The 70188-nt window shown below is 51.5% G+C and overlaps 2 protein-coding genes across 5 annotated transcripts; both read left to right on the top strand.

The window, feature by feature from the left end:
• The first annotated feature begins 37760 nt into the window (after positions 1–37760).
• LOC123346325 (C-type lectin domain family 2 member D-like) lies at positions 37761–48930 on the top strand. Of its 2 annotated transcripts, XM_044983664.1 has the most exons (5): positions 37761–37851; positions 38545–38649; positions 43318–43505; positions 44679–44782; positions 46917–48930. In XM_044983664.1, exons 1-5 carry the CDS (start codon positions 37761–37763, stop codon positions 47068–47070), a joined length of 642 nt encoding a protein of 213 aa, XP_044839599.1. In that variant the 3' UTR covers positions 47071–48930. The 2 variants fall into 2 exon arrangements, 1 of the variants encoding a protein (XP_044839599.1); XR_006572968.1 differs by lacking the exons at positions 37761–37851; positions 43318–43505 and having other exon boundaries at positions 38293–38649.
• Positions 48931–53349: 4419 nt separating this feature from the next.
• On the top strand, positions 53350–64542 carry LOC123345063 (protein S100-A16-like). 3 transcript variants are annotated; one of them, XM_044981689.1, is made up of 4 exons: positions 61223–61372; positions 61621–61693; positions 62614–62783; positions 63406–64542. In XM_044981689.1, the coding sequence occupies exons 2-4, from the start codon at positions 61651–61653 to the stop codon at positions 63544–63546; spliced, it is 354 nt and encodes a 117-aa protein (XP_044837624.1). In that variant the 5' UTR covers positions 61223–61372; positions 61621–61650; the 3' UTR covers positions 63547–64542. The 3 variants fall into 3 exon arrangements, with proteins under 3 accessions (XP_044837626.1, XP_044837624.1, XP_044837625.1); XM_044981690.1 differs by having other exon boundaries at positions 61252–61372; positions 61540–61693; XM_044981691.1 differs by lacking the exons at positions 61223–61372; positions 61621–61693 and adding an exon at positions 53350–53373.
• Positions 64543–70188: the final 5646 nt, after the last annotated feature.

Below are 70188 nucleotides of genomic sequence, written 5' to 3'. Positions count from 1 at the left end.
CAGCTCGGCACGGCCGCTACCCGGGACAGGCAGGGGGAGCTACCGAACACACTCCTCCCCGCTGCCCGGCGCAGCCAGACGCCGGGCGAGGGAGACGCTCGTTGTGATACGTTTGCAGCCCGACCCCAACATCCACCCCGCAGCCCGCCCTTAGCCTGACCCGCACGGGCCAGAGCCGCCTGCCCCGGGTGTCTGAGTGCCCGCGCAGCGTGTGGGCCCTGCCCGGGGCGGCCAGGAACGTGGTAACTTGAGTCACCGCTTAGCACAGACCTTTCTGCCCCCGCCCCCCCCCCGGTACAGCAGCGAGAGGGGAACTCGCCGGAAGCCCGCACACAGCGTCACCCGTTCAGTGCCGGGAGAGCAGCAGTGGCAAAGTCAGCGCAGCAGGCGGATAACCAGAGGCAGGGGGATTAGGGTCACCATGGGGAAGGGGTTGCTAAGCCATTCCAAACACCCTGTCAGTAAGTGCCTCCCACCACCTCCAAGAGTCATGGGCGGCAAGTTTGTATAATTTTTGGTGGTGCCCAAGTGTCCCATCCATAGGACAGACCAAGGCAACCACCCTAGGCCCTGCACTTTGGGAGGGCCCCCTGCTTCGGGGGATGGGGGCTCCAGGGTGGCCTGGGGGGGGTTAGCAGTAAGCACCCCTGCTCCACCCTGCCTCTTCCCACACAGCCGCTCACTCCACCTCTTCCCCAAAGCTCCCACCCCTGAGCAATGCCAGGAGCTGGCGAGGTGAAGCAGAGTGGGCTGAGGCCAGGTCCCCCCGCTAACTCCCCAGGCCACCTGAAGCACAAGGCAGAGGTAGGCACCACCATGTTGTGTGACGAATACTTGACAAAATTACAAGACTTAGTGATGGACATTAGGAGCAGGGAATATTATGTCATTCAACCCATAAAATAGCACACTTTTCCACACGGGGAAAAAAACCACAACAGTAACTTAACTAATAATAACAATAATAATAAAAAATTCAACTCATAATTAATGAAAAGTGTGTATACTGCATATGAGATGATATGAGAAATGAAAACGAGCTTGCTTTGGGATTTTACAAGGCACTTCTTTCATTTAAACACATTTGGTACCTTGAGTAATGATAACACTTCCCGCAAATCACATAAATAGGGAATTCATGGTCCCCTTCACGCCCACCATTACAAAGGCACAGGGGTTATTGCTGGCTGCCCTAGGGCTGCAGAAAACCCTATGGGCAAAACATATGGAAAGAAGAGGATCAATTTATACACAGGGCTAAAGGGGACTCCCATAGTGCATTAATTAACACTTAATAAATACATCAAAATTAAATACTGTAGGGAGGCGCCCTAGCTCCCCGCCGCAACTGAGAAGAACGAGCCAGACCAGGCACCGGAGTGGGCGGAGCCATTGCCACCTGTCCCCGCCACCTGGAAGTCAAGGGGCAGGACAGGAAGTATAAAAGCCCAGCCCCAGTGCTCAGTTAGGTGGAGACTGCCAGAGAGGATAGCTGCCAGTGTTTGAGCTCCTGCCGGGGCCAGCCTTCCCTGTGCCCAGTATCCAGAGGAGCGCTGGCCTGACCTTCCCCGGGCCCAGTACCCCAAGGAGCTGCCTGAGCATCCCTTATGCTCGGTATCCAGAGGAGTCGCCTGAGCGTCCCCTATGCCCAGTATCCGGAGGAGTTGCCTGAGCGCCCCTCCACCCGGTATCCAGAGGAGCCCATGGTCTGGGACCCACCGGATGATGCCGGTGAGGAACAGGTACCTAGGGAGGGGGAGATTGGAAGTGGCCCGGGGGTAGCTGACCCCAGTCAGGCTGCAGATATACCTGAGCCTATGTCAGTGTGTTGCGGCCAGGATCCCCACTGACCGTCAGCGGTGGTAGCCGCTGCTAGGGCCCCGGACTGGGATGCAGTGGAGCAGGAGGGCCTGCGTCCCCCTGCCACCCTTCCCAGGGTGGCAGACTCTCCCTCCCCCTGGCCTGAGGAGACCTTTACTATTGTTTAGTTCCCTGCTCGGCCCCTGCCTGAGGGTCTGAGCCTTACCTGTGTTTGTTGCCCTGCCCTGAGCCAGGGCTTGGGCTATCTAGACTGCTACAGTTCAGCTCGCTGCTCCGCCCCGGCCTGAAGGGCCTGGGCTCACAGGCTACTGTGTGTGCTCAGCCCCTGCTGAAAGGCCTGAGCCCGAACTAACTTGTTGCCCCGCCTGCTCCAGGGCCGGGCTTATAGACATTGGGTTTACTCAGGCCCTGCTAAAGGGCTGGGACTCTGCCATGTGTAGAGACTATTGGTTTGCTCAGCCTTGCGGAGGGGTCTGAGCCCGAGACGGACTGCTCCCTGCCGGGAGGCGCCCTGGCTCCCTGCCGCGCCTGAGAAGGACGAGCCCCTTACCAGACCCTTATAAATACATCACAGAGACAAGAACCTGTAATGACAGACTTTACTTCATGAGACGCTCCAGAGAAGGACGACCTACAGGGAGTAGTAATGGGAGAGGGAATCCTAGGGAGACCAAAGGGGCTGGTAGAGGGAGTGGACAGAGAACAAGGGTAGAGGCAGAGTCACTGCAGGGTTGACCCTGTCTTCTGCCTCTCCCCTGTGGGTGGAGACACTGATCACTGTCACTATAGGAGGGAACAGTAGAATGGAAAGCCCAGAAGAATGACTGACTTGAGGACAACGTCCTGAGGGCCCCTAACCCTTGCAGAGCTTTTCTAGCGCCAACATTTACATTTTTACCCAGGGTGGTTTGACCCACACAAATAAAAATCTGCACATCTTCCACATGCTTTTGGACCAACGTAAAAAAACAAATACAATTCAAGTGACTTTAAAATTGCCTCTGAAACTGAGTTAACAAAATAAATGAGCTTATGAACAACCAGAAAATATGCTTCTCAAGTGAAACCACAAGTATGCAACCACAGGTTCAAAATGGTCACTCTGGCCACAATAATCCCAGTGCTAGACAGCGGGGACCGGTTTGCAGCCCTTGACCTCCAAGACGCATTACTTCCATATTACAATACATCCTGCCCACAGATGATTCCTGAGCTTCACAGTAGGACCCAACCATTACCAATACTGGGTTCTTCCTTTCGGCTTATCCACTGTGCCCTGAGTATTCTCAAAAACACTCGCAGTAGTAGCAGCAGATTTATGATGCAAAGGAGTCAATTTTCCCCTATTTAGACAACTGTCTACTCAAGGGTGACAACCGACAAGAAACGGCATACAGGGCGAAGACCACAATAGACCTGTTTCACCAGCTAGGTCTATAGATAAATGGAAAGAAATCCACCCTAGAACCAACTCAGCACTTATGGAGTTTATCGAAGCCAACCTAGACTCCATACAAGCCAAGGCAGTATTACCAAACCACAGATTTATTACATTGACCAATCATTTCCACAGTGACCATCAACCCACAAACTTCAGTGAGGACATGCCTTCAGATTCTGGGACATATAGCAGCTACGACTTTCGTAGTAAAGTATGCCAGGCTCCATATGTGCTGTCTGCAGTGTTGGTTGAGCACTGTCTATGCACCCAGCAAACACTCTCTCAACAGAAGTGACACTACCACAAAGGGTCATCCTCTCACTGCAATGGTGGACACAGCCAAGGAATGTCTGCTCAGGGATTCCCTTTCCACAAGAACCCCCATCAGTGACTATCACAACGGACGCCTCCCTGATAGGCTGGGATGCCCACTTGAGTCACCACAATGTACAAGGCAACTGGTCCGTGACAGAAACCTGACTACACATCAACCTCCTGGAACTCCGTGTTAGGGGGCTTATTCCTTCACCCTCTCACTTCCCTGGTCCTTCTCACAGAAGAGAGAGCAACAACACCCGAAGTCCGAAGGTGCAAACAATTCGATGTTTATTGGGGTGAACTTCCAGCAAGCATGATTCCAGTTTCCTTCCTCAGTGTCCCCCTTCCCAGCTCTGACACCACAGAGCCTTGCCCATGTCCCTGTTTCTGTTCCCATCCCCTGTTCTCATTTCCCCCTTTAGCAAAACATGATCCCAATTCCCACATCCCCAGTCCCTGTTTCCAATCCCCCCCCCCCCTTTACTTCCTGATTGACTGCAGACTATATAGTAAAACCTGAGTTTGGCTTAGCTATACCTTAACCAATCATTTTACTGAAATTTAACTAACCAATCCTAACATACTGTAACATGGTTATTTAACCAATTATGTCCCACCACCTTCATTGGTTTATACCTAAGAAAATTAATTATGCAGCAGACAGAAACAATGACAGAACCAGACAGAGACCATGCAAATAAACATACAAAACAATACAGAAGTGAGGATTTCACAACTACATCTATACAGACATAAGGGTTCTCCAGCTGTGTCTATTGATAAGTGAGTTCTTGCCAGACAGGATGCGATCAAACTAAGTTTCCTTTTTCATCTTCTAGGCTCCTCCCTTTTGTTGGAGGTGACAGGACTATCAGGACAGGATTGTATTCCTAACAGCCCAATAGCACCTTATTTCAATGTGACTAGTTTGGAATGTGAGGCTGTGACCATACACTTCCCAGCTTATGACTGGCTCCGCTGCTTAGCTGAAGAACCATTACACAGAATCAAAATCACTGTCTGTCTTTCTTTTACACTTCTATAACTAGCTAAGTGATAAGAATACACCTAAATTCTTAAAATATAGGCCTTTGCAGACAGGCCTGAATATCTATATCCTAACACTCCGCACGGTACACAATGCATGCCACCACTTCCTCCCACTTATACGACACACCTCAATCTCTATTTTCACCGACAATGTGGCATGCATGTTTTACATCAATCGCCAAGGGGGAGCCCAGTCTCACTCGCTAGGTGTAGAAGCCAAGAACTTATGGAACTTGTGCATCTGCAACGATATAAACATCAGTGTCATACCAACTGGGATGCCGAAACACTACAGCCGACAAGTTCAACAGGCACTTCTCACAGGAACACGAGTGGGAAATCCATGACACTGTTCTCAGCACAATATTCCGAAAATGGGGTCACCCAGTAATCGACCTGTTCGCCTCAGCACCAAATCGCAAATGTCCACTCTTTCGCTCCAGGGCAGGCCTGGCACTGGGATCATTAGGGGATGCCTTCCTCATCCCCACATGTACACCTTCCCACCGATATCGCTGATCCCACGGGTCATCCGCAAGATACAACTCAGAGCATACATCATTCTCATTGTCCCCACGTGGCCCAGACAGACTTGGTTTTCTTATCTGTCACGTCTAGGAGTCTGTGCCACACAACCGCTGGCTTTCCGGACAGACCTCCTGTCTCAGAACAAGGGCCTAATGCTCCGTCCAACTCCAGCGAAGCTTCATCTCAAAGCGTGGCTGCTGGGTGGTTCCAACATGCAGAACTGAACTGCTCAGAAAAAGTAAAACAAGTATTACTCAATAGCCATTGCCTCACCACTAGAAATACCTACCACCACAACTGGAGAAGAGTCTCCCTTTGAGGACAGGAAAAACAGTTGGATGCAACCAAGGCGCCTCTACCTATGATCCTAGACTACCTACTAGAACTGAAAGAAATGAGATTAGCCATAAATTCTATCAAAGTACACCTGGCTGCCATCACGACCCTCCATGAACAGATAGGAGATTCAATATTCGCTCATCCGATTACACGGCGCTTTCTCACAGGTATACAGAACATGTATCCAGAAGTACGTCAACCTGCACCACCATAGGATCTCAATCATGTGCTCAAACATCTCACAAGACCACCCTTTGAACCTCTAGCAACCTGCTCACTCCTACATAAATCAGTGAAGGTCCCATTCCTGGTGGCAATCACGTCTGCAAGACATGTCAGCAAAATAGGCATGTTAATGGCTGAACCCCCATACACTACTTCCGAGTTCACACAGCTGAGCTCTGCAGTAGAGAAGGAACGGAAGGGACGGCCGGGGGTGCATGTGCTACAGGAGGTGCCAACAGCTCTATGGGACAGCCCCTGCATGCACCCTTCCCCCAACCGAGTACTGCTGCGACAAATCTCCAGTGCAGGGATGCACCGACACCTAGAGTGGAGCACCCACAGGGACACATCTCAAAGAACCATCGTTACCGCGCAAGGTGAGTAACTTCGAGTAATGTTCCTATGGGTGCTCCACCGTAGGTGATGCCCAAGCAGGGCCCCATACTGGAGGCTGGAGCTTCGGAGTCATGTCTGTTATAGGTGATATCACCATAGCGCCAGATCTGGGATCTGCAGCTGAGTCTCCCAGGAAAGCAGAATGCTCTACAAAAGGTCTGTGCAGATGCCCAGATAGCTGCTTTGCAGCTTTCTGATACAGGGATACATTTGGAGAAGGCGACAGAAGAGGAGACCGATCTCGTACAGTGTGTGTGCATTTAAGATGGGGGTGTTACATGGTGAATCTGGTAACAGAGTTTGATACAGTTCGAAGACCCATTTAGTGAGTTTGAGCTGAAATCGCTGTGCCTTTTGACCTATCTGCAATGGAGAGGAAGAGTCTCAGAGATTTTCTAAATGCTCCTGTCCTGTCCAAACAGAAGGCCAAGGCTCCCCTCACAAAAGCGTGTGAGGGATGGCTTCACTATTATCCTGATGAAGTTTGGAATAAAAGGGTTGGAAGCTGAATAGGTTCATATGAAATGTGGAAGTCATCTTGGGAGTGAATTTCGTATGGGGTCTGAGTGTGACTTTGTCAGAGAACACTACTGTGACGGGGGCGAAGTGGCTCTGATGGCACTATCTCCTCACCCTTCTTGCCGAGGTGATGGCGATCAGGAACACTGTCCTCATGGAGAGGTGAGTTTAAGGAACAAGTGGCCATGGGTTCAAATGGCGGGGGAGGCATTGGGATGCCCTGTGCCTTTAAGGACACAGCCCTGGAAAGTGAGTGCAGAGACCTACTGTCCTGTGGGAGGGGAAATAAGCAGATGTTACTGAGCATGCTCAGTCTGTGTGCACTGGCTCAGTAGGAGCCAAGCAGCAAATTCTATCAGGAAGCTGTTTTTGACATTACACTAGAGGTGCCCAGGGGTGTTTAGTTTTCCCAGATTACTGGCTGGGGGCTCAAGCCGGTTCTGTTCTGCGTAGTTAAGGGGAACCCCTAGATACTGAATCGCACCCTCGTTGCTACCAACACCACCTGGCAGAGGGGTTACATAATTACAGCCCAAATCCTTCCCCCGAGCAAAATTTTCCCTCAAAAAAGTTGGTGGACGTGTGTCAACCTGGACTTAAATATGCCGGGAAAACCCATTTCCCTCCAGTCCCAGCCCACCACCCATTTTGCACACAGCCACACCCCATGCCTGGCCGTAGGGCCCCTTGTGCCTCCAACAGCAGCTGGGAGCCCACCGGGGGATTGCAGGGCCAGCTGCACCCACTGCTTCTCAGCTCCACAGGGTCAGCACCCAACGAGCCCCTGTTGCCAGTCTCTCACCCTGCCCTGGTACTGACCCAGGTGGGCTCTAGGCCAGCTCAGCTCCCCTGGACTGTTCCCGTCAACACCCCTGACCCCCCACCCCACCCCTCTCCTCCTGTCCATCTACCCCTCCTCCTGTACTGCCCCCCTGCCCATCCCCAATCCCCAGCTCTGCCCCCCTCCTTCCGCCCTTCTCTGACCCCCCCACCCCCTCCTCCAGTCCTGCCCAACCCCCCACATCAACCCCCCCTTCCTGTCTGACTCCTCCCACAGCAGCCCCCTCTTCCCATTCTGTACTGTCCATCCTGTCCAACCCCCACTCCCATCACCACTCCTTGCACTCATCCTAGACACACCCAGCCTGGCCCTGGTCCCTTCCTCCTGTCCCATCCCACCTGACCTCCCCACTCCTGCCTGAACATCGCCACACACCAGCCCCCTCCACTGTGCCCATCCCAGACACACACACACATCCCGGGGCCTGGGCTCCTCTTCCCCCTATTGGGCCCTTCCCAGACCCCATCTGATGCCGGGCTCTCCTCCCCTAGCCCTGTCCAGCCCAGCCCTCTCCTCCCTGGCCCCCTCTCCCCCCCACTTTATCTGGCCCTGACCCCCTCTTATCCCAGCCCCTTCCTCTCCCCACCCTGTCTGGCCCCATCCAACCCCAATGGTGACCAGATAGCAAGTGTGAAAATATTGGGATGCAGGGGTAGGGGAAAAGGTCTTATATAAAAGAGCCCCCTCTCACCCCAGCCCCCACCTCCTCCTGCCCTTCCCAATCCCAATCTCAGCCCCTGCTCCCTCCAGCCCTGACCTCCCTCCCACCGCCCCATCTGGCCTTGACCCACCTCCCACCCCAGACCCCTTCTCCCATCAGGCCCCCATTCTCCACATAAACATGAGAGTTAGTGACAGTCAGCGCTGCGCTGTGCAGACAAGAACCACTGCTACCCCATCCACACAGTCACAGGCACCACCTGGAGTTCGGTGTTTATTGCCTCATGGGGTTTCATAGTAAGTGGGCTCATTTTATGAGTAAAACTGTTTTATTTACTGCCTACCCTGCAAACTCCCCTAAGAGCTGAGTCAAAGTGGTTTCTTCCCTGCTTGCATGCAAGGATGGGGCTGCAGGCTGAATTCTGCCCTTCAGTGGCACCTCAGCAGCCCACTGCTTGGAATAGTCTTGCAGGGACATAACTGATTGGCCCTGCAATAAACAATGCTGTTGATACACAAGGAGGAGACTCCAGCTCACAGCTGGGATGTGTGCGGCTGTATAGGGAGCATAGAGCTGGAGGCAGCAAGGGAGGGTCTCTGGCAGTAAGAAGGCAGGATGGAGTGTGTGTAGGGAACAGGGGAAATCAGGAGGAGTTTCCATTAGCAGCAGGTTTAAAGCCCCACCACTAAGGTGACAAACTATCCCTGATCCCTGGTGCACACCCCGCCAATGCCACCCCTCCCCATCCCTTATACAAGCTGCTTTCCATAGGGCCAGGGGGACCAGCCAGGGTCCCCATGGAGAGAGAGACTTTTCACCTGCCAATACTGGAGCGCTGTGATCTGTCCCTTCAGAATTCTTTACCTGAAAGACCCCAGGGGTTATTTGGAATGGAACTCACCCGATCCCTGACTGGTTCAGGGATGGGACCCACCAGCGATCACCCAAGACGAACATCATCTGCTGGAATGAGCTGATCTCTGAGCTGAACCTAAGCGGGGGAGAGAAGAGATCCTCTAAAGAATCAATCGGCTACAGAGCCAGGACTTGGCTCAGTGTTTCAGTTCATTTGACTTAGAGGCGACTGAATACTAATGATACTTATCTGATGGGCCAGCGCTCAGGGAGAGTTCGTCATATGCCCCAGGAGGCAGGAACCTTCCTACAAAGGAAGTAACAGAATGTTACTAAACAAAACCATTCACAAAGTCTGTTGGAAGGAGACGGCCGGGGTGTTTCCAGATGTACCTAGTAGGGATAAAGGGGTGTTGAGCACCAAGGACCAGATCTGCAAATGGACTTAGGTGTCTAAAGTCCAGATTCAGGCACAACTGTGATCCAGAAACTCCCGCTCGGCTGTCACCTCACCCTTTAGGCGCCTATGTTCACTTGGTGCCTACGTTGTCCCTGTCAATGTCCTCCAGCTGCTAAGTTCCTGCCTCTGAGCATGGGCCCTGCTCCCTTCCATGTGATTGTTATCCCAGGGATTAGGGCACTCACCCAGGATGTGGGAGACCCAGGTTCAAGCCCCCCCATCTGCCTGAGGAGAAGCAGGGCTCTGAACAGGGGATCCACACCTCTCAGGGGAGCGCTGTAACCACTGAGCTGGGGGCTAGTCAGATGTGGGGGCTCCCTCGGCCTCTGCTGAAGTTGTTCCATTTTCATTTAACAGCAATCGAGCCAGAGAAAAAGTGAGATGTGCCCTACAGCCCAGTGGTTGGGGCACTCACTGGAGAGGTGGGGAACCCTTAGTCAAATCCCTTCTCATGCAGATGGGGGACTTGAACCAGGTCTCACACTGCCTGGCTGAGTGCCTGCACCCTGGCACTACAAGTTGGGTGTCACCCCCTCCCCGGCTGCTCTGTGTGGAGCGAGGCAGGTGCCTGAACCATTCTCACAAGAAACGACCTGGGCAGCTAAGCAGCCTGACTCCGGGAAAGTCCCAGCTGTGACTCGCTAGACGCTCTAGCGCCGCCCTGCTGCCCAGACTTAGGTGCTGAATTCTGGGATGGGTGGGAGGAGCTTTGGCCACACTCTCTTCACTGGCCTCTCCCATTGGCTCCCTTAGGTGGCTCCTCGCCTAGGTGTGCTGGCTTCTGTGGACCCCATTCTTAGGTGCCCTGCTCCCCCCAGTCATTGTACAGGGACCTGGGCACCTGACTCAGGCTTGGTGGAGCCCAGTGATTTCCCGGGCACCTATTACAACGTCTCAGTCCCTTTGGGGGCTGGGGAATTTATCACGCAAATGACAAATTGTCTAGTTCAGAGAGGGAATATCAGGGCAAATCTCACCCATTGTTTTAATTCATGCTAATTTGAGGGCAGTGACATCCCCTCCCCCCGCCAATAGGGGCATGGGATTCTTACCATGCATTGGGGAACACTACAATTAAAAACACTACTACTAAAATGGTCATAACGCACACAACCAGCAAACAATGGTTACATCAGTGACACACACATGCACATGCCTGGAGAGCTATGAACAATTTCCCCTCTGAGAATGGAGCTGCCCTGGCGGGGACACTTTCCTTTAGTTACATTCACAGATTAAGGCCAGAAGGGACCAGCAGATCATCTTGTCTGACCTCCTGGATTCCTGCATCCAGCCCATAACTCCTGTTTGAAAAAGGAGGAATATTATCCTCATGTCACAGATGGGGACCTGAGCCCCAGGGAGAGCGAGTGACTCTCCCAAAAGTCACACATAAGGAGTCAGTGGCAGAGTCTGGAAATGAACCCGGATCTACCAAGGCCCTGTCCAGAGCCTGGACTATCACCTGAACCTTTGTCTTTGGTAGAACCCAGGAGCCCAGCTCCCAAAGTTAACATATATTGTGTCTTATTTCCCTGAATCAGTGATGAATTCAGTTTTAGTGTCTCAGATATCTTAAGCAGTTCACAGAGGGGCAAAGGGATTTGGTTTGAGGGTTGGTGACTTCTGTGACGTTATCCAGGATAAACATGTGTCATAAATGGGCAGAGGTAAGCGAGTTAATGAAGTTCTATGAAACTGCAGAGAGGGTTTAACTTACTTAAAAGAAGCCATTCACGAGTTAATGGCTCATTTAAAATAGCAAAAGGTTCTTATAAACCAAACAACTCACTTCAAGAAAACGCCTTGAAACAGGCCAAGGATGAAAATGAATTTTTTTAAAGATTAAATCTCACTTTTTGGTTTACAAGGATAACCTCTTAAATCTATAGGGTCAAAACAATTTGGTGTTTAACCTTAAAGTACCTTAAAGTCATGTCTGTATTTCCTTAAAATCACTTAAAAACATAATTAAGTCTAATCCCTTGGTAGCATGTCTGCAAACTCTATCTCACCCATGACGCTGGATGTCTGAGTGACGTCATTACGTTGCAGAACCCAGGCAGCTTCCTTTAGAGGCTGCGACTTGGCTTTTTTGTTTTATAGGGTATTTTAGCTGTCTTGTTGCAGCCGCCCTTTGCTTGGATGAAATGAACCCCTGGGGCTGAGAGCTAGAGGAGGGGGCTGAGCATTGTATTCTCTAGTATTGTAATCCAGTGAGATTTAGATTTGTTTTATTTGTATCTTTTCAAAAAGTAACCAGAGCCTGGGCTAAATTGAAATAGAACCATCACCTCAGTCCTTTCACAACCATTAGTTGTGCTGATCAAACATCACAGCCTGGGACTTGGTCTTCAGCTCAGGTCTGTGCTGCAGTTGCCTTCATTCACCAGCTTCTCCTAAGTCTGTCCCATAACACTCTGCCTGGCATCTGGCGCCTCTTTGGGGGCTTAGTTCAGTTTTGGAAGGTAAAAGTCACCTTAAGACTTTGGAAGAAAAACTGGAACTACTGCTTGGTGGGAGGGGGCGATTACCTGGCTGAGATCCTGTAGCGTGTTGCTGGGCAAGTCCTTATGGGCTCCATGGTGCCGCCTGGCTTCCACTGAGGAACGCGTTACATGCCTTAAGTACAGCTTTTTATTTACATTGTGGTGGAGCAGCATAAACGGGAAAACTCAGGTGATTACAGACCTGTCAACCTGACATCGCTCCCGGGCAAAATAATGGAGCAGTGGATACAGGACACAATTAATTAAGAGTTATAGGAGGGTAATAGGCATTAATTATATTTTTTCCTTTGCATCGTTAAGTAACAGTATCTCAAAATACATGGCTTTGGGCCCCACTGCAAGGAACATAGGGACTGCCAGACTGGATCATGCCCAAGGGTTCGCTGTCCAGTCTCCTGTCTCCGAGTCTCCAGGACCAGGTACTTCAGAGGAAGGTGTCAGACCCCCTCAACAGATGTGAGATGATCTGCCCCCACTTTAGGTTTAATCCTGGGCTCTACTAGTTAGAGATCAGTCTGATCCCTCAAGCAGAATCTCATTAAGTTCTTGGCATTAATGACTTCCTGTGGAAAAGTGCTCTAAAGTCTGATTACACCTTACATGAAAGTGTATTTCCTGTCATCAGTTTGGAATTTGCCACCTTTTTAACTTAATTGAATGTCCCTGCGTTGTTATGGCTCAGGGATAGCATGCTACCCATCCACCTTCTCTAAGCCAATCATTATTTTAGAGAACTTTAGCATGTCCTTTTTTTAAACTATCTCCTCTCTAAGGCCGGGTCTACACTTTAAATTGAGATCGACAAAGCTATGTTGTTAGGACGTGAACTAGTCACACTCCTGGGCATCGTAGCAATGCCAACCTGATCCCCAGAATTCTTCCACTGACCTACCTACCACCTCTCAGCAAGATGCATTAACTACATCAATGGAAAAGCCCTTCCATCGCTGTAGGAAGCATCTAGACTGGCACTACAGCAGCATAGGGGAGGCCCCATAGCTTTGTCCATGTTGCACCCATAAGACAGACATGCCCTAAACTAACAATGCCCAACTTTTCAATCTCTCTCCAGAGGAGAATCTTCCCAGGCCCTTGAACATTCCTATCACCCTTCTCTGAACCCCCTCTAGTGCTGCAACATCCTTTTGGAGATGGGGTGACCAGAGTTGGACACTCCAGGTGAGGCTGCACCATGGATTTATAGAACATTATATTTTCAGTGTTCTTCTCCATCCCATTCCTTATGCTTCCCAACATCATCTTTGCTTTTCTGACCGCAGCCACTCACTGAGCATAATCAGCTGCCTATAATCACAGAACCATAGGGTTAGAAGGGACCATAAAGATCATCCAGTCTAGCCCCCGCCAAGGTGCAGAATTTGTTGTGTCTAAACCATCCAAGACAGGTGGCTACCCAGCCTCCTTTTGACAACCTCCCTGGGCGTCTGTTCCATTGTCCTACTGTTCTTACAGTTAGGAAGTTTTTCTTGAGATTTAATCTAAATCTGCTACGCTGTAGTTTGAATCCTGTAAGGTGGGAGTAGTTTTACTGTTTCCCTCCAATGTCTGTAACTTTACATCTAGCAACATTGAATTTTATCTGCCATTGTGTTGCCCATTCACCCAGCTTGTAGAAGTCTCTCTGAAGTGCCTCACAGTCCTCTATGGTCCTGACTAACTGAAATAACTTTGTGTCATCTGCAAATGTTGCTACCTCACCTCTTTTGCAGATCAATAAATATATAAAAGACAACACAAGACCCACTATAGAACCTTGATGGCTCCACCATTCACCCTTTGCCATGATAAAAGTTGACCATTTAACCCTACTCTGCTTTCAGGCCAGATTTTGATCCATGACAATACTTTGCCCCTCAACCTGTGACCACTTAGCTTCTTTAGTAGTCTCTTGTGAGGGACCTTGCCAAAGGCCTTTTGGAAATCTAAATAAATTATGTCATGCTGGTTCTCCTTTATACACTACTTTATTGACATGTTCTAAGAATTCTGAAGATTAGTGAAGAAAGTTTTTTTTCCCTCCTGCTAACGATAGCTCATCTCAATTGATTAGACTCTGCCTGTTGGTATGCATACTTCCACCTTTTCATGTTCTCTGTATGTATAAATATCCCCTGTCTGTGTGTTCCATTCTATGCATCCGAAGAAGTGAGCTGCAGCTCACGAAAGCTCATGCTAAAATAAATTTGTTAGTCTTTAAGGTGCCACAAGTACTCCTGTTTTTTTTTAGTGAAATACGAGTTTACTTTGCAAAAATCTCTGCTGGTTAGACCCTATCAGATCTTCCAGATGTGTTGTATTAATAATTATGAATAAAATGATAGCCAGTTTGCCAGGCACAGCTGTAAAGTTCACAGCTCTGCAGTTCCCTGCATCACCCATAGAATCTTTTTTAAATATAGCTAGAACATTTGGTACCTTCCATTCCTCTGGAACAATGGCTAGTTTTAATGAAAGATTACAAAGTTTTTTTAGCTGTTCAGCTACTTCATACCTGAGCTCCTTCAGAACTGGGCCTGGTGCCTTGTTATTCTGATGAGCAGTTTGCTTCCACACCTCTCCTTGTGTCACCTCAGTCTCCGAAAAGACCTCTCCTTGGTTTCCAGAAAAGACCCCCATGTGTGGCTCCTGGACTCAGTTGTATTCCTTTGGATTAGGTGTGGGGGAGAACTTTACAGGCCATATTCAGCCCTGTGCTATATTAGTGATGGGAAGTCTGCATCAAGGCAAAGTATCCAAGCAAGTTTCTCTTCCAGGGGACTTGCAGCTGGTCAGTGCAGTCCAAACGTGGTCAGTAGTGGCCAGGGAAGATGTCCAGTTGATGACTGTGTATCCCAGAGGTAGCCTCCATTGGCAGGTCGGCTGTAATGCCCTGGGCTTGCTTTCAGGTTGCAGGGAGAGAAGTGTCTCATCCATTTGCAGCCTGGATAAAGATGACAGGAGCATGTCCTGGTGCCAAGGCAGATGTCACAGTGAGGACACCTAGGGTCCTAAATGAACGCTGGGAATTCCAAAACGAGTCACCTGAAAGACTGACTTGGTAACAGCAACACTAACTTCACAGGCCTGGGAAGAGAACAGAAGACAGAGGAGATGCAGATGTAATAAAGAAGGATTTGTTATACTATTTCCTTTGGGATAGCACCTAGGAGCCCTAGTCAAGGACCAGGACCCCCCTGAGATGCACACTGTACAAACACAGAACGAGAAGTGGCCCCTGCCCCAAGGAGCTGTCATTCTAAGGAACAGCACCACACTTCTAACTTCTGGTACCAAAGTACCTGTGACTAAAAGGGTCACAGCAGATGTGCCCTGCCAGCAGCATGAATAACTTGAGAATTGTGGATTCTCAGAACGTTAGGGTAGCTTCTGCAGTGACAGTGTTGGAAAAATCATAGTGCTAATGAAGCCTTTCTGTATTAGGCCTGAGTAAACCAAAGTTATGTTATGCTTGTCCAAACTGTGTTGGAAAGCTTACAGAACTCATTAGACTGAAGGCCGTGTATCTACCTAAGTCAGCTATTTCGCTTATCAGTTTTGTTTGGCTCCCCAAGTATATGTTGGCTCCCCAAGTGTATGCAGCTGTGTTCACATGTATGCATCCAAAGTATCTAGTACAAAGGGTCAACGGATGTATCTTGTGTCCCCTTCAGAATGACAAATGTATCCTCAACAGCTGTATGTCTCTTGTAGCCCCCACAAAATGATATATGTATCCTGCGTATCCAATTATCCCCTAATAGATGCATGTACAGGTTCTACAGGTCAACCAAATGACGTAGACAAACGTAGGCTAAGTTGTTTGTTTCGGGGTATAAAGGTAGGCCCATCTGGCCATGTAAGGTGTGTCTCTCTCTTTGGCACGAGCCGAGATGAGAGCACCCGCTCAGCTGACCGATCAATAAAGATAATGGTACTCGTCTCTCTGATCCTCCGTGCCTCCTTGGTGGAATTGGGTAAGCTCCGGGGAGAACGGGCCCTTTTGGCTAACAAATGGCGACCCAGATGGGACTTCTCTCCCTGTTGGGGGCGCTGACCGGCGGCCGAGGACGGCTCAGGAGAGTGGCCACCTTGAGCTATTGGTTTGCTCAAGCTCCGGGTCGCCGCAATCGGCCGGGACGGCTACGCCCCCTCCATAGAGAACTCCAAACGACACGGAGGCAAGACAGTACCAGAAGAGGGGAGTCCACCTGCCAGACGTGGCCACTCCGGGCGTGGTAAGTGCGTTACCTCCTGGGTTTGAGGATTAACGCCCCCGAAGAGTGAGGGTTGGGACCTTGGGCCCCTAATGGTAAAGGAACCCACAAATAGGAAGGTGAGTGTGGGTAAAAGCTTTCTGGTTAAGGTACCTAGGTTCAGACACGGCTAATGAATAATTCCATTAACTCCACGAGTCCGTGGGCCGTGCTGAACAATTACTGGGACTTAGAGCAGCCCCAGGGCTGGCTTTTCTTTTTGGTAGGGGTACTTTTGTTTCTTGTTCTATTGGTATGCTGGAAGCCAAAACTGTAATCGGGTCTAGGAGCGTGTGAACCCATCTTCTCTCCCCCCCCCCTTCTTTTCCGTGTGGGTAAGGGACAGTCTAAACATTCCACCTCACCCCCTAAGGGTACCCCAGCATATTATATGTACGTACATTATGGTTCTAAAACCTGCAGGTATTAAGAGAATTGGAATCTTTATACGCGTGAAGATCCATCTAAACAATGCCCATTAAAAGGTACCTTTAATCTAGATAAGATCATATATCTCAGAGGAGCTTTTAATCACCAAAGAAAAGCCTCTGACACAGTGTGAGCAATTTGTCTAGAAACGGGTTAATTTAAAACTCAGCTTCGCCCAGAGATAAAAAGAGAAAGTTGTTTTATGCTCAAGGTCAAGCAAACCAAAGGCAGTACAAGTTACAGAACTGAGATTACATTTGCAAAGCTTAACTGTTTGGTGAGATCCAACAGTCTGACTTTGTGACGGATGCCGGTGCTGGTGTGGCTTGGTAACACTGGAGAAGCCAGAGGTAGCTGACCTGGACTAGAATCTCTGAAAGAGACACCGCAGGAGATTCCAGGGTGTAAAAGAACAGCCTTCCCAAGAGCGGAAGCATGTTGGAAATTCTGAACAAGCTGTATACAGGATAATCTCCCGTCCACCTATTCCCCTTTTCTGAATGTTATATACAGACGTGGCCAGTCTGGATATGTGTAAGTATGGGGCATTTATATCTTTCTTGAGTGATGTGGGAGCATTCCCAACACTCTCCATTGTTGTTTTATCATTTTAATGAAGCTTTAAAATTTGGTTATATGGTGTATTTTCTCTATCCTCCTGCAACGTCCTGCAGTGTCAGTTTGATCACCTGACATGAGGCATAAATTGGTAACAGAAATTTGTCACAGTTTGGTGAGCAATAGAGAATGGGGGAACCCTGTAGAATTTACACCATCTATTTGTTTTACCCTTGTTGTTTTATGTTTGTTTTATTTGGTTCTGTTGGTGTTATATGTTGAGGATTGCATAATTAAAGATGTGCCCATTCTCAGCTGCAGTAAGTCTGAGAACTGGAGAAGGGTTTAGCATTCCTCTCTCCACCCTGGTTGACCAGGAAGGGTGGCAGGTGAAAGGATCTACCCCCAGTCGTGGCAGGACTGGGCAATAGAGTAGTTGGAGAAAAGGAAGCCCTGGCTAAGCAAGTACCAGTCCTTCAGGGACTTGTTAAAATGTAACCATTCGTGCTCAGCACATGCCGTAACAGCAGTGTGTTTGCTACAAGAGGCAATTAAATAGTTAACGCCAGTGGGCCATGTGTTTTGCCCAGGTGGCAAGCCTCACGAGGGAGGACTCGGGTCGTCTTGTGAATAAAATGTTTTAGGAAAAAAAACCAGAAGGGTGGGGGCAGAAGCCCATGAAAGAAACGGTTCAGCGCCAAAAAAAAAAAAAAAAAAGGATCGGGCCCAGGCGGCCAGGCAACAGACAGAGAGCTTGGAGAACAGGTTGGAAACTTTTGAGGGTCTAGTGGAAGGAAGGAGAAAGTAAGTGTAAGCATGGGGATTTCAAATACTCAGAATGATATTTGGAATGGTGATTTGAATTGGTAAGTGGCTGTTGGAAGACAGGCAAGTGATTTAAGGGAAGGGCAAGTGATTTTTAAAGGAGAGTGAAAAGTTAACTCTGTAGTTGCTGGAGGGAATAGTAGTTGAACTTTGTAAAAATGCTAAAGAGAAAAGTTCTTGGTGTTTTTTTTAAATGTTTGTAAATAAATTCAGGCAAAGAAATTATTAGATTGTAATCATTTGGCTATGAACAATTTTGTTGAATTAGCTAAAGAATGTATACAGTGCTGTGTAAATGAAAATTTATTAGGCTCTAAGGCATTATAAGTGGTGATGTTTTCTTTCAGTGTTTAAAAGCAGGAGTTAAAAGTAAAAAGCAAGCCAGAAAGCATCTGTATTAATGCAAATTATCTAACTGATAAGGTAAAAGCCACTGAAACCTGGGCTGCCTATAAAACATATACAAGGAAATATGGGGTAATTCCCCTGTTTTGCCTAAAATCAACAAGGGTATTTGTATATTTTAAGCAATAATTGACTGCCCAGAAGGGGTAGACCTCTGTTTTGGTCTTTCAGATAATCAAAGAAAACTAATGCCAGCTGAACAGCATTCAACGTATCGTGATTTACTGGCAGAGTAAAAATTATGTTCGGTGTTCTATGTTCTGTCTTGTGGTGTCTGTCTCAAGTGGCCAGAATGTGTTTAATATTTTCATGGGATGGTCTGGTTTGAAATAAAGCAGAAGGCTTGAATTGAAATGCAGATATTTGTCTTGTTCAACTTAAAATACAAAGTGTTCGAATACATCAGAAAAATGTAATATACTAAAGTCTTATGTATTTTCTTAAGTAAAAGAAAAAAAACTGCATTGGCCAAATTGCATACTAACAGTCTTTGGAAGCAAGGACATAAAAAGTTAACCCACTCCCCATATTGTACATGGGATCCTTCTGGCTACCTCAGATTTCTAGCCAGAGGGCTGGGGATGGTGGGAAGCTATTGAACTAGAGCTTGTATTAAATGAACTCATCAAAGTGGGTGTGCTTATCCTGGCTTGTTGTTCCAAAGCTCTGTAATAAGGTTATTTTAGTAGAAGGATACATGTGGCATACATTAAATAATAAGACTAATGTACTGTATAACAGCAATGTGTATGTGTTCATTGTTAACAAAAGGTGTATAAGTAAAAAGTAAAAGTTTCCTTTGTAGGTTAAAAAAGGAAGCCAAAAAGGGGAAAAGGAAAAAGAACGAGTTAAATGAGAAAAACTAACTAGCAAGCTCAGTCCAAAAAAAAAAAAAAATACACTGACTTCGTTCAAGGACACTTGGCTAACAACCAGAAAAGGGGGCTGTACAATCTGCAAAGACACTAATGCAATGTGTTAGGTTTCCTTTTTACACAGGTAAAGACGCACTACCCGAAGACCCTAGCAGCCCTGCCACTCCATGGAACCTGGAGACCGGATCAATGTACAGGTCCACCAACAAAAGACTGCTTTGGCTCCACGCGGGAAAGGCCCTTATTGAGTCCTGCTGATTACCAACACCGCTGTGAAGTGCCAAAGACTGACTGCTTGGACCCATGATTCTCACTGCAAAAAGACCCGTCCACATAAGGAGAACTCTCCTATATGATTAGCCTATTCCTTCTTCTAGCTCCACTGTGCCTTCTGGACAGCAGGGAAAAAGGACAAGGTGACGTGCTAGCTAACCTCTCCCTTGTCCGCTGACAGACCTACTGTGCCTTTGAACTTTTCTAGAAGAATCAAAAACCATTACAGGGTGATGTGCTGATAATCTCTCCCCTGTAAAATGCTAAACTACAATTGTTTTGGGAAAGAAGAAAAAAACACTCACTCCACTGACATTGCCAAAGTCCAGGAATTCCTGACTAAAAAGGACATTGAGAACTGACCCTGGTAAAGAAACAAAAATTCTACACTGGCAGGAAGAAACTTGTGGGATCCTGTTTGGAAATGTGGTATTAATTGAATTTTGGGGTTTATTCTACAGGCTGCGCCCTGTGTTTTGGATAAATCCTTTAGTATGTATTGCCCTCCCTAATTGGATTTTAAATGACATTGCCTTTATCCAGTTTTCAGATCACTTTTACATACCCAGATTGCTCACAAGGGGCTGCCATTAGATTAGCACAACAAAGAGCCTGGGTTATTTCCTCTGGAAAAAGAAGAAATTGGGCAGATCCCTGTGGGCTGGGGCTAACACTTTAACAGCCATTTAAAATATTCTTAAAGGCCAAGAACATAATAAGAAATTGGGCCGACTAGAAAGGGCCACTAGCCTTATTTTTTTAAGCTCAGCTATCTTAAGTACAGGCTGGAGCAGTTGAGTTACATGTCATTTCCACCCTTAGTTCTATAACCCAGAAGTTACTGACAGAGATGGTATTGAATATCACTGAGGCTGGGAAGGCATTGCAGTGGGATCTAGTATGTTTAAAATTTCAGGATTTCCTGAATGACCGGCTGATGGCCATTTGGAGTAATCTTGAGTACCAGACTTGGCCCACTGCCCTTACAGACACATCTGAAGTACCATCTGATCTGTGGTCATGGAAACATATTCGGACACTTTCTGGATGAAAGTGTGTACATTTACAGTGCTCCTTCCAAGCATATGGACCGGTTAGGGTGGATGTGGGCTCCCACATACCGAATCCTGCCGGGTCCATGGGGAGGATGCATATGGGACTAAATTATTCACCGAGGCATCTGGGAAATTAAACCATTAAGTATGCCTACCTGAGTTATAGTCAGTGCCCCGATCCCTTAGTTGTTAAATGAACAAGGTTCCACTCTTTCGTCCATGCATTCATTCCTGGGTTGGGGGTGACTAAGCTTAAAAGAGCAGTTGTAAATATTTCTGCAGAGCTTCATTGCTTTTTGGCCTCAAAGTGTGAGAAAACTCAGCCAAAAGGTTTGGTGAGTATTCTCAAAGGGGGGAGTTGTTGGAAAAATCATAGTGCTAATGAAGCCTTTCTGTATTAGGCCTGAGTAAACCAAAGTTATGTTATGCTTGTCCAAACTGTGTTGGAAAGCTTACAGAACTCATTAGACTGAAGGCCGTGTATCTACCTAAGTCAGCTATTTCGCTTATCAGTTTTGTTTGGCTCCCCAAGTATATGTTGGCTCCCCAAGTGTATGCAGCTGTGTTCACATGTATGCATCCAAAGTATCTAGTACAAAGGGTCAACGGATGTATCTTGTGTCCCCTTCAGAATGACAAATGTATCCTCAACAGCTGTATGTCTCTTGTAGCCCCCACAAAATGATATATGTATCCTGCGTATCCAATTATCCCCTAATAGATGCATGTACAGGTTCTACAGGTCAACCAAATGACGTAGACAAACGTAGGCTAAGTTGTTTGTTTCGGGGTATAAAGGTAGGCCCATCTGGCCATGTAAGGTGTGTCTCTCTCTTTGGCACGAGCCGAGATGAGAGCACCCGCTCAGCTGACCGATCAATAAAGATAATGGTACTCGTCTCTCTGATCCTCCGTGCCTCCTTGGTGGAATTGGGTAAGCTCCGGGGAGAACGGGCCCTTTTGGCTAACAACAGCCCATTTGGATCGATGGCCTCAATTTTAAACAGATGTGCTAGAGACACATCAGCTGGAAGGGCCTTTCAGCCACAAGAGAGAAGTTTAAGCTGCTGCGGGACAAAATGTTAAGAGTAACGTACTACAGTGTCACAGCACAAATGCAAGAAAGATGCTAAGCGACAATGATTTACTGACCCTAATGGGGATTGCTTAGATGTTGCACTTCCCTTGCCTTCCACCCACTGATTCCCAGCTGTATCGACACCTATCAAGCTGCACATCTGATCTAAAAAATATTCCACCTTCTTGTTGGAGGCTCTAAAACGTTACTGGGCTGTTTAAACACAAACACATGCCACAGCAGGATTCCACACCAACCCCTGTGAAACTGTTTCCTCACCCTCCTATGGTCATGGTGTGCACAGGAGAGTTACGCTATCCACACAGGAGTCATGCAGCATCCTCCTTACCTTGCTTTCTTTCAGGTGCAACCAAATAGTGCAATGCAGCCATAGCCATATCCCTATCACCACTGCTGCGGTCAGCAAAGTGATACAACAGCAAGTCCCCACTGGGTGTCAGCATTACACCACATTCTAGCCCACTAGTGATCATAACCCCCCCCCCCATCTCTTTACTAATCTGAACAGCTGTAATCATTTTTATCTCTCCTCCTATGAAAGCTGTTCCATACCCTTGATCATCTCTGTTGCCTTCTCTGAAGCTTTTCCAGTGATTAGAACAGGACACAGTATTCAACACATGGGTGCACCATAGATTTATAAAGTGGCATGATATTGTGTCTTATTTTGAAGCATCCAAAATAGAACTCCCAGTTAAATCAATCATAGAAAAGGAATTTCTTTGTCCCAAGCTCTGTATAAGTTAAGTCAGAAGTGGATCACGCTGCTCTCACTTCAAGTGATCACATTTGTAATGCATGTATTCCTTTCTGTATGGGGCTGCATTAATCTTTGATTATTTAATCTGATTAAATAAAGTCCAAATGAACCAGTTATCTGACATCTCATGTCATTAAATCTGAACACACAACACTATGACAACAATGCCTAGTGGCCTTATAATCTAGGATGGTTTAATGTCTTTGCTAATCGTTGAGAGAAGTAGCCCACAGGGTAGGAGGTTCCTGCGGAGCCTTGAAAAAAGTCCTCCTGTCAACAGGCTGGAGAAGAGGAGAGGCCTAATTCTGTAGTAAATTGCTGGGCATTTCCTCGGGATTATGGGGGAAATGCCACATGCATTAAGTATTGATTTTATTGGAGCAAGGAGACTATTAAAGATTTTTTTTCTCTTTATACAGTACAGCAATCAAATAATCTGTAAACTGCATCTGGTCCCTTTTGCTGCCGCCCCATTCTGTGCCCCTTGGTCCCAGTTTTACTCCTTTCTTCCTAACTCCCTTGGATTAGTCTGAAGGATGAGTTCTTGGGCAATACTAAGCCCACAGTTACCCGGCAGAAGGGGCTCACCTGGGATGACTGGTGGGGCACTGCAAGGTATCTGCAACCTTAGCTCCACCCACAGAGTCTATGGCGGGACCAGTACAGCCCACCGGCCATATTGAAGGTTTACTCCTTATTTCCTCTCCAAATCGTTTTTCTTGCTGGTAAGGTACTAAAGTAATGGAGCAAGTAACATGTGGGTGTTTCTACTGTCCTGCCCTCAGCCTTCTGCTGCAGTGTAGGTCAAGTATATTAATAGTGACTTAGTCACAGGCCAATGTGCAAAAATAAAATATAAATACACATTAATACAGATTAAAAAGAACAAACTGATTAAACCATACAGAATCACTGTACTGTAGCACAGTGGTTCGCAAACTTTTGTACTGGTGACCCCTTTCACACAGCAAGCCTTTGAGCCTTATAAATTAAAACCACTTTTAAATATGTTTAACACCATTATAAATGCTGGAGGCAAAGCAGGGTTTGGGGTGGAGGCTGACAGCCCCCCCATGTAATAATCTTGCAACCCCCTCAGGGGCCCCAACCCCCAGTTTGAGAACCCCTGCTGTAGCAGCTGACCCTGCAAACAAGGCAGCCACTAGGAATTGACAATGATGTATAATCCTAACAAATGTTCTATGAGAGGCTGTTGCAATGTTGAGTCTCCACAAGGTGTCAGCATTGCACAGCATTACATTGCACCTCGTTAATCAAGAACAGAATTATCTTGTTTGACACAACTTCATTTTAGGAGTTCAATGGACTTTACAAACACTAATGGATTATTCCTGCTCTGCACTGAGCAGGGCGAACATAGAAATCTAAGGGCTTGGCTACACTTACAAATTTGCAGCGCTGCAGCAGGGTGTGAAAACACACCCTCTGCAGCACTGCAAATTGCGGCGCTACAAAGCGCCAGTGTAGTCAAAGCCCCAGTGCTGGGAGCCGCGCTCCCAGCGCTGTCCGTTATTCCCCACAGGGAGGTGGAGTACGGACAGCGCTGGGAGAGTTTTCTCCCAGCGCTGGCGCTTTGACTACACTTAGCGCTTCAAAGCGCTGCCGCGGCAGCGCTTTGAAGTTTAAGTGTAGCCATAGACTATCAGGGTTGGAAGGGACCTCAGGAGGTATCTAGCCCAACCCCCTGCTCAAAGCAGGATCAATCCCCAGACAGATTTTTACTCCAGTTCCCTAAATGGTCCCCTCAAGGATCCCTGAGGGTGAAATTAAGGTAGAAGTAATAACCAACAGCCAGCTGTGATAACAGAAGCAGAACTGGGACTAGAACCTGGCATCCTGACTCCATGCTCTGCTTGAGCCACTGTACAATTATTCCTCTCAAAACAGGGCATAAAATGTGTTCTAACCATTAGCTCCCACTCCTCTTCCAGACCTGGGAATAGAACCCCACAGCCCTCTCTCTCACGCCTGAAAACCAACCCACTTTTAATCTCCTGAACTGAAACAGTAACTCTACCACAGCAACATACAGCCCAGAAATGACTTTAGTACAAGTCAAACTTAAATTTTGCTCTCCAAATCCAGATTGGTCCTTTGTCCATCCCCTTCCCCAGGTGAAGAGGGTGAGATAAATACTGCTCCTTCCTGCTTAGCCCCACATGTCATCCCAAAAGAAATTAAATTTCAAAGCGATTCCCTCCCCCACAAAGGTTCAGTGCTGTGGGAAAAAGAGGATTCAGTAGGGACGTCTTTGCCATACTAAGAAGCAGGACAGAGAAAGAGGTACAGCTCCAGATGTCCTCCCCGCTTCAAAAAACCAAACCAAACCCCACACTCCACGTTTTTAAAAACCTCCTGCTTTCTTTACATCTTTGTGATGTGGACACAGCTTCCGTTAAAATTAAAGGAAGAGGAGTGCACAACAGGGCTGTTATCTCAGTTGGGTCATCTAGGCACTACTGCATACAGATAATTATGTATCTAAACCCCCTAGGTTGCTTTGAAAATCTCAACTCAGCCCCCCCCCCTTGGGTAATACACTGGCAACTGAACGGGGCCTGGATCTCCAGAGCCAACAGCATGAGCTGCTACAATTTAAGCTAAAAATCAACTTGTGGCTGTAACAGACTCACATATCCTCCTGATTGGCCCAGATGGTGACACTTGACACACACTCGCTAGGGCCGGTTTGTTTACCTGCCGCGTCCACAGGTTCAGGCTCCCACTGGCTGCGGTTTGCCATCCTAGGCCAATGGGGGTGGCGGGAAGTGGCGCAGGCTGAGGGATGTGCTGGCCGCTGCTTTCCGCCACCTTCATTGGCCTGGAGCAATAAACTGCGGCCAGTGGGAGCCGTGATCAGCCGAACCTGCGAATGCATCAGATAAACAAACCGGCCCGGCTCGCCAGGTGCTTACCCTGGTGAGCCACGTGCCAAAGGTTGCCAATCCCTGCACTCGGGTGTTACACATGCAGGTTTTATGGACTCGGTGCTGGTCTGCCCACTGTGTTAACTGAAGGGAACTGCCTGTGGTTTGTGTTACTAGCTCTGATGCCTCTTTGTCCATGGTCCTGCTACTCTGGCAGAGGCCAAGAGGGTAGGGGCGTGTCTGCTGGTGGAATAGGGTTGCCATTGGTTGGAGGTATTCCTGGAGTTTTAATCACATGATGATCTTTAATTAATGATTAATCTTTAATTCCTGGAGATCTGGCAACTCTATGGTGGAAGGGCAGATAAGATGGTGGTTGTTTGTGAAAAGGCTGCAAGTTCTGCGCTTTGAATTTTTCTACTCGCCAGAGGGCAGCACGGAATCCATACCACCCGCCCACTCACAAAGAGAACCAGCAGCTATACTGTCCTCTTGTGAGAATTTCACTTCAATTTAAAAAAAAATAAAATTAAGTTTCTAGTCCCTGTGGATACAAAACACTTGAAAATAAGACCTATTTCCTCCCTAAAGGCTCAGAAACCAAACAGCCAAGAACACTCTTGGCTGAATTCAATTTTCATTTAGTTTTTATAATTTTGACAGAATACGGATGTTTATATTTAAGCTCCAAAATTTTAACAATTTAAATTTTCACAGTTGCATGAAATTATGGGGTTTAAGCGTTTATTTTTTATCAATTTAAATGTTCATCTGTGGGAAATTCAGGGGGGAGGTCAGACAATTGTTTAGGGCCAGTAGACATTGATTGACATTCAGAAAGTTAAAACACAAACTGTGAACACCACATGTCCAAATGTACAAAGTCAATAGCCATAAATCAAACACCAGTAAGTTCTCTGGCAGCATTTTTCTTACTGTGCCTCTCTGTAAATATCAATGATCATTGCTGGAAATAGTTTCTCAGTTTGCTTGTGTACAGAGAACCTGACATACACTGATAAAAATCAAATCCTTCCAAGCGCACTCGTAGACGGATAAGGCTTGGGGGGGAGCGGCGGGGGGGAAGTAGCCCCCCCAGCATTAAAGCACAGGGCTATGCCTACATAAGGCTCAATTTAATAGGGTCAATTTTGGGTTAACACTCTCCCGGCCCCACATGGTTTAATTCCAAGCCCTGATCTCTCCCCGCCTGGTGGTTTTTCAACAAAAGAGGCGGGGTCGGGGGTGTCTACATCAGGAGGAAGCGCAGACAACGCCCCTCCCCGCCCCCCGCCCCCTGACGCTGGGGGTGGCTCCTCCCCAGCCGCTGCAGCACTGTCAGTGCGGACCAGCCCTAGCCCGGCAGGGGGCGCAGAGCCCGCACGGGAGACAGAGCAGCAGAAGCGCTGCCAGTCACCAGCTAGTTCGGTCCGTGCGCTCCGGTGTGACCGCACATTTAGCAACCACCGCCCCCTGCAGGGCGCTGTTGGTTACTGTCCGTACCGAGCTCTCCGCAGCCCGCACCCCAGGGCCGGGCACCCCCCGCTCTGCCGCAGCGCTTTCAAATTCCAACCTTTTCATTTGCAGCCCCCGAACCGCTACAAACCCCCTTGGAAATCTCAGCCCCAGTCTGCGACCCACAGCCCCCTCCCATGGGTCTCTCCCCCCCCGCCAGCTCCCTACACCTCCCCCACTCCCCATTTCCCCTACACCCCAAGCTGGGTCTCTGCCAGTGCCAGCCTCCCCTCCCCTCCCCTTCCCCCCGGGTGTCTCTGGGGCTGAGGGTCTCCCTGCCCCCCTCCCATTCCCCCGCCCTCAATTCCCCCCGCCCCCGGGTGTCGCTGGGGCGGGATCTCCCCCTTCAGACCCGCGCACCCCTTTTCCCAGACACTCACCGGGAAGGCAGAGCAGGAAACGCTGAAGCTCACACGGACGCGCCACCAAAAAAGGTAAAAGCCCTCGCTGACGAGAGCCTGTTTGTTAGATCACGGGTAGGGCGAGTCTCCGCCTCTGACCTATAGTGTAAAGAAAGTTGGGCGGGGGAGCGAGGAGACGTCTACGTGCCATAGAGCACCACGTGCCTCCGATTCCGTGGCGGGGGATAGAAACAGGGAGGGAGCCAGTTCCCGGCACTGCCTGTCCTCAGCCCATTGCACAGGGCTCAGGAAAGGGAAGGCGGGGGCTAACCAAGCAGGGCCACCCAGAGAATTCAGGGGGCCTGGGGCAAAGCAATTTTGCGGGCCCCTGCCATAAAAATGTTGCAGTATTATAGGACACTATATTCTCGTGGGGGCCCTGCGGGGCCTGGGGCAAATGGCCCCACTTGCCCTCCCAGGTGGCCCTGTAACTGAGTGCTTTTGGGAGCTGAGCCTCAGCCGGCTTGTTTGTGAGTTACACAAATGCCTCCCCAAGAGTCTGTACCTGCTCTGCGCTCTCTGATCCGCCCACAGCTACTCTGGGTGTTTCTTGTGCTGCTTCCTGCACCCATGGGCCGACTTCTCCAGGCCTGGTCGGCACACAGTGTTCTACCCGTGACATTACACTGTGTTGGCTCTCCTGACACACACAACTTCTACCCCCAAGCAGGGCCGGCTTTAGGAAGTGCGGGGCCCAATTCGAACATTTTTGGTGGGGCCCTGGGAGGGATGACTAAAAAAAAAAAGCCTTTCATTTCTTCCTTGTATTATTTACTTTCCATAACTATATAAATAATAAAAATATATTATGTACATTGATTCATATATGCTGTTGATTGGTTATTAATGATGGCCGTTTCACATGTGTGGGTCACCGCGAATCCCTGGGGGTGTGCACATGTGTGGGTCCCAGCTGCTCCCTGCCCTCCCTCATTGAAGCAGGTGTGCAGGGTTACAGCCCTGGGAACTGCAGGGCACCAGTGGACATGGGGCTGGCTGGAGGCAGGGCAGGGGCTGACTGGAGGTAGGGTCTGGCTGCAGGCAAGGCAAGGGGTGTGGGGCTGGCTGGAGACAGGGGTGTGGGGTGGGCTGGCTGGCTTCAGGCAGGACCGCAGGGGAGTGCAGCAGGGGTTGGCAGGGCTGGAGACAGAGGATTGTGGGACTGGCTGGCTTCAGGCAGGGGGGTGCAGCAGGGGTTGGCTGGAGACAGGGCAGGGGGTTTGGCAGGGGCTGGCTGTGGGCACGGGGTGCAGAGCTGGCTGCAGGGTTGGGGGGGCAGAGCTGGTGCAGGCAGGGCAAGGCAAGGGCTGCAGCAGAGGCAGCTGGAGCCCTGGCCCTTTAAATAGCCCCCAAGACTCCCGCTATCCCAGGGCTCTGGGGGCTATTTAAAGGGCCCGGGGCTCCCCTGCTTCTACCCCACCTCAGACCTTTTAAATAGCCGTGGGAGCCCTGATGAATGCATAGGGGCAACGGGGCTCCGGCGGCTATTTAAAGGACTGGGGTGGCAGAGGCAGCTGGAGCCCCGGCCTTTTAAATAGTCCCTGGAGCCCCCCGCTACCCCAGGGCGCCAACTGGGAGAGCGGGGCTGCAGGGTAGGGCTTGCCGCACTGCGGCCAAAGCTCCAGCCGGGGCCGTGGGGCTTGCTGCACTCTGGCCGGAGCTCCAGCTGGGGCCGCGGGGCTTGCCGCGCTCCGGCCGGAGCTGCAGCTGGGAGAGCGGGGCCGCGGGGCTTGCCGCGCTCCGGCCGGAGCTGCAGCTGGGAGAGCGGGGCCGCGGGGCTTGCCGCGCTCCGGCCGGAGCTGCAGCTGGGAGAGCGGGGCCGCGGGGCTTGCCGCGCTCCGGCCGGAGCTGCAGTTGGGAGTGCGGGGCTGTGGGGCAGCCGCGCTCCCGCCTGCGCTTTGGTCAGGGGAGCGGGGCCACAGAAGACCCCGGAGCAGGGAGACAGCAGCCGGAGTAATTAAAAAAAAATTAAAAAGGCGCCAAAGGTGCGGGGCCCTCTTAGGCGCGGGGCCCGATTCCCAGGAATCGGGCGAATCGGCCTAAAGCCGGCCCTGCCCCCAAGGAGCGGGGCTGGCTCTGTCCGCAGGAGAGCGCTCCTGCTAGCAAAGCACTGTTCACACCAGTGCTTGTCCTTGGCAAAACTTCTGTCTTGCGGGTGGTGCTTTTTTAACACCTGTGAAAGATAGAAGTTGTATCTTCCAATTGCCAGTGCAGACATAGCCGGTGTGAACAGCACTGCTGACAAAGCTAACCTCGCTCGATGGGGATAGAAGGTTTTTTTTGTTGGCAGGAGAGCCGACAAACAGTGGCTACGCTGTCGCTGTGCAACTTTTAATGGCATGGCTGTAGTGACGCAGCCATGTTGCTAAAAGCTGTGTAGCGTAGACATAGCCTGAGTTACTGCAGCTTTGTGGTGGACGCTCTTCCTTCAGCTTAGACCTGGTTTATATGCTTGTGTCAGTAACTGTACAGCTCTCCCCTGGGGGGCCTAGCTACACCAGTACAAGGACCTTTTATAGCGGTGTAACTGCATCCAGACATGGGTGGGTGGGGTTGTACGGTTTTAGCTATACGGGGGTAGCTAAAGCATTTGATTTTTGTGTGCAGAAGTGGTAGTGGGGGTGCAGGAACTGAGGGAAAGCAGAGCCAGCACTAGGCGTAAGAAGCCTGAGCAATTGCTACGTTCCCTCCTATTGTCAGTGTCAAGCTCACTTGTCAAGGGCCATATCCTCTCAGGTCATTAAGTCCAGCCCAGCAGCCTGTAGGTGCCACTTGATTCAATCTTTGTAGCAGAGTTTGAGGCGGCCAACCTTCCTACTGCCTTTTTCAAATTCGCCGTACAGAGCTCTCTTAGGCAGTCGATTGTTTTCCACACCGCTACGTAAGGCATGGCTGACCCAGGTCATTTGCCTCCACACTGGCATGGCTTCCACGTTGGCATGGCTTCCACGTTGGCATGGCTGCCAGCCGTAGCACTTCATTGGTGGTGATTTTGTCAGACCATTTGATTCCCATTCTGCTGCGCAGGTGGCGTTGTCGGTTGTCACAGGCAGTTGAGCTTTTGGATTTGGCGACGATAGAGGGGGCAGGTCTCTAACGGGTATAGAAGACAAGGGAGCAGAGCAGCTCTGTAAACATGGTGTTTTGTGGATGCTTTGACACCCCCATCCCCCCCATCTTTACCATAGTATTTTTTATAGACTTTTGCTTCTTCTTATTAATAGTAATCATGATAATAATAATATCAGGAGGAGGGATGCCGTAGAGATGCTAAGAAAACAGTCCCTTATTTATTAAATATTCTGTTGGCAAAGCAGAGTAATGGGCAGTTCTCTTTAATCTGAGTCAACTGCTGTCTGAAAAGAACAACTCTGAACTGTGCCTTGCACTAAACTAATAAACAGGAGGAGCCTGACAGCTGGGATCAGACAACAACGCCCTGAGCAGCTCCTGGGCTGCTGGTTTAGCAGAAGTGGGCCGGTTGTGGTTATTTTCCACCCCAACTGCCTGGACTTTGTAACGCTGGGGAGCGCTGCCAAGGGAGAAGGCACAGCAAATTGAAGGCAGAGCTGGATTTGCATTTCTCTTACCTTACTGAGTTCAGTGGAAGTATTGGGTGCACACACACAGAAATGCAGAATTGGGCCCAACATTAGCACTTAAGCATTTGTGGAAACTGCCTACAATTGTAAAATCATCTAGTTAATGATACATTCTGTGATCAATATCAGATTTGTGCTGGTAAAACTGCAGTATAAATATTAAGGTTTTATTAATCAACTATGAAATTATAATGGTATTTTATCTCATGGATCAGCTATTTTTTTCCTCAAGTGATAAATGAGAGCATATTGGAAAATGCATCTTATGTATTCAAGTCCATCTTCCTAATAAAAACATTTTCTCTTTAAAAAAAACCTAGGCCTGATTTCCCACTCCCTGTGCACAATGGTAGTGTCCCCCCCCCCACTATGTACATGTTGAGGGACAACATGAGGTACCGGGTGGAAGGGGAGAATCAGGCCCATGGAGCATCAGGAACAAACAGGGGCGGCTCTAGACATTTTGCCGCCCCAAGCACAGCTGCATGCTGCAGGGGGTGCTCTTCCGGTCGCCAGGAGGGCGGCAGCAGGGAGGTCCACCAGAGCCGCCTGCCGCCCTCCCGGCGACTGGTAGAGTGCCCCCCTGGCATGCCGCCCCAAGCACGTGCTTTGGCATGCTGGGGCCTGGAGCTGCCCCTGGGAACAAACAGGGCCTTTCGCTTCAGTGGGGACCCAATGACACTTCCATTGGGGTCAGCGTTACGCTCCTGCTGCTGAGCTGTCGGAACTGGCCAAGATGACGGGGTCAAATGTAGGTCACAGAGGCCTGAATCTCTCCCCTATCCCTCCAATTCCCCCCCAACACACACACACACACCCCTCTGCCTCCCTGGGTGGCTACAGGGCTGGTCACTTTCTCCAACTCTCTCACTCAGGCCCTATGTCACAGACCCTCAGAGGTATCTAGGCACCTAATGCCCCCAGTTTGGAAGTAGGGTGACCAGATGTCCTGATTTTATAGGCACAGTACCGATTTTTGGGTCTTTTTCTTATATAGGCTCCTATTACCTCCCACCCCCATCTTGATTTTTCACATTTGCTGTCTGGTCAACTAATTTGGAAGTGAGGCACCTAAATACCTTTGGGGATCAGGGCCTGAGGCCTTATGGTGCTTGCAAGAGCAAAGCTTTATTCTGGGTCTGAGGCCTGGCTGTGTGGAGCCACCAGAGCTGCCCAGTGCCCTGCCCAGATTCTCTGCCTGGGAAGCTCAGCCCTTAAAGGCGTAATCCTCAATCCCACAGGAGGAACGGGGAGAGATCTCTGCTCCACAGCTCTGTGCCAGTGACTCTGTGGACCTCAGTGCCAGTGACTCAATAATTGCAATGAGGCTCCGACCTTTTCCCCTGCTCTGGGCACTGTGTCGATGATGTTGCTTGTGAAATATTTTTTTCTCCTCAACTGCAGGAAGCCAAAGCACCTTGGTACTAACCCTCCTGGGAGTGAGTCCTTCCTGTGCTGCTCACTCTGCAGTCACCCCACGTGCAGCTCATTTACCGCTGGGTTATTATCGCTTCACTGTTCCTGGGGGCATGAGAGGGGAACCCAAGCTGGGTGGGAGGTTCTTCTGCATGAGGTGCAGGGAGAGATTTGGAAGGGGAGAGGGAGGGAGGCTTCTCCATTGTGTGTGCATGGGGGGGGGGGGTTTGCAACACGCTGTAGCTGGGAAGGAACATGAAAGTCCCCCCAGGCCAGACCCATAAGCTCACCAGGAAAAAGCAGCCCCTGAGCCCCTGGAAACCTTCAAGCCCCTTCCAAGACTGGGACCAGGCTACTCTTGAGGGGGACCCGCTCCCTGGATATCTATAGGCTGAATCTCTCCTCTCAGCCCCTTGTCTCTCTGTGTCCCAAATCACCTGTGGGTGTCTATAGGGCTGAATCCTTTTTTTAACTCCTTCCCCCACATCTCGCCTCTCCTCACCTTTTCCCCCTGAGTGTCTATAAAGCCAAGTCTCTACTTTCTCCAGGCAGGGGGAGAAAATCTGTCCTCGCTTCTAAATCCCTGGTTTGGAACTGAGCCAGGGTAATGGGTGAGCTTCCTGTAAACCACCCACACCTGCTCCTCCTGCCCACACAGACACCCACAGGGAGAGAGAGAAGAGCAGAGCAACATCTATCCCCTGCTAGTCTGGGAGGGGAGTGGGCATAGAGTGGTTAGAGCAGGGGGGACCCATTAGGATCTATGTGAAGGACAGAGCCTTCTTTGTAGCTGGCTGGTGGGGTGGAAGCAGGGAGACAGACATGTAACCCTATGACTGCTTTGTGCACTAAAGTGACTTAGAGTCAGGAGCTGCTGCTGGCACAGAGGGCAGTTGCTCTCTCAGGGAGAGGTCACATGACATTACTTTGTTTTCTGTTCCTCTTCTTATCAACTAACGCCTACAGCTAGTGGTGCAGGCTCTGCTGTTTCTATAACATGATATGTTAGAGGGGGAAAAGTCTTGAGTAATTTGTGGCATTCAGCCAGCCCCATCTGAACTGACTGTGCAGAACAAACTAAAATGTCCAGCTAAAAATAGACCAGCATTTCTGACTGTTGTGTATTTTGTTGACGTAGACAACTGAGTTAGATTATTAGGGGATAGCCCAGCCAGTTTTAGCTGGTTTTTGTCTAGTTCAGTGCGTGGCAATAAATCGCTTCTTCAAGGTTTACAGCTCTCTACCGGGCTGGTCTACACTAAGGGGAAAAATCGATATAAGATACGCAACTTCAGCTACGTGAATAACGTAGCTGAAGTCGAAGTATCTTATATCGATAACTTACCCGTCCTCACGGCGCGGGATCGATCTCCGGGGCTCTCCATATCGACGCCGCCACCGCCATTCGCGGTGGCGGAGTTCCGGAATCGATATAAGGGCGTTCGGGGATCGATATATCGCGTCTAGATGAGACGCGATATATCGATCCCTGAAAAATCTATCGCTACCCGCCGATACGGCGGGTAGTGTAGACGTAGTGTCTCCAGCGATTTCTTCCTAAAACTGTTGCCCCCAAGGCTATACACTAACAGCCTGTAGCAAACCTCTGAAGATTCTTGTAGCAAAGGGACCATCAGCAACAACAAACCCTGATCCGAAGATAAAATGTAACCGTGTCCCAAGGCATGAACCAGCCAGAGGTGTCTCTGGGCAGCTCAGAGTTCGGTTTATCCCTCAGCTGCCGCGAGCTGCAGCCTGGCCCCACTGGGGAGAATATTTCTAACCCGCCCTGATCTGCTCTATGCAAACAGTCTCCTATTGGCAGCCAAGGTGCCACAGCAATATTCTGTTGATCATTCTGCTTCCTTCGAAGCAGGGTGCCAAGCTTGCCTGCCAAGGGCCGTATTCTCCCAGGTCATTAAGTCCAGCCCAGCAGCCTGTATGTGCCGCTTGACGCAATCCTTGTAGCGGCGTTTGGGGCAGCCGACCTTCCTACTGACTTTTTCAAATTCGCTGTACAGAATTCGCTGTACAGAACTCTCTTAGGCAGTCAATTGTTATCCATACCGGTACGTAGGGCGTGGCTGACCCAGGTCGTTTGCCTCCGCGCTAGCATAGCTTCCACGCTGGCATGGCTGCCAGCCGTAGCACGGCATTGGTGGTGATTTTGTCAGACTATTTGGTTCCCATTCTGCTGCGCAGGTGGTGTTGTCGCAGGTAGTTACATATATGGATTTGGCGACGATAGAGGGGGCAGGTCTCTAATGGGTGTAGAAGACAAGGGAGCAGAGCAGCTCTGTAAACTTGTGTTTTGTGGACACTTTGGCCCCCATCTTGACCATAAGAGGGGTGCAGTGAGGGTGCTCAGAAAACTTATTTTTTTAAACACAAAGTTGGCGACCCTACTGCAGAACAATGGGCAGTTCTCTTTAATCAGAGCCCACTCCTGTATGAACTAAGGGAGCTACTTTGTACTGAGCCTTGGGCTAAAGTAATAAACAGGAGGAGCCTGACAGCTGAGATCATACCACAAAGCCCTGAGCAGCTTCTGAGCTGCATTAGCAGAAGTGGGCGGGTTGTAGTTATTTTCCACTTCCAACTGCCTGGACTTTGTAACGCTGGGGAGCGCTGCCAAGGGACAGCATGTTCCCCCCTACTGTGGCATGACAATGTTAGTGAAGGCAGAGCTGGATTTGAATTTCTCTGAGCATGTAAGAACCGGGGCCTGTGTGCCATGGCAGTGTCCTGTCTGCTATGTACGGAGCCGTAACAAGGGTGAGGCGACTGAGGCACTTGCCTCGGGCTCACAAAGCCGAGGGGCGCAAACCAAATCTGTTTACATTTAAAGACACGTTCGGAATGGAATGTAAACAGAAGTTCTGTTTACATTTAAAGACACGTTCGGAATGGAATGTAAACAGAAGTTCTGTTTACATTCCATTCCGAACGTGTCTTTAAGGACATTCCGACTCATATTTAGCAGCAGATCTCAGTGTGCAATGTCTCTCTGCTAAGTGAGTTCTGCTTCGCCAAATCTTGACAGGCAGCGAGCTAAGAGCTCTCTCTCTCAGTGGTTATTGCAGACAGATCAGTCACACACACATTGCACTGTGCTATCCAGGCTGAACTTTGAAGCAACTGCCCTGGTCAGAGCCTGTGCTCCAGTGCGCATGTCAACATTTCAGAAGCACCAGACCTTGGGGCATACTGCCCCTAGTGGGCTGCCAGCCAACTAGCCACGAGGCGGGTGAGGCAGTGACGTCAGGAGGCAGAGTTTTTTTTTTCAAGTAGGCTAAAATAAAACTTTATTTAACTCTTACAAGATATACTCTCTTATCAACACAATGCACAAAGTGTTTACAAAATAATCCCTTTTTCTGCTCCATTTTCAGCACTACTTTTATACAAACCTTGAAAATAAGTCAGAAATCTTGACTACACATTTTTTTTGTTACATTTTTAGAAACATTGCAAGGAGTGACTTTAGGTAAACAAGATTTTTCTTAAAGTGTCATCTTCACAGGGGCGCGCCCTGTGACTGGCCGACGGCGCAGAGAACCGCCCACCAGCTGGGGCGAGGTATAAAAGCCCGGCACAGGGGTTGGAGCGGAGCCAGTAACGCGCAGTGTTGGGAACAGCAGAAGCCCGTGGCCGCCGGTGAAGGCTCCGATCCCCGTGATACGAGTCCGCGGGACGCTCGGGTAAGAGGTGCCGGTACGAGGCCGCCCCGGGCTGGAGGGACTGAAGGACCGAGCGGGGTAGAGAGTCCCGCAGTCCCGGGAAGCCGCCGTTAGACATGTCCTGGCGAAGGGGCGCGGTGCCTGGGGGCAGCCGGGTTCCCCCCGTGTGTCGGGGTGACTGGGCAGTGAGAGACCCCCTGTCCTGCCCCTTCTCTGAGGCCCTGCCCTTGCTCCCTCTATTCCCCCTTCCTCCATCGCTTGCTCATTTTCACCAGGCTGGGACAGTGGGGAGGGCTCTGGCTGTGGGTGCAGGCTCTGGGGTGGGGCTGTGACTGAGGGGTTTGGGTGCAGGGGGCCCCGAGGGGATCAGAATGTTGGAGGTGGCTCCAGGCTGGGGCAGGGGCACAGGAGGGGGTTTGGGGTGCAGGCTACAGGTGGATCTGACCTCAGGTGGCTCCCTGGGAAGTGGGGACGTGTCCCTCTGGCCATGGGTGGCAAGTTTGTAGAAATTTTGGTGGTGCCCAGAACCCGCCCCCAAACTCTGCCCCCACCTGCCTAAGGCTCTGGGAGGGGGCTGGGGGGGAGGTCTGGGGTGCAGATCCTGGGCTGGGGATTAGGGTGCAGGAGGGGTGCAGGCTTTGGGATGGAGTTTGGGTGCAGGCTCTGGGGTGGGGGTGTAGGAAGGGGTGAGGGGTGCAGGCTCCGGGAGGGAGTTTGGGGATAGGAGGGAGTGCAGGGATGAGGGCTGAGGATGAGGGATTCATGATGTGGGAGGGCTGAGGACTGGGGCTGAGGATTAGGGTGCAGGGGAGATGAGGGCTCTGGCTGGGGTGGAAGGGCAGGGTAAGCCTGCCCTGCCGGGTGGGGGTCGGGCACTAGGACCCTGGGGCAGCAGACAGCAGTTCTGCCGGGAGCTGCTCTACTCTGGCAGGAGAAGCAGGCAGGGGAGAAGTGCCCGCTGCTTTCTGTCAGGCAGGGATGCGGAGGGGCAGGGTGGGGGCGGAGACCCATGGGGGCTGGGGCCTGATCCAGGCAGGGCCAGGGGAGAGACCCAGCTTCAAATATTGCTGGAGCAGGGCCCCCAGCCCTGAATATTCCTGGTGCTCGAGCACCGCACACAGATATAACCCGCTGCCTATGCCTCTGGCTCCTAGGGGCAGCCAGGGAGGCTCTGTGCACTGCCCCTGTCTGCAGGTGCTGCCCACACTGCTCCCATTGGCTGTGGTTCCTGGTCAATGTGAGCTGTGGGGTTGATGCTCGCGCTGCAGGTAGGGGCAGTGTGCGGAGCCCCCTGGCTGCCCCTGCGCCTAGGAGCCAGAGGAACATCTTGCTGTGGAGCTGGCTGCTGTGGCTAATTGGACTTCTGGTTGAAAACCAGGTGCCTGGCAACCATATCTCTTCTCTCCCCCTCCCCCGCCTTCCTGATGGGTGGGGCCTGTAGCAGATCAGGTCTCTAAAGCCCTTTGGGGTGTAGGGGCCGATGGGGCCAAGGGGGTTTAATCATCATGGCACCACCTCTAGTAGGGAGTTGCCCCGCTGGGCAGGGAATGAGAAACCATAAATCACCCTGCTAGGTCTGTCTTGCTTGGTCTGTTTCAGCTTCAACATTGGCTGGAGAGTCCAGAGCAGGAGCCAGGGTCAGGATCCCTGCCCCAGCTCAGCTTCACTGCTGCCACTGAATTGGACCCAGTCAGACAGAGGAGCTGATCCCAGTCCAGTGCCTGCAGCAGCATCTGTAGCCTGAGTGTCACCGAGAGAGACAATGGAGTCAGCACCTGGGGCTGCTGAGAGCAAAGAGCTGCTGCAGGAGAATGATAATAGTGATGGACACCAGGAGACTGTCGGGGAGCCAGGTAATGGGGCGTCGCTGCCTGGGACCAGGCTGGAGAGAGACCCTGAGGCTGCCCCACATGGGGCCATGTTCTCAGTGGCAGCAGCCAGTGCCCAGCACCCCCCCCCCCCCCCGTCTGTGGGCAGCAGGGACTGGATCTCCCCCCGGGGCTCTCGGGGCACCGATCCCGGCTCCCAGCTGCTGCCTGGCGCACACAGCGGTGCCCGTGGGGCTGGGCAGGGGCCTCCTGGGCTGGGTGTGTCAGACCCCCTGGGACAGCCCTGGCCCAGCTCTGTCTGGTTCCTTCTCCCCCCTTCTGCTGTGTGTGGCCAGTGCGAGACTCCAGTGTGCGGGGACAGGCGCACTCGGCAGTGTGGGCCCAGCCAGCGCTCGGCAGGGGGCACGGCGCGGGGGTGGGGATGGGGGGGCAGCTTGAGCTCCTGCCAGCAGAACATGCGGGTCCTTATCTCTGTGCCCCTGAGCTCACCAGGCGCCGTGACAGCCTGGCTGGGGGTGCCAGGGAGGGCACTGGGCTGAGGGGAAGGAGGGACTGTTCTGCCAGCCCCAGCCTGCCTGACCCTCCGGGCGCCTCTCCCAGAGCGTCTGACGGGAGGAGCCATCGACAGAACGGGGCATGTTCTAGGGCAGCTCCAGCCCTGGTGCTGTCAGTGAGACGTGTCCTCGCAGCCCGGCCTGACGGGTCTTTGTGTTTCAGAACCTCGTTGTAACTGCAGGACACACAAAGCACGTACCATCATCGTAGCTGTCGTCCTCACATCCGTGTTCTTGGTTCTGATCGCTGTCATCGCTCATCTGGCAGGTGAATTTCCAATGCCCTTCTCCCCCCCCCCCCGTCTTTGCCTCCCTGGAGCTACCGTAGTCAGTCTCTCCTCATGGCCTGTCTAGCTTCAGCAGCTGGGCCAGAGGATTCCCAGAGGATGTTCCTTGCAGACCCTTCTCCCGCTCCCTCCCAGAGACCCGCATGTGAGGCCTCTCTCTGTGGGTTGGGATGAGCAGATTCATGTTAGCTCCCACCTTCCTGGGGGTGGTTGAGGGGACAAGATTCAGAGCAACAATGAGCCCTTTGCCTGCAGCATGTCACCCTGAGGTACCAGCCTGGCCTTCCTGCATTGCCGGGTCATGCCCAGGGCCAGGCTGAAATGAGCCGCAGAATTCAGTGTCGACACCTCCATTATTGCAGCATTGAAACTCACCCCTTGAGGACTGTGGCAGTGAAGGGTCCCTTAGCTCCAGGGCCGGCTTTAGCAAGTGCGGGGCCCAATTCGAACCGTTTCAACGGGGCCCCGGCAGGGATGACTATATTAAAAAAAAATGTAAAAAACACATGGGGCTTGTACTCACCGGGCGGTGCTCCGAGTCTTTGGCGGCGGGTCCTTCGCTTGCTCTGGGTCTTCAGCTGCACTTCAGTGGCACTGAAGGACCCGCCGCCAAAGACCCAGAGCAAGCGAAGGACCCGTCGCCGAAGACCCGGAGCGCTGCCAGGTGAGTAAAAAATTTAAAAGGTGCCTCTAGCCAGGGAAGAGATTCTCACTGGGCCCGGGGCCCTCTTAGGTGCGGGGCCCGATTCGGGGGAATTGGCCTAAAGCCGGCCCTGCTTAGCTCCATTCACTCCCCCGGTTTGCACAGACAGTGCATGTTAGTGCAGAGGGCGGCTGTTCGTGGTGAATGTGAACCCTGCTGTATCTGCCCAGTAGCCTGGGGAAGAGGGTGCTGTGACATGCTCCCAGCAGGGGATTTCTCTCTTTCCCTGGGATTGGATCACTGGACCCCAGGAGGGTTTAGCGCTAGCAGAGGGGGTTGAATCCAGGTCTGCCTGCATTAGGAATCCTCTGTGCTGATGTAATGTCAGTGGAGGTGAATTGGTACAAACTGCTAATGTAGACAAGCTGGTGCAGCTCACAGCAGTGAGTTGCTGCATGGCTCGCTCTGGTTCCAGTGCATCTACACCAGGGGTGTGCACTGGTGTAACTATCTCACCCAGAGTGCACTGGTGCAAACTGCCCTGCTATCGGTAGGCCCTACTCCCAGCTCCCTGCTGTAACGACAGGCTGTTGGAATGGGCAGCATTGGCTCACACAGTGCAAGGCAGCACCTGTGAGTTTGGGGTTGCGCACTTACAGGTGCAGGGAGCACCCCAGAACCAGTAGCATTTTGCAATGGGGACACAGGGTGAAGGTGGCACCAGTTAGAGGCCCCAGAACTGAAAGCTCCTTGCTGTATTGCTGTTGTGCAATATTTAAAGGGGCCTAGTAGACCTGGCAGCCCCTCCCCTGGGGGCCTACACAGTCACATATCCAGCACTCTGCAGAGGCTGTGAAGTTTGAAATTGTGCTGCTCTCAGCTGCAGCTACTCCCTAAAATGAGTGATACAAATTATACACTGAAGAGATGCCATAAAATGTCTTATGCATGGACTGCTCTACTCCATTCCATGCACCAGAGTGCATGGCTCTGCATCATTATCTGTAGGGAAATACATGCCTTGTGCACATGCTGCTTGTTCTTAGATCACAAAGGCTTCAGCTCCTAATGTTCTCCCAATTTTAGAGCCAGGGTGAGTGAGATAATGTTTTACTGGACTGCCATGGGGGTCCACTCACCACAGAGGGTACCTCCTGCTGGTCACTCTGGGGATCAGCTCCTTCCAGGTGCTGGGCCTCCTACTGTTACTCACACCTTCTTGTCAACTGTTTGACATGAGCCGCCCTGATTACCACGACAAAGGTGACTTTTTGTCCTGTTAATAGCCCACTTTAATTGAATTGTCTCTACCACCCCCCACTTGATAAGGCAACTCCCATCTTCTCATGTACTGTTATATAGATCTTCCTACTGTATTTTCCACTCCATGCATCTGATGAAGTGGATTATAGCCCACGAAAGCTTATGCCCAAATAAATGTTAGTTTCTAAGGTGCCACTAGTACGCCTCGTTGTTTTTGTTCCTCCTTTGGTGGTCTCTCCACCCATTGTTCTCTCTCTCCAGGAGCTCCAGCTCTCTCTTCGTGACCAGGCAATCTGTTCTCCACTGCCTGCCCAGTGCCACTTCCCCAGTGGCTGGTAGGGAACCTGGGCCTGCTTTGTACTCCAGGTTCCAGTTCAGGGACCCTAGACAAGCTCTGCACTAATCTGCTTATCACTGGACCTGGCCTTGCCTATATATATATCTTCCCTCCCCCCCGTCTGTGGTCACATCTCAGGAAATGTCCCTGCAGCCCCTTTCTGTTCTCAGTTCCTCTGCTTTATACAGGCCTCTCCTCTTCCCATCTGGCTGTGCCTCATCTAATCAATCCCTGCTTCCTGGCTCTTCCTCCAGGTGCAGCCTGGACAGTTAATTGGCCCATTTAGCCAATTTAACCCCTCCCAACCTTGTGTGGGGCAGACACCCCATCACGTGGACCAACTTCTGCTGGTGTAAGGGACAAGCTTTTGGGCTACACAGATGCTCTTCTTCAGGTCTTGCAAAGGTTCTCAAGGAGTCACAAGGTGGAACAGATTGTTTAGAATAAGTAATTAATGTGCATTCTGAGGGACCATTCAAGGTGGAGTGGCTCATTAACACCTCTGCAGACATAAAACAAAACAAGGGGGCTAGTGGGTCACAGATTATTATAATTAGCCATAAATCCAGTGTCTCAGTCCAGGATTCTTAGTGTCTAGCAAAGTTATGACTTTAAGCTTCCAGGCTTGTCTTTTGAAGGTGTTGGGCAGGTTTCCTTTGAGGATGAGTACTGAGGTCAGATATCAAGTGATTACTTTGTAACAAGTATCAGAGGGGTAGCCGTATTAGTCTGGATCTGTAAAAGCAGCAAAGAATCCTGTGGCACCTTATTGACTAACAGACATTTTGGAGCATGAGCTTTCGTGGGTGAATACCCACTTCGTCGGATGCAAGTACATTTACCCACAAAAGCTCATACTCCAAAATGTCTGTTAGTCAATAAGGTGCCACAGGATTCTTTGCTGCTTTTGTAACAAGTGTTCAACCATGAGTGATAGTGGGTTTTTTGTTTGTTATAATTTTTCTGTGTGAGTTCATTCAAGAGTGTCATGATTGTCTGGTTTCACCCACATAGTAGTTGTTGGGGCATTTGATGCATTGGCTGAGGTTACCCCAGATGTTGTATAGGCATGTGTGGGATCCATGGATCTTGAAAGGTGTTGTGTTGATAATCGTAGTGGTGGAGCTATGACTGCAGGTTTTGCATCTGTTGTCCTGGCAGAGTCTAGTGTCGCTTTGAGTGGTTGTCCTGATCTGTGGGGAACTTGCTTCTGATGATAAGGTTGGAGGGTTTGAAGGCCAGAAGAGGGGGGTTTAGGAAAGATCTTTCAGGCTGTGGTCCCCCCGGAGTATGTGTTGTAACTGTTTAATGATACCGCACATGGGTTCCAGTGTGGGGTGATAACTCAGGGTGTGCGGTTGGGGAGGTGTCTTTACTTGTGTTGAAGCAGGTTGTCTTGGGGTATTTGGGTTAGCAGCTCTTACCATAGTGACCCTAACAACTCTGACTCTGGCTACTCATCCACTGCACTGGCCTCACAGGTCTCCTTCATGGTTTACATGGGTGACCCTGCTGCTGCGCTCTTGGGGCATTGAAAGGGCTCCAGTGAGGGTTTCCAACGAGTTTCCTTCTTGCAGTGGTATGTGGGAGAAGAAATGGCTCTACGTAAGAGATGAATCAAGTTAAAACGTTCCTGGTCCGTCAGTGTCACAGGCCCTCTCCTATTGCTTGAGGTCTGATGCCTCCTAGTGGCCATTTTGTGTCCGACTGAAATTACTTCAAATCCCTCAGCTATTCACCTGCCTTTTATTCCTCTGAACATGCAACTGTTGGTCTTGTGCCTGGGATGAAATGCTGTGAGCTGTGTGACACCCCTAGGCTGGGTGTGTCCCTTCCTGCCAGGCAAACATAACCTGGCAAACATCTCCATTGCCATAGGTCTGGCTGTGCTGGACGGGCCCGGGCAGCGGGTGTTCAGTCTGGTGAAGGGCAGGGAGTTTGTTCCCATCTTCATCTCAACCTGCCTCTCCTGGGAAGCCAAGTGCAGAGCAGGCACAGGGGAGAAGCAGCCCCGGCCCCAGGCTAGCAGGATTCTTTGGGGTAACAGACCTGCCAAATCATTTTGAATTTGATCTCTTATCTATTAATTATTGCCCCCTCACCCCGATAACTGTCCCCTCCCTCTGCAGCTCCCTGCCCACCCCCTGCTCTAACACTGAGCTTGGGCCCAGCTCTGTGCTGGGTTTCATAGCATGAGCTCTTGAATAGGAACCCAAGAGAGTGAGGCCAGGGTCAGATAATGCCCCTCTGGGGCTGGATTCCCAGTGTCCTCCTGGCTCCCTCCCAGCACCTGCCAGGGTTGGAGGTGTCTCAGAAGCCTGGGGCTCAGGGGCTCATCTCCCCGTGTTCTCCTCATGGCTGGGCGGCAGGTCCCACTCACACCACATGTTACTGTCTCATTCTCAGTGCTGAGACCTAAGCTTCAGTCAACTGATCTGGGGCCCCCTGCTGTGCCCTGGGGCCCGGACGGCTGGGTCAGGTACCGAGGGAAATGCTACTATTTCTCTGAGACTGAAGGGAACTGGAACTACAGCCGGAGCAACTGCTCCTCCCTCGGTGCCTCCCTGGCTGGGATCGACAGTGAGCAGGACAGGGTGAGAGACTCTCTCTAATTGGGATACACTGGCCTTGGCACAGCACCAGCTGCAGTAGGACCTGGGGGCGAGGAGCAGCTCTGAGCCCTCTTGTGCTGGGAGGACGGAGCGAATGAACAACCAGCAGCTGAATCCCAGCCCTGGCTAGACCCAGGGCTCCCCTATGGTCACACCCAAACACTAGAGATCACCCACTCTCAGCTGCCCCCATCCTTCCGTAGGAGACAGCCCCTCTAGGGCTGGGCTAGCTCGGGCATCTCCTGGCCTGTTGGCTGCCTGGAGTGGGATGGAGAACACAGGCAGTGCTCCTGTTCTGGGGGTGGGAAAGCGCTGCCAGCTGAGGATTGGGGCTGGGGGGGCTCCTCTCTCGCTGGCTGAGGATGTAGAGCAGTGACTCAACCTTTCCAGACCACTGTACCCCTTTCAGGAGGCTGATGTATCTTGTGTACCCCCAGTTTCATCTTGCTTACAAATACAGCCACTATTACTGACAAACTGCTGCCTTTCTCACTTCTGCCATATAATTATAAAATTAATTGGAACAGAAATATTGAAAATACATGTCAGTGTACAGTACATAGAGCAGTATAAACAAGTCAGTGTCTGTATGAAATGTTAGTTTGAACTGACTTCACTACTGCTTTTCATGTAGCTTGTAAAACTAGGCAAATCTCTAGATGAGTTGATGTGCCCCTGGAAGACCCCTGTGTATCCCCAGGGGTACACATACCTCTGGTCGAGAACTACTGATGCAGAGGGTCTTCTCACACTTCCCCTTCTTGGCTGAGGATGGGGGTTTGGGGGCCTCCTGTCAGCATTGACCACTCCCTTTTCAGATTGACCCCGTCTCTTATCTTGCTGTGGTGAGCGGCGGCTGCTCTGTGAGAAGAGCAGCTGCCGCAGAGAGCTCAGACCTAGCAGCTGCCCCCAGGCCAGGGGAACTTGGGGTGCGGGTGACTGGGAGCACAGGGGCGGGGCTGCTGTGTGCGGTGGGAGGGTTAATACTGCCTGGAGACCTTGTGCTTTGCACGAGAGAGGGGGAAATCCAGCGTCCTTCTGAAAATAAATTGAGCCCCTTCAATGTGTGACTGGGATTCTCTGCAGCACAGAGCCGTGGGGGGAGGAGGCACCAGAGCTGGGGCTGATCTATAATGTCCCTCGGCTTTCTTTAAGATGTTCCTGGTGTGCTATAAGGGTGTCCATGACCACTGGATCGGCCTCCGGAGGGAGCAGGGGCAGCCCTGGAAATGGACCAATGGCACCGAATTCAACCGCCTGTAAGTCTCTCATCCCTGTTTACTAATTCCCTGGGCTTGGGGTTTCTGGTATCTGAGCTGTTTAAGTTCAGGTGGATCCACCATTCAGTGCTACTGAAACAACCAGACACGACCCTGGTCCATTCACGTCCTGCGTGTATCAGAGACCAATGGGAGCCGGTGTGTCCCGGAACTCTCGTCTCCTCCCCGCAGCACGGTGCTGGGCCGGAGACAGAGCCCGCCACAGCCAGAGGTGCCCTTGCAGCGTGCTGGGATTTCAGCTGGGACACTTGCTGTCCTTCCCCTGCCCTCTTCAGCGAGGTCCCTGGGGTGTCTGACACCACCCCCACCCCTGGGAAAAGGAGGGAGCTGGAGGATTGCAGCCAGCAGGTTTGAGTGACTTGGTCGGTGAGGCCTCTGAATCTGCAACAAGGCACCGATGTTAAAATTTGCGATCAAATGGTCTGTCACAAAACAAATAGGGACCCAGGAGTTCATGCAGGTATGTATTCCCCAAACTGTCACAGGCCACTGCCATTCAGGTGCCCAGTATAAATCTAGCAACCTAACTCTATATGCCCAGAGAGCCTTGACCAAGGTCCAGGCACTATAGTGCATGTTTGGGGCCTCAGATCCTGGAGTCATGTGATTGCAGTACAGTCACATAGACAAAAGTCTCTGTTCCTTGTGGTTGCTGGGAAATGTGACCTGAGTGTAACCAACATAGCAGCACCTGCCTGAGTCTGCAGAGAGCCTGAGCCAATAGCTCAGAAGGGGGAACTGCTCCATGCATCTCAATGGGATGTTAACTCTGAAACTTGCTGCCCTGAGGGGTTCCCCGAAGCCCATCCCAGTAGAGGACTCTTCATGGGGAGTCCTCGCTGCTGCCACCTCCTCAAGGCTTGACTGAGATAATGTCAATGGGGGATCCCACCCAGAGTCCTCTGCTCAGGTGGGAGGGTGTTCCCTTCTCTGGGATGGACCCAACCCACCTGGAGACAGACTGGGGGTGGGGGAGACCCTAGTCTGCTCAGAGTGGCGCTGGCCCCCCTGGCAGATGACTGTGGTGTATGTGACCTGTCACTAGCTGGGATGGGAACGTGGGGAGCCCCATGTGGGGGGTTTGCCTTGATCCTGCCCTTCACCCAGGGCCAAAGTGCTGCCTCCAGCGCTAACGTGAGGCACTGCAAGAGCTGATGTCATCTCACAACACTGCTGTGTTTGTGCTGCAGTCCCTGTGCTGCTGCCACTTCGGTGCAGTCTGTCCTGAGAGGCCTCTGCCTTGACGGGCCGATGGAAAGTGTCCAGGGAGTCCCCATCTGGCTCTTTCACCTGGTGGTTACAGCTGCTCCCTGCCGTGCAAATGCATCTGGAGTCTCTGCCCAGCGGCAGCCTGGCTGGGTTGTGCTGGGGAGTCTGGACCTCCAGGGGCCCGTCCTAACCCAGACTGGGCGGGAGTGAGCCGGGAGTGGGATCAAAATATCCACCCATCTTCATGGCGACCAGTCCAGCTTCTTAGACCCGCCTGTGCAGTTGGGAGAATCCTGAATAGAGTCAGGCCAATATTTTTTTTTCTCCAGCAAATAGTAACTTTCCCAAAAAGTGCATTTTGGGGGCAATGTAACTATTTGCAAATCCAGCAAATAGTTTTTGGCTGGGGGGAGAAAATGAAGTTAAAAAAATAACGGTGAAATCTAAACACTTCGACTTTTTGTTTTGAACTGATGTTTTGTTTTTGAAATTTAGTTATTTCTTTAAAAAAAAAAACAAAAAACCCAAAAAACAAAAGTTGAAAAACACCCAAAATTGAAATGAAAAACTTGGTTTTGGGTTAAATGAAATGTGTCGGTTGATGCAACACTTTTTTTTTCTGTTTCATTTTGTTTTCAGGCGTCTTTTGAGCTGAAATGAAGAGTTTTCATTTCAGTGAGGGGGGGGGAGGGGGAAACAAATCAGTTTTGGTTTGAACCAAACTATATTTCAGTTTGGCCCCTGAGCTGAACAATGAACGATTTGCTCCGCTCTGCTCCTGAGGGGCTGTGAGAGGAGCTGCTGCGCACTCAGGCCTGCACTGTGGAGAGAGGCTCCCCTGGCTGTGACGGGTGTAAAATGCCCGGGCTCCACCTGACTGCAGCTCCCGGCTTCTGTGTTGCAGGTTTGTGATAAGAGGAGGCGGTGACTGCGCGTATCTGAATGACGAGAAAGGGGTCAGCAGCTCACGGTGCTCCATGGAAAGACGGTGGATCTGTAGCAAACCTGAGGTGTATGTGATGGGGAAAGGAACGCACTGGAAGGGAGCTCCAAAATAAGCCTCCTAGAAATAACAAGGAGTTCGGTGGCACCTTAAAGACTAACAGATAAGCTATCGTGGGTATAAAACCCCACTTCAGATGCACAGAAATGACATGGATACAACTCTCACCTACTTGAATGAGCCATGTCCCCGTTCGTCAGAATACCATATATTTAAATACTTTGGATGTTTTCTACATTTTCAAATATATTGATTTCAATTACAACATAGAATACAAAGTGTACAGTGCTCACTTTACATTTATTTTTATTACAAATATTTGCACTGTAAAAATAAAAGAAATAGTATTTTCAATTGCATTACAGTACTTGTATTAGTGAATCTCTTTACCATGAAAGTTGAACTTACAAGTGTAGATTTAGGTACAAAAGAAACCTGCATCCAAAACTAAAACAATGTAAAACTTTAGAGCCTACAAGTCCACTCCATCCTATTCCTTGTTCAGCCACTTGCTCAGACAAACAAGTTTGTTTACATTTGCAGGAGATAATGCTCCCACTTCTTGCTCACAGTGTCACCTGAAAGTGAGAACAGATATTCACATGGCACTGTTAATTTTTTTGAGTTAATCATGTGAGTTAACCATGATTAATTGACAGCCCTAATAATTAGTATTACAGTATTGGTGGGAGCCTCCAGTCATGGAGTGGGGCCCCTTTGTGTTAAGTGCTGTGCATACACATAGGAAGCTCCTACCGAAAGAGCTCCCACTCAGAACATGGTGAGAACCAGGTGGAGATAAAGAGGAGAAGGCTGACAAGGAAAGAGTAAAATAACTGTTTTTGTAGCGTCAGAGGCACTCTCAGCATTGATCTTGCACCTACCAGACTGATGAAAGGAAAGATGACAGAAGTGCTGGGGATGTACAGCACATCACTGCTACACCTAAAGTGTTAGAAGGTGCCCCATCAACTTACAAATCACCCTGCTGGCTGAACATTGCTCTCCTGCTGTAGTTATGAGCAGAATTGATTGAAAATTTTCTAGCCACTTTACTTGACAAAAAATTGCCTTTCTTCCAGAATGAAAATCACAGCAGAAAACTTTTTAGTTGAAATTTTCCAGTTTTTGGTTGAAATAAAAATAACCCTGGAAACGAAAATTTCCCACGCATTTAGCCTCCTTTTCACTGCCCATGTTACCAACTCTCACATTTTTATCACAAGTCTCATGATTTTTGGTGTTTTTCCTTTAAGCCCCAGCTCCTGGAGTCAGGTGATTTTAAACAAACCAAGATTCTCATTTAAAAAAGGGTTGGGCAGAAAAGTTTGAAAATGTGACTTTAGTGCGACCTAGATGCCCAGAAACCAGAAAGTAACCAAAAACCCCCAAAGTGTTGTTTTTCTAAAACTCTCATGATTTTTGAGGGCCTTATGCATGGTTTTTGAACAGCAGGGGATGGCACCGCTGGAGCGGTGTAAATAAAGGGGCCTTGGTGCGAATGAGAATCTGGCCTATTGTATTTCAGGCTGACAGTGTCCCTTTAGCATGGTGACTGTGTTTTCCGTTACAGTGAGTCCTGCAACCTCTTCCAGAGAGAGCGACTCCTGGTTCTGGGACAGTAGGAGCCAGGGTTACCTGCCAAGCTGCTGTGGCGGGGTTCACATAGAATTGATTTCAAGTGAGAATGGAAATCCTCCAGGCAGGAGCTGCATTCACTGTTACTGATGATTCTGGTACCATTATTCTCCGATGTATTCAGAGTTCCTCTGGTCTGTCCTGCACACAAGATGTGCATCTGGGAAATTTCAAAACAGCATCACAGTCACTTCTAAGGTAACTAATTAGGGATTAAAAACCAGCTGGTGGAGGGTGTAAAATCATCAAGTGTCCATCACAGCTAAACTAGGGGCAGAGAAACTTATTCACCAACTCTGAGGGCCAGTTAATGGGATGGGGGGGGGGGCTCCTTCCCCCTTCTGAGCACCTGCTGGGAAATCAAACCAGGGCCACGCTTGGCCAATGGAGGACAAAGAGGGCTACATGGTTTTAAACCTCCGGCTGAAGCAGAGACAACCAGGCCGCCCTCCAGGAGCTGGGCCCCAAGGTAAGTGACTGAGCATCCTCCCGGGGCATCTACTTTCACAGTTACAGGGGGTGACTGGGGATTCAAAGAGACCCAAAGGAGCTGAAATTTACTGGGACCTGTGCGTCCAACTGCACTGGACAGCTCTGACAGTCCCAGCCTGGGCCTTTGATCAAATGGTCCCATCTGGCCTTAAAATGTATGGACTAGCCCCTGTGTGTTGCTATCACCTGCATCCCTGCAGAGCCAGGGCAGGTGCGGGGTTTAAGTCACCTCTGCTCTTCCCAGGTTGTTAAAATGGGACAGGTGGGGGGGTCCTGCTTAGATCCTGGGCAGAGGGGAGCAGGAGCCCAGCAGCCCCTGTGGTGCAGAGGGTGTGAACAATGGCCGGGTGAGGAAAGGTTTTCTTCCCAATGAAGCAGGAGCCAGAGGTGGTGACATGGTGGCACCAGATGGGAGCAACCAGCTCTGAGAGAGGCTTTAACTCAGTGCACCTGTTGTTTAAAGAGACCCCCCCCCCCCACTGCCAGGCCAGGCCAGGCCAGGGGCTCAGCAGAGAGACCCCAGGCAGTGCCAGGGGTTCGTGACTCAGCTGTAACCAGAGCCAGAGGGAAGTTTGGACACTGTCTCCTCTATAAATAGTTTATGACCCAAGCACTGAGCCAGAGAAGATGGGAGGGGGAGCGAATATGAGTAGGACAGAGGTGGGGGGATGGGACACATGGAGCCGGGGGGGCAGGGAGGGCTGGGAACACCCCTGCCAGAGCGACGATGGGAGCCATCAAAGCCGCGTCTCGGCGTCTCCATGTGGCAGGAATCCCAGATTTGCAGCTAGGCCGAGAACCTGGAAGAGACGAAGCCACGAGTGCACCTGGGGCTGCTGCAGAGGCTGGGGGACCGGAGCCCAAAGCTACAGCCCGGAGCACGTGGTTAAATGGCTCCTGTTATTAAAGGACAAATCAGGCCAGTGTTTTCCCCGTCGCTCCTGCTCTGACTCTCTTGGGCCCCTAACCCGAGTGTGCCCGGGCAAGTGGTGCTCCGCTGAGAAAGTGTCTGACTCCCCCTGCAGTCTCTGCCCCCTGCCTGGGGGACTAGACTCTGCCTGGGACTCGGCCCACAAGGCCACCAGCCTGCCTTAGTCTCCCCCCCTCCCCCGCTGCTCCGCCCTCTGGATCCACCTTCCCTGCCCAACCCCCCCTGCTGCTCCGCCCTCTGGCTCTGTTGGTGGCACCAGGCATGGCCCAGTGTTAAAAGAGGGATGGAAAATGACAGTGCCAATGAAGGCTCCCTGTATCAGGCCTCTGCTTGTCCGAACCGCTTCCATGTTTAGACTTTAATTAACCCCACAGGCCAGATGGAAAGAATGGAATGTGTGACAACTAGTTATCAGTACCAGGAGGCAATTATACAGCCTGCTTGCACCTGGCTGAAGGGAGTGAAACAGAATGACGGGTCAAGAAAAAGTTACTAACGAGATAATATGGTTTTTGCCAAGTATGACTTAACTGCTTCATGTGATTGCTATTGCAAAGTGTATTTGCTGCATGGGAATGAAAGGTGGGGGGAGAGGAGGAGTGTGAGGAGTGATGGGAATGCTTAGTTGAAATTATGTATAAAAAGAGAGAGCTGTTTTGTATCTGTGTGCAGGATTTGAGAATGCTTTTCTCCTTGGCACCTTTTTGGGCTCAAATAAACCTTTTTTTGCTTCTCCACCCTGGTGTGTCTATTGGAGCGAGGCACTCCGGGCAACGAACCACTGTTGCTGTCGCCTCGGGCCTTTGTGCCGGCAACAGCTCCATCTTCCCTGCCCAACCCCCCCCTGCTGCTCCGCCCTCTGGCTCCATCTTCCCGGCCCAACCCCATCTGCTGCTCCGCCCTCTGGCTCCACCTTCCCGGCCCAACCCCCCTGCTGCTCCGCCCCCTGGCTCCATCTTCCCGGCCCAACCCCATCTGCTGCTCCGCCCTCTGGCTCCATCTTCCCTGCCCAACTCCCCCCCAGCTGCTCCGCCCTCTGGCTCCATCTTCCCAGCCCAACTCCTTGGTCAAGAACCTCCTGCTCCCTGCAGCCCCTGCCACAGCTGCCCCCTCTCAGGCCCCAGGAGAGGCTGTTAATGAGGCTCAGGGGGGCTGGATTGAGGAGCCCATTGTTAAATATTTGTTCCCCACGTAGGTACTGACAGACGGTGATCAACTCTCTCCTTCACCTTCTCTTTGTTAAGCTAAGTAGTTTGAGCTCCCGGAGTCCATCACTGTACGGCAGGTTTTCTAATCCTTTAATCCTCGTGGCTCTTCCCTGAGCCCTCTGTGATTTATCAACATCCTTCTGGCACCAGGATAGAATCCCAGCCGCGGTCGCAGCAGGGCGAAATCCAGAGGTAAAATAACCTCCTGGCTCCTACTCGAGATCCCGTTTATACATCCCAGGGGCACATTAGCTCGTCTGCTCACAGCATCGCACTGGGAGCTCATGTCCAGCTCATTATCTGCCACCATTCCCAGGATAAAGTCCCCCGTCCTGTCAGCATGGCCTACGGTCTTTATTCAAGTGTGTCTGAGCCCCTGTCGTTTTTCAGTGTGGACACAGTTCAAGTCACAGACCGGAGTCAGAAGGTCTGTGTGGTGCAGTGTGGACCGGCTAGCATGGCTGTGAGGCCCGGAGCCAGCAGTTGTCAGCCCAGGTTCACACTGCAAGCACAAACTTGGAAACAACATGTCCACAAGGCCGGGGCCCACAGGCCAGATCCGGGTTTATAATGCAGTGGGGACACTCAAGGCTGGGTCCCACAGACCAGATCTGGGTTTACAATGCGCTGTGGATGCTCCAGTCCGGATCCCACAGACCTGGGTTTACAAGGCAGTGTAGACAAACCCCCAGAGGCTCTGTTGTGATTAAGGAGTCCCTCTGGCTACGCTTGGGTCCCAGTAGGCTTCCCTCCTTTCCTGAGCTCTATTCCTGCTGTCACTGATCACGGACCCTGCTGGGAGGGGAGGGTTCGGATCAGCCCCCCCGTCCCCCGGCTTTAGCTGCGTCACAGCAGGCCCCCGTCTCCGTTCCTGTGTCGGTGCCCAGACTCCTCCCCGGCAGCCCAGTCCCCGTCACCCTGCCACCTGCCACTCCGGGACCAGCTGTCTCGTCCCAGATGAGGCACCGTCCCAGAAATAGCCCCCGGCGCCCTGCCCCACACCCGGCCTCTGTTTGCAGCCCGCTCGGATCTCAGGCTTTCCCGGTCCTTGGGAGCAGCAGCCCCCACCCAGGTGAGTGAGCATCCTGCTCGGCTTTAAATGTCCCAGCCCAACTGGGCCCCCAGTCACCAGGACCCCGGGCAGTTTGCTGACAGTGGGAAGCGCCAGAGCCTATTTCCCAGGCCTTTGAGCACTGCCAGCGTCTAGCCCAGACCCTGGCCCAGGGAGACCTGTCAGCGGCTGCAGGCTCGTGGGGCTATTCAACTGCAGTGCAGCCACTCCGGCTCACTCTGGATCCTGGGGTCTAAGCCCCTACCCCTGCTGCACCCGAGCAGCCACCCGGCAATTCTACAACCCCGCGGCCCAAGCCGGAGTCATCAGCCACGGCCCAGCCCCCAGGGTTTGACTGCAGCGGAGACGTCCTCGTAGTCTCTGCGTGACCACGGCTGGTTTCTGGCCTGGAGAACGTGACCCTGCTTCACACGCCACCAGAGACAGGCTGGGGGCCCAGAGTTGGGATCTCCCCAGACACAAACCCTTCCAGCCTTTCCACGGATCGCGGGGCACAGGGCAGTTCTTTGGACGCAGGCCGGGGGCAGGGCTGGAAGGGCGGCTTTGATGCATCTTGTCTAGCCAGCCCATGCACCTGCGTTGTGGCGCAAACGGGATTTGAAGGGGGCTCCAGCCCTTGGGCTCTCGTAACTTGCCAGGCAAGAGGATGCCCATCTGGTTCCATCTAACCAGCGACCAATCCCCTCCCATTGAAATTCAGCCCCCCTGCGCTTCTCTTTCCCGTCTAGGGTGACCAGATGTCCTGATTTTATAGGGACAGTCCTGATATTTGGGGATTTGTCTTATATAAGTGCCTATTACCCCCCACCTCCATCTTGATTTTTCACATTTGCTGTCTGGTCACCCTATTCCCGTCCCATCCCTGCCCTGAGTCCGTAGCAGTGAGAGCTCTTTGCTGAGCCGTGGTCATGGTGCTCACTCACTGCCAATTCTGGTCTCTCTAGCAACCCAGAAGCACTTTCCCCTGTGGGCCCATGGGGCAGAGTCTGCAGCCGGAGCCGTCCGGGGAGAGGAGCGGTAAGAGACGCGTCGCTATAGAACCTGACCATTCTGGGCCCTGGTTCTGCACGGAGCCTTCACTACATCAGCCAATAATAACAGCCCAAGTCCTAGGGTCGCTCTTCAGTGTAATGCAACATTTTCTCTGCACACTCCCCTTATACTCTGAGTCTGTCAGACTCACCCAGAACCCACCAACTGCCGGCATTAGAGAAACAGCTGAGTGACCCAACTCAGATCAGGGCCCCGTTGTGCCGGGTGCTGCACAGACACACAGCGAGAGACAGTCCCTGCCCCAGCTGAGATCAGGGCCCCGTTGTGCCAGGCGCTGCACAGACACACACAGAGAGACAGTCCCTGCCCCAGCTGAGATCAGGGCCCCGTTGTGCCAGGCGCTGCACAGACACACACAGTGAGAGTCCCTGCCCCAACTGAGATCAGGGCCCCGTTGTGCCAGGCGCTGCACAGACACACAGCGAGAGACAGTCCCTGCCCCAGCTGAGATCAGGGCCCCCTTGTGCCGGGCGCTGCACAGACACACAGGGAGAGAGTCACTGCCCCAAGGAGTTTACCATCTAACTAGAAAAGGGCAGGTCTGTTTTCCCCGTTTTACAGCTGGGTTACTGAGGCCTGAGGAGATGGAGGTTCAGATGTGGAGCTGGGCGGGAAAATGTCAAGACAATGTGCGTTCGCAGGTCGACGTTAGAGCACTTCGAGTCACTGACCTTTAATCACAAAGTGACGCTCAACCATCACCATAGCAGAGATGAGCCCCTTCTATCTAGCCCACCACCACACACCCCTCATCCATCCCTCCCCCAGACTCCAGCAGATCTGGTGGCCCCAGCAGCAGGTACGCCCCAGCCTTCCTAGCTGAGGCCTCTGGGGCTGGTGGGCCCACACTGACACCGTCTGCCTTTGCTTTGGAGGTGGAAGGAAGCCGGCTGAGACGGCCAGGGAGGGGTCTGAGCTGGAACACGGCCTCTGTGTGATTGTGGACAGCTTCTACAGATACGCCGAGGGCCCGCCTGGAGCGAAGGCGCTGGACCAGGCGGCTTTCCAGAACCTGCTCAGCAATGAGTTGAGTCATCAGCTCACGGTGAGACCCGGCTACTGGCACCCCAAGGCAACCAGAGCCATCAACCACTGACTGCTAGCAAAGGGGATCTGCCGATACCTCTCAGACCTTCCCTTCAGCCTCCTGCTATCCCAGTCCTGGGCCTCCCCCCAGCTCTGCCTGTGCCCCTCAATCCTGACCTGCAGCCCCTGCTAACCCAGCCCTGGCTTCCCCACCACCAGAACTCCCTCGGAGCAGATCAGTCCCGACCCACAGCCCCCTGCTAACCCAGCCCTGGCTCCCCCACCCCCAGAACTCCCCCGGAGCCCATCAATCCCGACCTACAGCCCCCTGCTAGCCCAGCCCTGGCTCCCCCGCCCCCAGAACTCCCTCGGAGCCCATCAATCCCGACCCACAGCCCCCTGCTACGCCAGCTCTGGCTCCCCACAGCCCTCACAGCTCTGCCAATGGGCTTCGAGCTTGTATCTCACCTCTCCTTTATACACACATCTGTGTGTGGGGGAGCCCTGCTAGGCTGATCCCCTCCAGCAGGGGGTGGTATTGCATCCAGCCCAGCAGTAGAGCCTGTTACTGATCCACATGCCAGACGCTGCCCCGAGCGCTGACTCCCTGTTTCTTTGGTGTGTTTTAGAACACAGAGGTCGAGGCGGCCGTGATGCGCACGTTTGAGAAGTTAGATGCCAACAAAGATCAGAAAATCTCCTTCGACGAGTACTGGCAACTCATCGCCTGGATTTGCCAAGTGATCCGGCGCCGCGATTATAACGAGTAGTGACTGGGGGGGTTGTGTTGGGTGGGGAAACCGAGGCATGCGCCGCATCCGGAAAGGCCTCCAAATCCTTTGCCTTAAAGACTCAAAGCAAACCTGCACCTCCCCCACTCTTGGAAACTCAATGACCTTAATCTGCCTGCTGGGATCCCTCCACCCCGATCTCCATTCTGCACATCTCATGCTGCCCCCATTCCCCCACCACCAGGATCCCACCTGGATCACACCTCGGCCTTTACTCTCCATGCTGCCCAACTCCCCCCAGTGCTGCCCAACTCCCCCACTGCTGGGAGTCACCCCGTACACCCCGAATCCACTCTGGCCTGTGCTCCCCATATCACCCCCTACCCTGCTGCCAGGATCCCTCACAATTAAACGCCCCCATCCAGCCCTGGCATGGGACCCCCACCCCACCCATCTCTCCAGCTGCTGGGCTCCCACGCCGATCCCTGCCCCGTCGCTGGGATCTCTCCCCCAACCCCTATGGGCTGCCCTCCCTCCGCCACCCACTGTCACTTGGTAACATGGCTTGAATAAAGAGTCTGCTCTGAGCTCCGGCTGCGTCTCTGTTCTTACTGCAGCCTGGATTGGCTGGGTCGGTTCTGGTGTGTGGACATGCAGTACAGCTCAGAGCCAGCAGAGGGCAGTGGGGCGCTCCCAGGCTGGGCACATCATTGTCACACTGCAGGCGGGACTCGACAGGCCAAGTTCTGGGACCTTCTCAGCCGCTCTGGCATCCCCCCGTCCTCTGCCCCGGCATCCTCCCCTGCTCCACCCCGGCATCCTCTGGGTCCCAGCAGCGGGGCCAGGGCTGGCATGGTCTGGCCATGCTGTTATACGACGGGGCACGGGGCAGATTGGTGCAGCAGACAGAGGTAAAGGGCGTGGGCTGAACCTGGAGCTCCTGCTCACATGAGTCAGGGCGGGAGAGGCTGCGTCTACACCAGAAGCACTTGCCTGGTGCATCGTACCAGCAAAGCGCCCCTAGTGTGCACGCCACTCAGAGTGTCACCGCTGGCGTGGTCGAGAGAGTCTGGAGCACAGGGCCTGGGGTAAGACCCGTGGCCGTGCTGTGACCCAAAGCCAGGCCCTGTGTCAAAGCGGATGCCTCCAAGTTCAGTGTCCGATACAGGCACTTGGCAGCAGTATCGCTGGTGCTGCTAAAACACAGGCGCCCCATAGCGATACCAGGCGCTGGGTGTTCACGGGCTCATGCTCCAGAGGCTGGGCCAGGCCCAGCCCAGCACAAAGCCGGGCAGAAGCACAATCCTGGCAGCTGGTACAGGAGCACACGACCCCGAGGAAAGCGGAGGCCAGGCTGATGGATACGGCTGCTTTGGTCGAGCCCACGGGTACAAGGTGCAGGGGAGTAACTAACCACGTCACGCGGGTCCTGCTGCACCACTTGTTTGGATCTGGGTACAAAAGCGATTCAGAGGAGGGGGATCTTTGTCTGGCTTAGGGGGCAGTGGAAAGTCCCGCCGCTGCCTGAGCTGGTCCAGTGTCACGGGCAGACACGCCTCAGTGCATCTGTACACGTACAGGGCACTAGTACCGTGCTTGGTCGGCAATTAACCTGGCTGAGCACCTTCGTCACTGAACCAAGCATGTGGTCGCTCGGGGCAGATCGATGGAGGTCTGCTGAGCCAGCTGTCTGCAGGGCCGGCGCGTCATACAGAGAGGGCAGACAGACACGCACATGAAACTGACAACGCTGGAGTGGTGATGCCGTGTAGGTTCGCCCTGCTGCGTGATACATCAGTAGCTGACGTAGATCCAGCTGTTTCTTGGAGATGCTGCCTGCCAGAGAACCTGCTGAATGGACACAGTGACCAGTTCATCAGGCATTGCTATGTCAGGATTTCATATTGGTACCCAGACACCGAACACGAGTGTTTTGAAGAACACGCGTCTGTTTGAAACAGTGTCATTGACCCCAAACGGTGACTGGTGCTAAGGGGGGGATTTCTCCACACAATTTCTAGCTACTATGTCACTGCCATCAGCAGCACCAAGAGCTTCTTTTCCAATTTGTTTTCCCCTTGGTCTTTATGTGGTTTGCGGCAATGAGTTGGTTCACGTTTTCTTGCATTTGGTTAAACAGTTTAGCGATGTCACGTGCATTGTAAGAAGGGGACGGCTCCTTCGGTAGCCAGCCCTTAATGCCGGGAGTTACAGGCGTAGAGACAGTTTCCCCTGCCTGCTAGTCACACTCGTGAATGTTCTGTTATGTACATAGAAAAATATATTTTTCATATTAGCCTGTTTCCAATTGGCCTTCAGATTCGGATCATCTCGAAATGTGACCCATCATTCCAGCTAGAGTTTGGAGTCTGCTACTTGGAGAGATCCCAGACTGTGGACTAGTCTCTACCCAGCCGCTTTGGCCTGGGCTAGTACATCACTTCACAGAGAAGGTTACAGCAATCAGACAGTGGCTTTTACACTGTGGCCAAATGTATCCATAGCTCAGTGATTTAAAACCACAGCCACATGAACTCAGTAATACACGTCTTTAAACACCAGTTAGATCTGGCCCAGCAAGTGGTTTCTAGCTGGTTGCCTACTTCGTATCCATATACAGTAAACTGAGTGGTAGTTGATCCGTCTGTTATTTGTAAAGCTCTTTCTTGATGCCCGGATGTTTTTTCACTGTGCACTGAGATCTTCTGGTGTCTTCCTTCTGCGAGATGCCCCCTTCAACAGCTTACGTTGGTTAACAAATAGCATCTTTGCTTCACATTTTTTCTTTGGTTCAGTAACCCAAATTTAATACACAGATTAATTTAGTTCGTTTGCACTGAAATAGGGACCAAGTCTTTTATAACACAAGCTTTGCTTTTGTTCTGATTTTCCCAAGTCTTTAGCACAGACAGACCTATTTTAGATACGTTTGCAGTTGTTGCATAGATATTCCTTTTCCCTTAACGTGTGCATTACCAATTTTTTCATAGTAAGCATGGTGCTTGATTGCTAAAATGGGTGTTCTCAATCTTCCGTGAGAAAGTGTCCGGCTCTCCCCGGCTGAGCACTCTGTTTTAGCAAAAAGAGTTAAGAACAGAATTTTTACCCAAGCTTTTTAGAGTTAATTTGCTTGTGATCCCAATCCCACCTTTATTAACTGTTCAGAAGCACAGACTTTACCGACCACTGCTTTCCTTCAACATAACATAAAAGAAAAGAGTATAAAATTACACCAAAATGAATAGTAAATGCAGGTCTATGCAAACACTTTGAGGGTATAAAACTTTCATGATACTTGTTTGTATTTGGTAGACAAAGATGGAATCCTGTTGAAATAGTTTGGTTAACTTTAACATGTTGCATAAACAGGCATAGTATATATTGTTATATTTTTGACATCTTTGCTATAACATTCTTATGATTATATTTGAAGGTACAAACAAGTTTATAAAAACAAGGGCTGTCAATTAATCGCAGTTAACTCATGCAATTAACTCAAAACTAATTAACTCGATTAAAAAAAATAATCGCAATTAATCTCAGTTTTAATCACAGTGTTAAACAATAATAGAATACCAATTTAAACTTATTATAAATATTTTTGAACATTTTCTACATTTTCAAATATATTGATTTAAATTACAACACAGAATACAGAGTGTAAAGTGCTCACTTTATATTAGTTTTGATTACAAATATTTGCACTGTAAAAAGAAACAAAATAAATGGTATTTTTCATTTCACCTAATACTAGTACTGGAGTGCAATCTCTTTATCGTGAAAGTGCAATTTACAAATGAAGAATTTTTTTTAACATAACTGCACTCAAAAATTTTAGCGCCTACAAGTCCACTCAGTCTTACTTCTCGTTCAGCCAATCGCTCAGACAAACAAGTTTGGTTACAATTTGCAGGAGATAATGCTGCCCACTTCTTATTTACAATGTCACCTGAAAGTGAGAACAGGCATTCACATGGCACTTTTGGAGGCGGCATTGCAAGGTATTTACATGCCAGATATGCTAAACATTTGAATGCCCCTTCATGCTTTGGCCATCATTCCAGAGGACATGCTTCTGGGCTGATAACGGGTTCTGCTCGATAACAATCCAAAGCAGTGAGGACCAAAGCATGTTCATTTTCATCATCTGAGTTAGATGCCATCAGCAGAAGGTTGATTTTCTTTTTGGGGGATTCGGGTTCTCTAGTTCCCTAATCAGAGTGTTACTCTTTTAAGACTCTTGACAGCATGCGCAACACCGCGTCCCTCTCAGATTTTGGAAGGCACTTCAGAGTCTTAAACCTTGGGTTGAGTGCTGTAGTTAGCTTTAGAAATCTCCTACCAGTACTTCCTCTGTGTTTGGTCAAATCTGCAGTGAAAGTGTTCTTAAATCGAACAACATATGCTGGGTCATCATCCGAGACTGCCGTAACATGAAATATATACGTCAAGGTGTTCAGTCACAAATTAAGGCATTATTTTTTAAACAAGCATCAGCAGCATGGAAGCATGTCCTCTGGAGTGGTGGCCGAAGCATGAAGGGGCATATGAATGGTTAGCAGAATGGTATTATATTACTGTTCAACAGTCTGATGAAAACTGCAATTCATCATGATTAATTTTGTTAATTGTTTGACAGCCCTAATAAAATAACCCCCCGAAATTGACATTTTACTAATATTACCTTGACGTTAATGCTGAAGATTCCCCTTACGCTGTTTCCTTTGAATAAAAAACCTGTGATTAATAAAAGAAAATGCTTTTTGTTTGCAATTACATGACTTGTTGAGGCAAAACTATATATACACATCTATTTATCACTCAGGCCTTTTTAAGCTTTGCAAAAGAATTAATAGGTGTTATATGCCAACCATAATATTAAAATAATGCAGTACCACTTCTATTAAAAGAAAGTACAAAACTGACTTTTGTTGCAACAATTTTTTTTAATAGTCACATGACACAAACAACATACAACACAGGATAACATGTGTGACATGCAAAACAAACTTGCAATTGTTTTTAAAAATGCTATTCCATGGAAATAAGAAAAGCCCATGTTTCAAATCTTAGTCAGTGGTTAGGATTAGAAGCAGAGTCTGCATTTCTGTTGCTTGGCAACCATATCTTCAGAAAAGTTAGGAGTCATTCCAGCTGTTGCATTCCTGAAGGATTAAAATAATTAATTCCTTGGGCTTATTAAAAACAAAGTTTTCAGCTTGTTTTCTTTGTTTGTTTTGTTTTCGGTTGCTTCATCTTTTTCAGCAATGGGGGTGTCTTTAATAACTGTAACTTTTCACTTTTCAAAGGAAGAGAGGGCAGAAGTGAGGGGAGGCGGGGGGACCGGGGTGAGAAGCAAGGGAAATTAGCGAACTCTGTCACGTTATTGTAAAGTACAGGCAGCAGCAGTGAGTGTAGTAAATGGAGAGAGGCTATAAAGGAAAACGTAACCAGTGGGGTAGAATGCAGATTATATGATGAGCTGTGAGCGAGGGGGTGAAACACGATGGGAACCTGCACCCCTGGTTTTGATCCTGGCTCTCAGCGGTGAGTGGGGGTTGTTGCCTGCTCATGAAAAAATTGTTTGTTCCTGCAGTGTCTGTTGCTTTTGTCTGCCTGCCAGCTGGGTTGCAGGAGCGCCCTGGCCGGCTGCAGTTAACTGTTTCTGGGCACCTCCGTGTGTTAATGCAGCAACCCCAGGTGTTAACCCGCTCGCTCTTGGGGTTCCACTTGGAAGTTCTTTGTTATCACTCCCCTGTGATCGAATCGCAGCTCCCGTCTCCTCATGTGCTCTGTCACCTGGACCATTTTTAACCTCATCTGATTTACCAGTCCAGTGACAGTGTTGTTTGCTGCTTCCCCCTCCTGGGCACTCACTTCTCCCGTTCGGCCTAGGTGTCGGTTCAGGCTTTACCGGAGCCTGGATCTTATCCTACGGGTGGCCCCTGCCCGTGGCTTGTTAGGTGGCTGGTTCGGGTCATTCCCAATGTCCCCATTGCAGCCCCATTCCAGCCATTCCATGTTCCAGCTTTTAATTCTGCTCTGGCCACCACGTTCCCTTCCTGTCTCCATTGTTCAAACACTACAAAAGTGCCCAGAGTTTGTTGTTGCCCAGCAAGACCAGACCAGAGGGCGCCAGGTCCCTCTCTCCCAGGTTCTCTGCAGCTGTTTCCAACCGTCTGCGCTGTCCCGGGACCTGCCGTAAGGTATCATGTCTCTGCACTGCCGGCTTCCCGGGCTCTGCTGTGTCTCTTGTTTCTTTTCACTCTTTTTCTGTCCCTGTTACTAGCCCCGGGCGGGTCATCTTAACCATTTAACAGCCACGGCCATAGTTTGCAATATTGTCCATTTCTAACTCTTGTTACTTTTCAAGGCTACCGTCTTGGCCTGAGCCTTACAGATTTCCTGAGCAATCATCATGGTGCTCACTCACGCCCGATTCTGGTCTCTCTAGCAACCCAGGAACACTTTCCCCTGCGGGCCCATGGGGCAGAGTTTGCAGCGGGAGCCGTCCGGAGAGAGGAGCGGTAAGAGGCGTCGTTAACTAATCTGACCATTCTGGGCCCTGGTTCTGCACGGAGCCTTCACTACATCAGCCAATAACAATGGCCCAAGTCCTAGGGTCTCTCTTCAGTGTAATGCAACATTCTCTCTGTAACCTCCCCCTTTCCCCTCTGAATCTGTCAGACCCACGCAGAACCCATCGTCTGCAGCCACACTCACCCACCACTTGCTGTTATGATATTTGTATTAGAGTAACAGCTAGACAACCCATTGTCCCGGGCACTGCACAGACACACAGCGAGAGACAGGCCCTGCCCCAGCTGAGATCAGGGCCCCGTTGTGCCGGGTGCTGCTCAGACACACAGGAAGAGACAGTCCCTACCCCAGTTGAGATCAGGGCCCCATTGTGCCAGGCGCTGCACAGACACACAGCGAGATCAGGGCCTCGTTGTGCTGGGCGCTGCACAGACACACAAGGAGAGACAGTCCCTGCCCCAGCTGAGATCAGGGCCCCGCTGTGCCGGGCGCTGCACAGACACACAGGGAGAGACAGGCCCTGCCCCAGGGAGTTTACAATCTAACTAGACAAGATGAGGACTGTTTCCCCTGTTTTACAGCTGGGTTATTGAGGCCTAAGGAGATGAAGGTTCAGATGTGGAGCTGGGTGGGAAAATATCAAGACAATGTGAGTTCATAGGTAGATTTTAGAGCCCGTAGAGTCGCTGACCTTTAGCACAAAGTGATGCTCAACCATCACCATAGCAGAGCTGGGCCACATCTCTCTCTGTAGCCCCCCACACCTCCATCCTTCCCTCCCGCAGACAGCAGCAGGTCTGGTATCCCCAGCAGCAGGTACTCCCCAGCCTTCCCAGGACAGGGGCTCCTAGCTGAGGTCTCTGGGGCCGGTGGGCCCATACTGACGGCAGCTGCCTTTGCTTTGGAGGTGGAAGGAAGCCCGACGAGATGGCAGAGGAGGGCTCTGAGCTGGAAAGGGGCCTCCATGCCATCGTGGGCAGCTTCTACAGATACGCCGAGGGCTCCGAGGGACCCAAGGAGCTGGACCAGGCGGCTTTCCAGACGTTGCTCAGCAATGAGCTGAGCCATCAGCTCACGGTGAGACCCGGCTACTGGCTCCCCAAGGCAACTGGAGACATCAACCACTGGCTCCTAGCAAAGGGGGGGGGAGTCTCTCTGTGACCCTCAGCCCTGCCCTCCAGCGCCCTGCTGCCCCTGCCCTGGGCTCCCCGCCAGCTCTACTGGTGCCCCTCAATCCCGACCTACAGCCCCCTGCTGTCCCAGCCCGGGGATCCCCCCACAACTCTGCGGGTGCCCCTCACTCCCAACCCAGAGACCCCGATGAGCCCAGCCCTGGCTCCCCCCCCCCCACAGCGCTCTGCTGGGGCTCCTCAGTCCCGGCCCACATCCCCCTGCTCTCCCAGGAGTTAGCGCTGCTCCGCACAGCTCTGCCAATGGCACTAAATCCTGACCCCCTGACCCCCCTGCTATGCCAGACCAGGCTCCCCACAGCCCTGCCAATGGGCCTCGAGCTTGACTTGTATCTCACTTCTACACACACACACCCACACCCCTGTGTGTGGGGAGCCCTGCTAGTCTGACCCCCCTGCAGCAGGGGGCAGCAGCGCGCACACACACACACATGGCAGTAAAGCCCATTACTGATCCACGTGCCCGATGGGTCCCCAGCAGTGACTTGCTGTTTCCTTGGTGAGCTTAGAACGCAGAGGACCGGAAGGCAGCGCTGGACATGTTTAAGACGGTGGATGCCAACAACGATCAGAAAATCTCCTTCGACGAGTACTGGGATCTCATCGCAGAGATTTGCCGAGTGATCCGGCGCAGCCATTATAACGAGTAGTGACCGGGGAGCTGTGTCTGGTGGGGAAACCGAGGCACATGCCTCAACGGGAAATGCCCCCAAATCCTTTGCCTGATGCACCCAAAGCAAACCTGCACCTCCCCCACTAAACCGTAATCTGTCTGCTAAACACCCCCACTAAACTCAGCGACCTTAATCTGTCTGCTTGCTGGGACCCCTCACCCCCTTCCCCGTTCCGCATGTCTCATGCTTCTGCAGCTGCCCCTGTCCCCCTTGCCTGGATCCCACCCTGATCACCCCTCGGTCTTTGCTCACATGCTCCCCACCTTGTCACAACCCAATGGCCCCCTCCCTCAGGTCCCTTGGGGAGGCAGATCAGCACTGTATGTTGCTAACGTTGTTGCAAGCATCGCAAGGCATTTTGGGAAGGGTTAAAGGTGTGAGAGTGGAGTGGACGATTCCTTTGCAGGTTGCGAGAGGCCAAAGGGGGAGGAAGGAAGAGTGCACAGAACGGGTTACCTCGACACTTCAACTCCGAAGAGAAGATGCTGGCCTCAGTCCAAGGTCAAGGCACTCGACAAGCTGAGCAGGGCCGCAGAGACTGCAAAAACGAGCGAGACGGCAAGGTCAGCGACGGGGAAAACAGCCTCACATCCGTGGAGCTGGTGTGTTTTGGGAAAGCTGAGGAGGCTACAGAAAGCCGGTTTGGACTGGTACAAAGAGCACCAGGAACAGAGGACCCTGAACGAAACACCCCCAAAAGAACCCAGGACTTAAAAACGCTCCCGAGAGCCAAAGCAAGTCGGAGAAAAACAGCAGACCCTGGACAACACGTAAATGGGACAAGAACTCCTGTCCACCCCTCCCCCTCTTCTTCTTACATTACACCCCGGCTTGGCCAGCCTCAGGTAGTGCGGGTGTGAGTATGAAAGGGGGTTAGGGCTTGGGGCACTAACGCTTTCTTCCTTCCTCTGAGTGACATGGGAACCCCCAGCGCTCTCTGCTGCTGTTTTATTAATAAAGCTTTAAAACTTAGACACTTGGCGTGCTTCGTCATCTCCTCCCCTAATGATCCTGCAGCCTCAGCCTGATCACCTGACGCCTCAGGCAGCTTGGTAACAAAAATCTGTCACACTCTCCCCCACTGCTGGGAGTCACCCCGTACACCCCGAATCTGCCCTGGCCTCTGCTCTCCATGTCACCTACCTCCCCACTGGCTCTGGCATGGGAGCCCCACACGACCCAGCTCTCCGTCACTGGGATCTCTCCCCCACCCCCTACAGCCTGCTCTCCGTCACACTGACAGTTTTAAAAATCAAAATGGGATGTTTTTCTAGAGGATCGGCTCTTGTTCAAGCAGGGATTAATTCAGGGCAGTCCTATGGCCTGTGTTATACTGGTCATTTTAGCTTAGCACAGTGATCCCTTCTGGTCTTGGAATCCACAAGTCTATGACATAAGAACATAAGAATATAAGAACGGACATACTGGGTCAGACCAAAGGTCCTTCCAGCACAGTATCTGTCTACCGACAACGGCCAGGTGCCCCAGAGGGAGTGAACCTAACAGGTAATGATCAAGTGATCTCTCTCCTGCCATCCATCTCCACCCTCTGACAAACAGAGGCTATGGACACCATTCCTTACCCATCCTGGCTAATAGCCATTAATTAACAACCTCCATGAATTTATCCACTTCCCTTTTAAACGCTGTTATAGTTCTAGCCTTCACAAGCTCCTCAGGCAAGGAGTTCCACAATTTGACTGTGCGCTGCGTGAAGAAGAATTTCTTTTTATTTGTTTTAAACCTGCTGCTCATTAATTTCATTTGGTGGCCCCTAGTTCTTACATTATGGGAACAAGTACATAATTTTTCCTTATTCACTTTCTCCACATCACTCATGATTTTATAGACCTCTATCATATCCCTCAGGCCCTGGTCTACACTATGGGGTTAGGTCGGTTTTAGCCACGTTAGGTCAATTTTAAAATGACTGCGTCTACACAACCAACCCCGTTCCTTCGACCTAAAGGGCTCTTAAAATTGACTTCTGTTCTCCTCCCCGATGAGGGGAGTAGCACTAAAATCAACCTTGCTGGGTTGAATTTGGGGTAGTGTGGATGCAAATTGATGTATTTGGTCTCCAGGAGCTATCCCAGAGTGCTCCAGTGTGACCCCTCTGGACAGCACTTTCAACTCCGATGCACTAGCCAGGTAGACAGGAAAAGCCCCAGGAACTTCTGGATTTCACTTCCTGTTTGGTCAGTGTGGCGAGCTCAGCAGCACAGGTGACCATGCAGTCCCCCAAGAATCGCAAACAAGCTCCAGCATGGACCGAAAGGGAGATACTGGATCTGATTGCTGTATGGGGAGAAGAATCTATGCAGGCCGAACTCCGATCAAAAAGAAGAAATGCAAATATATTTTCCAAAATCTTACAGGGCATGATGGAGAGAGGCTACCACAGGGACACACAGCAGTGCCCGCATGAAAGTTAAGGAGCTCAGGCAAGCCTACCAAAAAAACAAAGGAGGCAAACGGTCTCTCTGGGTCAGAGCCCCATACATGCCGTTTCTATGATCAGCTGCATAGCATTCTGGGGGGGACCCTACCACTACCCCACCACTGTCCGTGGACATCTGCAAGGGGGAAGTCTCATGCAAGAGGGAGGAGGATTTTGTGGATGAGGAGGAGGAGGAGGATGCACAGCAGGTGAATCTATTCTCCCCAGCAGCCAGGACCTTTTCATCACCCTGGAGCCAATACTCTCTGAAGGTGGGATCCCCAACCCTGAAGCTGGAGAAGGTACCTCTGCACATTTGTAACTACAGTACAGGGTTTAAAAGCAATAGTGTTTAATGTTTGATTTGCCCTGAAGACTTGGGATGCATTCGCAGCCAGTACAGCTACTGGAAAAGTCTGTTAATGTGTCTGGGGATGGAGCGGGAATCCTCCAGGGACATCTCCATGAAGCTCTCCTGGAGGTACTCTGAAAGCCTTTGCAGAAGGTTTCCGGGGAGGGCTGCCTTGTTCCATCCTCCACGGTAGGACACTTTACCACGCCAAGCCAGTAGCAAGTAGTCTGGAATCATTGCAGCACAAAGCATGGCAGCGAATGGTCCTGGGTTTTGGTCACATTCAAACAACATTCGGTCTTTATCTCTCTGTGTTAGCCTCAGGAGAGTGATATCATTTATGGTCACCTATGATGGGGGTGTTTCCATTCACCACAGAGTTCTTGTGTTAGTGGCGGGTTGTCATTATTAGTATATGCAGAACTAGCCAGGAAAAGAGAGACACATTTCTAACCAAGCAGGAGGTCACATGGACACCAAGACTCTATATAACACAATCATGAACCCAGGGCAAATCAGGTCTGACCAGAGGGCATAGATCTGGATGCGAACAATCTCACCATTGAGGGGTACATACTTATGCAGCAGATGCAACTGAGAGGCTGCCTAACCCAGGAGGAAAGGTCTCCTACAGAGCACTGTGAAACACAGCTTTACTGCAGATGTGAGTTGAATAAATACTCATGGTGAGCTCCCAGCACTGTATTCCTGGGGTATCGTGATATCATTGCATTCCACTGTGGCTGCAACTAATGACTACAGCCAGGTGTGGAACATACCAAAGGTGAAACGGTTTTAAAGGAATGAGCATTTCTCGCATTGACAGCATGCAAAGCATCAGCCCCTCTCCCTCCCTCCCTGTTGCTCCTGGATGCGCTGCCCTGCATGGTCTCTGGAGACAGGTGGGGGACGACGCTGAAGGAGCAAGGTAAGTTCTCTACCTGGGATGAAGGGGGACTTAGGGAGCCTGGGCCTGGCTGCAGACCAGGGTTCCAGCCATGGAGCGTCAGGTGCCAACAGCAGGCTCTCAGGCGCTGACCCCCAGCTCTTCTCTGGCCTCACAGCCCTGGCCTTCAGCCACGGGTCTTCAGGCTCCGACCCCTGGCAGCGCAGCCGCAGGCTCCAATCCCTGGCTCTCGCCTATGGCGTCAACCCCCAATCCCGGTGGCAGCCACTGTCCCCAGGTGCTGATCCCCGGCAGCACACTCCGAACCCCAGCCATGGTCGCTGGTCCTGGGTGCTGTCCCTGGGCTCCAGCAGCTCCCCAGCCCCGGCTGCCTGCCCTGGGTGCAGATCCCTGGCCTCAGGCTCCGGCGGGTGCTGGCTCTGGATCCTGACCCCTAGCCCTGGCTGCACAGCAACAGGTGTGGACCCCAAGCACCATCCCTGGTAGTGGCTGCTGGCCCCAGGCGCCAACGCCCGGCCACGCACTCCGATCCCCAGCCCTGGCCATTGACACTGGACACTGCTCCTGGAGGTCGACCCTGAGCTCCTGTGGGTGCTGGCCACTGGTGCCAATCCCTGGCTCTGGTCACATGGCATCAGGTGCCAACCCTGGGATCCAGCGGATGCTGGCCCTGGACACCGATACCTACCCCTTCCGCAGTCACGTGGCAGCAAATGTGGACCCCGAGTGCCACCCCCCGGCCTAGATGGCAGTGGATGCCAATCCCCAGCCCTGACCACACAGCAGCAGGTACTGACCCCCAGCCACCAATCCTCACCCCCCGACCATGCGCTAGCCGGGGGCCCCCGTCCATTGCACCTGGCCTCTGCTGCCTCCCCCAGCCCTGCATCCATCTTCCCTGCCCCCCGCTGCCTCAATCCCCACCCCATCCAGGTCTTAATTTGCCAGGACTTGCTGTGAAAAGTGATATTAACAAACACACAACTGGTGATTAGCAACTTTAACAAGAGCCTTAACACCAGGTGTCCTCTCTTCCCCCAGTGCTGGGAAGGGCTGGGCCCCAACTGGCAACACTGCTCTGCCAGGGCTCAGCCCTACAAACAGTTTAGGGAGTGTGAGCAGAGCCAGTGGCAAATGCTCAGAGGGTCTGGGGAGAGCAACAGCTCCATCCTGAGCTAGCCACCTGCACAGATTCATACAGCACCTAGCGTTTTCCATGTACGCTCCATCACAGGGCCCCACTTGTGCAGCCCTTCCCTTCTAGTGCCTAGGTTGATGTTCAAGTATCTCCTTCCCCCCTAACCCCGCACTCCTCTCCTGATCCCCTTCCCCCCAAATCTGCACTCCTCTCCTGATCCCCTTCCCCCAACCCTGCATTTCCCCCTGCTCCCCAAACCCTGCACTCCTCCCCTGATCCCCAAACCTCACACTCCCCCAACCCTGCACTCCTCTCCTGATCCCCTTCACCCCAACCCTGCACTCCCCCCTGCTCCCCAAACCCCGCACTCCTCCCCTGATCCCCAAACCTCACACTCCCCCAACCCCGCACTCCTCTCCTGATCCCCTTCACCCCAACCCTGCACTCCCCCCTGCTCCCCAAACCCCACACTCTCCCAACCCTGAACAACTCTCCTAATCCCCTTCCCGCAAACCCCGCACTCCTCTCCTGATCCCCTTCCCCCAAACCCCACACTTCCCCCTGCTCCCCAAACTCCGCACTCCTCCATCCTTGCACTCCTTTCCTGATCCCCTTCCCCCCAACCCTGCACTCCCCCCTGCTCCCCAAACCCTGCACTCCTCTCCTGATCCCCAACCCTGCACCTCCCCCTGCTCCCCAACCCCCGCACTCCTCTCCTGATCCCCAACCCTGCACCTCCTCCTGCTCCCCAACCCCCGCACTCCTCTCCTGATCCCCAACCCTGCACCTCCTCCTGCTCCCCAACCCCCGCACTCCTCTCCTGATCCCCAACCCTGCACCTCCTCCTGCTCCCAACCCGCCGCACTTCGGTCCTGATCCCCAACCCTGCACCTCCTCCTGCTCCCCAACCCCCGCACTCCTCTCCTGATCCCCAACCCTGCACCTCCTCCTGCTCCCCAACCCCCGCACTCCTCTCCTGATCCCCAACCCTGCACCTCCTCCTGCTCCCCAACCCCCGCACTCCTCTCCTGATCCCCAACCCTGCACTCCCACCTGCTCCCCAAACCCCGCACTCCTCTCCGGATCCCCAACCCCCGCACTCCTCTCCTGATCCCCAACCCTGCACCACCCCCTGCTCCCCAACCCCCGCACTCCTCTCCTGATCCCCAACCCAGCACCTCCCCTGCTCCCCAACCCCCGCACTCCTCTCCTGATCCCCAACCCTGCACCTCCTCCTGCTCCCCAACCCCCGCACTCCTCTCCGGAGCCCCTTCCCCACAATCGCCTCCTGCCCCGCACTCCCCCGCGGCCCGAGCCTCCCGCGCCAGGCACTCGGTGCCGCCGGACTTAGTGCTGTGAACTCCAGGTGAGAGAGAGAGGGAGGTTTGGAGGAGGAAATCAAATACATCAAGAGGCGAGAATGCGAAAGGTCTGCAACAGGGCAGGCTGAGACTTTTATCTCCCTTCCCCCCCTCCCCGCAGGAGGGGAAACTGAGGCACTGAGTGATCAGATTCCCCTCTCCAAATTATTTGCAAAGGAGGAGGACGGGGGCTCCTATCCAAACCAGTTCCCTTCCCATCAACTCTGCTTTCCCTGCTGCAAGACCGCTGTAGGGGCTGAATATTGCCATTAAATTATGGCTCCTTCATTTGCCCTACAACAATGAAATAGACCGGCTTGATGGGGGGGGAATAGCCCCCCCCAAAGCTTTGTGGATATTAAGGTTTTTTTGTGGGGGGGGAGACATGATAATATTCTAGATCAAATTCAATCAAATGCC

Source organism: Mauremys mutica, chromosome 12 (assembly GCF_020497125.1).
Source record: "Mauremys mutica isolate MM-2020 ecotype Southern chromosome 12, ASM2049712v1, whole genome shotgun sequence".
Taxonomy (NCBI): Eukaryota; Metazoa; Chordata; order Testudines; family Geoemydidae; genus Mauremys; species Mauremys mutica.
Note: the sequence above shows the minus strand (reverse complement) of the source record. Positions and strands in the feature narration are given on the sequence as shown.

Excerpts from the sequence above, each read along its gene's own strand:
- LOC123346325 (XM_044983664.1), top strand. The coding sequence starts at position 37,761 with ATGGAGTCAGCACCTGGGGCTGCTGAGAGCAAAGAGCTGCTGCAGGAG. Across the intron at positions 43,506-44,678 it reads TCGACAGTGAGCAGGACAGG|ATGTTCCTGGTGTGCTATAA; the intron begins GTGAGAGACTCT and ends GCTTTCTTTAAG. Across the intron at positions 44,783-46,916 it reads GGCACCGAATTCAACCGCCT|GTTTGTGATAAGAGGAGGCG; the intron begins GTAAGTCTCTCA and ends TCTGTGTTGCAG.
- LOC123345063 (XM_044981689.1), top strand. The coding sequence starts at position 61,651 with ATGGGGCAGAGTTTGCAGCGGGAGCCGTCCGGAGAGAGGAGCG. Across the intron at positions 61,694-62,613 it reads GCCGTCCGGAGAGAGGAGCG|GTGGAAGGAAGCCCGACGAG; the intron begins GTAAGAGGCGTC and ends TTTGCTTTGGAG. Across the intron at positions 62,784-63,405 it reads AGCTGAGCCATCAGCTCACG|AACGCAGAGGACCGGAAGGC; the intron begins GTGAGACCCGGC and ends TGGTGAGCTTAG.